Consider the following 72,089-nt stretch of genomic DNA (forward strand, 5'->3'; position numbering starts at 1 on the left):
ATTGCCTTAAGTTGTGTCAGGGGAATATTAAGAAAAATTTCTTCTCTTGGAAGAGTGGTGAGGTACTGGAACAGGCTGCCCAGGCAGGCAGTGCAGTCATCATCCCTGGAGGTGTTCAAGAAGAGCAAATGTTGCACTTGGGAACGTGGGTTAGTGGGTATGGCAGTGATGGTTGGACTAGATGATCTCAGTAGTATTTTCTAACTTTCTGGATTCTACGATTTCCTTTTAGCAAAGCAACTTGAAGACTTGATGTCTTAAATTTAGAGATAAGCCAGAGGGTTTCTTTTGAGATTTTCTTTTTTTCCTGTGTCGTTTTGTTTTTTGTCTTTTTTGAGTTGAAACTGGATCCTGTGGCCAAGTAGTTGTTGGTCAGTAGCATATTTCACTGCTAGGTACAGAGGTGGGTCAGACCCTTGACTGGTTTTTCTAAGCCTAGCAGTGCTGTGGCCCAGCTGTTGGAGTGCTAGGAACTGTGGCAGCTGGCCTGCAGGTGTGAGACTGAGTTATCTGCCCCCTGGCAATGAGCAGGTCTCTTAGGGGGAATGGCAATATTTACAGCGTGAATGTTGATGTTTGCATTTCTGAAGTACCAGTGAGCCTAGCTGTGACTATCTCATGTAATTATGATAAGAAACCACAATTATCAGAACAATGTTTAATTTTAAAAAATTTATTTCACACTTCTATACAAATATCCACAGGTAATTTCTAATAATGGAATGATGTAGCATTGTTAGCTGATATTTAAAAAAAAATAGTTTGAAATAAAGGTATACCAGTGATGTGACTTATTGAAAATAATTTTCAGTTTAGCACTGCAAAGACATTCATGGTCTTGACAGGGGAGGGCCACAATCTGCTTTGAAATCAGAGGCTGGGAGTAGTTGGTTGTCAAGCATCTTAGCACCTCGTTAGCCTGGCTTCTTATGCTGCTGAGCCTTTCAGTGAATAAGCTGTTTTTAAGAAAGCTCAAAAACTGAGCAGCTAAATGCGTTTGTCAGGGTCATGTACTGAGATTACTTAATGGGAGGAAGAAGAGTCTACTAAATTACTGCCCTTTCTATAAGGATAGTATTTTAGGTGAGCATAGCTTCTAAAAAGGTATCTTAATAGTTAGTAGCAGAAATCAGCCACCTGACAACTGCCCTCATTGCAGGTTTTCACCTCTGAGAGGAAAAAGTACCAAAAGGTTTTTGCATAGTTCAAACTGCTAACAACTAACACACGTGCTTCTTGAGCAGAACTTTGTTCTATATGGAATAAACAACTCCAAAATAATCTTCATTCTTAAGGAGTACCAGTGCTTTAGAAGGATAAAAGAAAAAGGGTAAACTCTTTATGTAGTTTTAATCAATGGTTAGATTGCTGATAAGCACAGCATTGTGGCTGTTGTCTTAAGAGCGCTCGGGTTTTCAAGAGGGTTCAGTAGTCTCAAAGTGGATCAGCTCAGATCCTCATAGTTAAGTTAGGCATATACAGCCTCGTCAAGTGCTTTGTAACAGTTGTAGTAGTCAACACCCTTTGCCAGACAGGAAGTCCTTATGAAGCTGGAAAGCTGTTTCCAGAGAACTTCTCACTTCTAGTAAAGTATAAAACTATCTTAAAAACCCTACCTATGCTTGGTGTCTGAACTGCTTAATAGTCTGAAGTAATGTACAAAGTCATATTACAAAACCTGGTAGTTCCTATTAGATCAAGTTACAAATATCATGAAAAAAAAAATCCCATGTACGTCACTGGAATAAATATTTACAGTTTTAGAAAGCATTGGCACCTTCAGTGATTTATTAAAATGCAACGAAAGCCTCAGGTCTCACCTTCTGAAGTTCATAAGCACAGTGGTTTCAAGATTCAGGTAAGTCTTTGGCCTAACAGTCAGTCAAAGACAACAACTGATAACAAAAATAAATACAAAAATGACTAAAATATATATATACAAAAAGTACATCTAATATTCAAGCCTCTTTTTAAAAAACTAACAAAAAAACAACCTGTGTATATTTGTTGTGGGCAAGATTTACATAATCTGATTTTATAAATTGAGCAACATGACCTATTGTGCATACAACTGAAGATGATGCTTTTTGTAAGCCCTAGCTATTGTGGCAGCAAAGCTTATGACTAAAATAGATTTGCAGGTCTTCAGACGATACTTGAGCTACGTATGTTAAGGCCAGTGTGTTTGTAAGGGACCACGCATCAAGGGAAGGCTGGAGAATTTATGCTGATCTCAATCATGCATTGCTAGCATTCCCAGGAACATGAGGAGCACAGGAAAAAGCCTGCCAGAGTGGGTTTGCATGTTCTGCAGAAGAGAGCCCAAATCAACACAGTGTCTTCTAAACCCTGAGTTAGATTTGAAGGGGGAAAAAAGAGGCGGAGTAGAAATTAAATAGTGCCAATAAGAACTGACAAAGCAATTTTAACTGTGCAAACAGAAGCTGCAGTATAAGTAGTAATATCTACATACAAACAGTGAAGATGTCCATAGTGTTCATAGGTCTAAGTCCATGAGTTTACCATTAACGAAAGCATTATCGTCTATCTGAACTTTGAGGAGGGAAACAGCTTTTTCCTAAGAATAACTTTCATTGTCATTCCATTTTGTGAACCACTGTTTTGTCTCAAGATCTTTGCATTTCCCGTCTTTGATCTCTCGTTCTTCTTTTCGAATTCTTACAGCATGATAGCGGGGGACACTGTCATCGTACCTGGAACGCTGGAAGAACCCACACTGGGGCGAGGAGAAAAAGAAGAGTTTAGACTGAAGTTGCTGTAGAAGTACTACAATTACAGAGGCAACGCATTCTTCATAAAGGTAAGAAAACTGAATACAAAAAGATATAGACTTAGAACGGACCATATGAGTCTTCCTCTAAAGTTGTTCTGTCATATAATCGAGAAAACGCCATGCTAAACAAAGGTGTACATGCAGTTCAGGAGCACTTACTTCTCCTGAATCAAAGGAAGGTATGTACTTCATTACCTTCCTGTACGTTGACGTAATTTACCATTAAACTTGTAGAAAGATTTCCAGGGCTTTCAAGGAAAGCTTACACTAGTGGTCGTCTTTTCAAAGCACCATCACTACTATACTACCTTAACTAACCATACATGTACAGTACTAGAGCACAAGTCTTGCTTAATTTGCCACAAAGTGAAAAATTACACTATTTAAATTTAAATTTTGTAAATTCTCTGCTGAACACCTCCCTCAATGAAATACAGTAAACCTTGTTTGTGCCCTGAAAGTTTTCTTGTTAATCAAAACAACTATAAAACCTGATTTTTTTTTTTTTTTTTTTAACTGCTTAAGATTGAAATGAAGATTCAAAATAAAATGAGCTTTGCCCACAACGGTACAGAGATGATGACTGGCAAACATTTGACATGTTGATAGGTTTCTGAAGTCAAGACCGAAAGTACAAGACATTGTGCCAAATTGTGATTACATACTACTAGCAAAAAAAACAAAAGAGGTAGGGTTTCATTTGTGACTTGTTTAAAAATAAATTTTCAATAGACCTGTCTTTTAAGAGGAAAAAAAAAACAACAAAGCATAGATAAAAATTTAGTCCATCTTGTAATGCAGATTTAATTACATGTAGTTTCAACAGATTTTAGATAAGAATTCCTTCCCAACCTCTCATCTCAAAGCATCTCTAATTAATATCCTGTACGGGCATGTATTATCTTGAGTAAAAGTTGAGTAAAGAAACATAAGTTGTCATGCATCCTTGTAGCTTCAGCAGAGAAGTTTCTTCTAGAAAAGTATTTTCCAAACTGAATGAAAATAGGTGTTTCCACAGCAACTACCTTTTATTTCAGAAAATTCCTTTCAGTATTAGCAACTTTATTTATAAGCATGCAGTAAAAGGTTAATAAAGCAAGTTTGTTTTCTAGGTAGTTTTAGCTGTAAATATTATCTCTGCATTGCTGATTACCATCTCTAAAACTTAAAAAAAAAAAAAAAAAAAAAACAAAACTTGTTAAAACATCAGTTAAAAAAGCTAAAAACCACTGCAACAGATCAATATGTTTTCTAGAGAACTAAAAGCTTCTTAGACCAGGGTAATGACCTGTGTTTATGTACACTAAAAGCTGAAAATAAGCAAGCAAGTACTAACAGTCTGAAATTCAAAAGTTAATAGAAAATATGCAGCAAAAGCTTCATCGTTAGCCACCACACCCACAGCATGTGCCACCACAGCTAAAATTAAAAAATATCATCAATTACCAATTACAGAAGTAGATCAATACTACGCATCAGAAGTAAGCCTCTCTTTATCAGATGGCTGAGCATGGATCTCAGCCTTGTGATATGTGGCATCGTAATGATCTTTCTTACTTCTTTTGAAGAAACCACACTACAAGGAAGCAAGGTATTTAGTCAATTTCAGTGGACCAGAAGAAGAGTTAAACCTATTAGAACTGACTAGAACAACCTTTCCATAATCCCTTCACAGGCTGGTTGCCTGACCTGTTTTAGGAAGTTTTCACAAGAAAAGTCAGCTGCTGTTTTGAGAACTTCTGGGACTAACTTACTCTATACAAAAGCAAAATAACCTGAGGTGTAAGGAATATTATTTTAGAGGCTTAATTTTAAACTTTTAATGCATTATTTTTTGAAGAAAAACTAATCATACAGCATGTCTGTAGCAACTAAAGCTGTGTGTAAAGACAGCAAGATCTCTATATAAAAACCAATTTATGCACAGGGTAAATGCTTTGACTTGTTCAACAGGAGCATGTGTCTCATCCCCAGCCACATAATTGCCTATGATGTACAGTGTTTGTTCTTCATAAGATGATTTTTTGTCATCAAGAGAAAGAGTTCACAGTGTGTATGAGAGCATTTTCATGTGCAGTAGAAAACTAGTAATTGTACCTAACAGCCCATCCAAAACATTAATGATTATTTATTAGATTTGCAACAGACTGTCCATTTCTTTGAGAAGGAAGAAATCAAAAGTACTCTGTGAGAAGTCATCTTTAGCAAGCAGTAAGTCCAACAATGCCACCTGCTCCAGTTTCTCCAAAGGAAAGTGACAAGATATTCCTCTTCACCCACTCTTTCTAAATGAGTGTCTTCTTTCCCATCAACTTATATTAACTGCCGAAGCCAGTAAGTAATAAGAATAAAGTAATTACCCCATTTTACTTGGAGACACAGTTAGTTGTAAAAATGCCAAAGGGGGTTTAAAAAGTACTTGTATTTTTTCCTTTGCAAATTCTTAATTTTTCCTTTTAAATACAAATTTACTCCTTCTGGGTTTCTAAGATAAGGAGTCCATACAAAAGAAATTGAACACACAGGTAATGTGCTATTTTTGTATCTTTTGTTGTTGTATTTTTTTTCCCCTGTCTACTCTTGAGTTGAATAGCATTAGAAATACCATGAGAAAAAAGCCCTCCTAAAACATCTGTGGAAAGTTCACAAAGTTTTACACCTAACCCAGCAGCCCCAGTTATTATCCATCTGTATTGAAGTACCTACAGTCTCTCTGGCCAGGTGTTTTGAAGTCTGGCCAAAGTTTTAGACATTTCCTTTTGAGGATCTAGAAACAGAATTATTTCCTACCAAGGATAGAAATGAATTTTCTTATATGACCATTCTCATGCCAAATGTTCAAAAATTGAGAAACTGATACAGGTTATGTACATTTTGGGCTGTTTTGCTGTGTTTTGAGTCCCAAATGCAAACAAAAAATAATTAACTGTTTGCTTAATTTTTTTCTTGTCACCTGTATGCCAGGAAACATGAAATAATCAAATAAGTAAAAACTTACTTTCCATAACAAGAACACTAGGAGCGCAAGCATCAGTACTCCCGCAAAAATAGCCACTGCGATGATCCACCAAGGCACTCCTGTATAAAGGGCTACTGGCTTTGCAGGAAAGACTGTAACACGCACCTAGGGGAAAAGAAAACATGAACAGATTGAAAAAGCATTTCAAAAGCATTCATGTTTAATATAAAACTGTAATTTATAGGTTTTTTTTTTTTCCCTACTTCTCTCATTACCAAATGTCTTTGAAGAAAAAGTTCCTATGGGTATCATTTCAATACAGCAGCAAGTTTTTCAACCAAATAGAATGTGTAAAAGATCACAAATTCAAAATTTGATTTTAAAAATCCAATATATTAGCTCCTTTTGCTTAGAACAGTTTATCTTTTCCAGTCTTTGAGATAAGTTGGAAACATAACATGATCTGTGGCTAGCATTAAGTGCTGAACCTACCTGAGCAGCTTCATTTGTGAGTTTGACGTTCTTAGCTGCAGCAGGAACACTGATTGAGGCTCTAACAAGAATGTCCAGGTAGTTCATTTTGGAGTATTCCTGTTCCAAAATAAAATCAGTTACTAGACATATGACAGGAGAGAACTCTAAACTTTCAGAAATGGCAAGAGGACTTACTTCCAAGAAAGTACTGTTCCACAGTCTGGAACGCAGCAAAATCGATGCCTTGCTGTCAAAACCTTTCAGAGGACATTTTATGTCCACACACCGTGCATTCACCTTGCAGTCCTGCAGTTACAAATTTTACACGTAAAAGCATCTTCACAATTCTGCATCAGGATTTAAAATTGGACTCTAAACATGGTATTTAGGCACAAGAACCAAAATCTGTACCAACAGCAATGGGAAAATATGATGAAGGTGCAATTAGTGTTTATTTTAGCATAGATAACTATGGAGAAATTCTTTCCTAGTTTTCTCACCTCAGCAGGTAAATAAGAATTAACAAATTCTAAAAGCATCAATGCTTGGATTTAAGATAGAAACAAATCAAAGCCCTATCATTTTTCACACTGCCAAACTCCAAAAAGCCCTGTTAAGAGTGGAAAGGGAAATGTCCAACAAGACTAGTTGATGCATTATGCTTACCAAGGTCTTATATTTTCTTTCTGAAAACAAAGAAAATGTCTTGCTGTCTGTAATCTGCTTCTCTGCAATCTCACGCTTTCTTCTTGAGTTATGGGATTCCTTTAAAATAAAGTGTTTTTGTCACAATTCTGTCTTAATTCTGTCTCTTCGTATAGGACAAAAACAATTCTTGTTCCTAGATCAGTATGATTATTGTTATACATCCCCCTTTTTCTACATTCATTGCTAATAACAGAATCATGAAAATTTGAGATTAACCACTAAAAAGCAACTGCTTACTTTCTTTTGACACGTCAATGAGTTTTTAGAAAAGGCTTTTCATGCTGTTTCTGTTTTTGTTCTGTGTATATGGCATTAATGTTACTGTGTTAATAGATTTACAGATGATATGGTCAGTACACACTGGCTTGGTTTTTTTTTGAAATATATAATCACAGAAAGTTTAGTAACGGTCAACGGATGAGAACAGGTTTAAGTGCGTGCAGTTTTAGTAGCTACAATTACAAGTTCTTTCAGATGACCTTGAGATTATATGAAAAACAATGAAAATGAGGGCTCATGGGGCTTAGAAAAGCTTGCTAGATTGGCATAATGAAACTCCTGTTTGATAAATGTGTTTATTTGCAAGAAATACACTACAAGTAAGCGCAAGCTTTTTCTCCTTCAAAAAAGTACAGGGAATTCCCCCTCATGCTGGGCCAGTGGTTACTTTTTATTTTTTCCATGTAGGAAAATAAACAGATTTCAGTAATGTTGATGAAATGCATTAAAGCTAAGAACAGTTTCATCCTTTGAGAGCCAAAGGTACCAGTGCAGATATAATCACCGAGACATAGCATCTGTCCTTCAGTTTACTTCATTATCTATTTTACCAATTCTCTTAACAATCTTAGCCCCTAACATATTGTTTATCTATCATGCTTACAACTTTCCTAAGACAAAAAAATTCCTTCTGGAGGTAAGCTCTTACACTCTGTTATCACATGCTGTGGTGTTTTAATGGTGAAGCCATTAGTGAATACAGGAAGATAGGATAACGTACCGCAACATGCAAAAAATTGATTTCATTCTGTGGTTGACAGGAAATCTTTTCCAAGCCCTTGGAGTCTATTTTCATCAAATACAGCAGCCATTTACCATTGCTAACTTCTTTTGGCCACTGGATGTCCAGGGAAGCTGTACCAAATGTTTTCAGTGGCCTGCCCAAGTTGGTTACCTGTGAAAATAAACTTTCTTTACGTTGTGCAATCTGTTCCAAAGAGATTTATCACCATTACTGACTTGGAGTCATGCAGATAACAGGAAATTAGAAAGCCACTAAAAGACAATGAAAGCACCTTAAAGACAAAATGTATATGAAAACTAGCACAGCTGGAAGGCAACTAAATGTCAAGCTTATAAGATCAAAAATTCATAACATTAAGCTGCTGATGTTTAGAAGTCTGTCTTCATATGAAACACCCACTGTTTAGACTTAACAAATCATTTGTCTACACAACTGTAGCAAAATCCAAGTTTACGACAAACTTTTGACACAGAAAGAAACAGATCCTGCTCCCGCAGTTTGGAAAAATCTATTTTTAAATCCAGCAACGTTTTTGAGAATTAACACACACAAAAGGAGAAACTGTTCTAAATTACTCACTCTGAATTCATACTCTATGAGGTTTCCAATATTATCTTCAGATTTCATAGCACTCTCACCAACGATGTTACCTCCAAAATATACCTGAGAAGGCTTAGCCACTCTGTTCAGGTACAAGGAAACAAATCAGGTTGTAATGAAGTCTGCGGCAGAGGTGCTCCCCCCCAGCCTGCAACCCTATTTGTTCTGCTATCAAACTTACCCAGTGAGCGACAAAAGCAATTCAAGAACCACTTTAGCACTGGCTGTAATTGCAGTTGAATTTACTTGAGTACTTGTTCTACAACGGAAAGGAAACAGCGCTGCTGATTTTACAAGTTTAGAAGTTTTTCATTTTACATTTCATAATTGCATTTATGAATCAAACCACTAATTCAAAATGTTTACGGCCATATGTCAAAATATAATGCGCACAAACACACACACACAAAGAAAGCTTACGTCTCCAGCTTTAGGTTAATGTCCAAGTCTGTTGTATCAACATTCACTTTAGTGGTACTTAAGATCAGATAAAAGGTTACCTAGGTGAGAAAGAACATCGAGGAAACGTGAATGTTTTCAAAAAGATATTAATATGTGCAATATTATAGTAACACACCATCAAATTCTAAAGTTAAAAGACAGATCTAGGCCAAATTTCCAGTTATGACATAGAAACTTTGAAAGACTGCAGTCAGGAATCAAATTGTATAGCTTGAATAAAGTAAGTACAACTCACATTGGAATTTCTCTTGAACGGATTTCCAAGTTCACACTCTGCTTGAGAGCCATTTTGGTTAGCACCACACGTGAGCTGTTTTTCCTGAATAAATAGAACACATTTGTAATTCAATTTACGCTTAAAACATTTTAAAATTTGAATACCCTTTCTCTTAAAAACACTTACAGGATATCCTCTCATCTCCCTGAATGCAGAATAAGTCAGACTATCTGGAAAAGTTGCAATTAGTTTAGCTTCGTATGCATCTTCTCCATCTTTCTGTGGATTTCTTGCATCAGATGGATTATTTGTCACTGTTATTTCCAGGGCAATATCTTTCTGATCTTTTAAAAGGAGCACTGGAATGCCATTTTCACTGCAGAAACAGAATACACAGAGCTGTGCATAAAGGAAACAAATGTGTTTCAAAGTTTGTTTCTTACTATGGTTTACCCAAACATAATTCTCTCTCTTAGTGAAGAATTACTGTAAAGAACATAAACATAGGAATGGTCATAGTATTTCTGTGGCACCCTCTGCTAAAGGCTGACTGTTCACAGTAAGTAAACATACTTCCTTCTGTGTTTTCTTTTTTACATCTCCTTTCTAGTACCACTGGCCCTCCAAGGAGGAGGGGTGCAATGGGATGCTGGCTTTCTGTTACAGTGTAACAATTTTGCCATTAACTTCTCTTAACTGCTCCTTAGGCTAGTGGACAAGAGCATACTGTAACTATACATTTAATAGTACCACACAGATCTACTGCAAAGCTGGTCATCATTTCTCCAGCAGCTAGAAACCTTCTAAATTTCAGACCAAATCTCCATGGTTGCAGCCGCTTTACATCCACCGTTTGACTCTGTACCATCACTCTTCTTCTAAAGCTCAGCCCCACTCCCCCATGATTGTCACCCTGACACCTACAACTACACAGGACTCTATTTGCCAGGCCAACACAACAAAGCTGTTCCATCTCCCAGAATAGTCTAAAAAGTTGTTTTATTTTCAGCACTTGTCAATAATTTGAATTTTAGTAGTCACTGCTAAATCAAGTCTTACATTGGTAAATAGGTAAATCTGTCTTCATTTCCTTCTCTAGTGCAAAACCGGTACTGAAGTTTCAGATTGCTGTGACATTCATTGTCTTCGCCACATCCTTCTTTCAAGAACTCCACCTAAATAAAACCAAAGCATTTTTATTGCATGCCACGTGGTATTAGCTTAAAATCTGATTTCTGATGTTCAGCGCATAAAGCAGCTACAGGGAGCTCAGTAACTTTCCCAGATATGTCACTGATGCAGAGCTCTAATGCTGTTACAGCATCCTATCCACGAAGGAATTAGGCTGCACGGTTTTTTTCTTGTTGTTATGTGGGATAAGTCTGCACTGCAGAAGATGAAAGATTCCCATTCTTATCTAAAAGCATACTTCCTCCTAGACATGCTGGGAAGGAGAGGGGAATAGTAAAAGCCTAACAGCCATATTATTTTCTCTTATATCACAAAAGAAATGCAGGACTAAATTCAGAACATTTTGACACATTCATAACAAAGCACAGAACATAAGCCAGTCCAGAGCCACACCACTTATTTCCTTTGGTCACAATTTAGTTTTCTACAGACTTTAGCATTCGGTGACTTTCATGGTACAGATTTCTAGGAAAATATGATATTAAAGGCTTACTTTTGTGATCTTTGTTTGAGATTCATTTGAATTTAGTATTGGTATAAGGTCCGGAAGTGCTCTCTCTTTTCTGGTGGATGATGAGCCAGACTCCAGGCCAGCAATATTAACACTGACTGCTATAGGAATTGGGCGCAGCTTATCTTTAATTTTTTCCTGATAAAAATTTCAAATGGCACAGTTAGCACACAGTGTAGAGAAGAAAAACAACCTCAAAACTACCTTTTGATACACATTTTAGAACAAGTAGTAAAGCTTTGCTACATTTCGCAGTATTACAACTATTCACTATTTAGAAACACGTAATTTTCTAAAAATATGCATGAACACAACAAATCCCAGCCTTACTGTATCTTTTTTTCTGGCTTCCTGATCTGATTACTTCTCTTAGAGTTAGGAATTACTAGGAATAATGGTAGCTCAGGCAAATGAAACATGCTATAACAATAAAATAACACACTAGAACAGTGTTGCCTTTAGGGGTCAACATAGTAGCAAAGTGAGAAGAGAGTGCAGACCAAGTTTTCCTGTTGTGCCCATTCAAACCATCTAAAACCCATGGCTTGAAATCCTTTTCCTAGTCAGTCACACCATTAAATTCTACCACTAATTCTGTGTTTTCCAATAGCTCTCAATTTTTGGCATTTTTTGACTGTCTATTGTTCTAAATTGGTTCGGCTCTCTTAACTTCCACAGCACACTGCACTGGCTGCAACTTTTATTCACTCTTTGAAAGAAAGGCAGGAGGAGGAAGCACCATGTTTGCAAGGAATAGTAAAGTACTACTGTTTTTCTCATTTCTAAGCCTTACATTGCACGTGATTTTTAAGTTGCATACAAAGATACCAGGAGGCTGAAAGAGCATGTTTTGTTATAAATGAAATAAAAATTAAATACTCTGCCTTACCTGCAGAACAAGTTTGGCTGTCACGCACTGTTTGGAGTTCTGCCCCATGAGGGTGGTACTTGCAGTGAACTGATCAGATAGATAGTCCTTAAACCGTACCCTAGATGGCAGGCCTAATTGTCTCCTCTCATTTTCCGCTTCAAATGTATAGTTGATCTCTATATGAAGAAATAAAGTAGTTTGCTACAAGGAAGAAACCTTGCCATGGTTACAAAGAAAAACTATTTAAGTATGATTTAACAGCAACATTCTAGAATAGTTTCACTCAGTGCTAACTTTCACAAATTCTCAGTATTTACAAAACATTCTCCATCTGTTGTTTACCCCTCTCTATCTGAGGGGACATGTATCCAATGGAAACTTCTAAACAAAATCCTCCTTTACTTAACTATTATTTAGAGCTGGCTGGAGCAGTTGTAATTGATTCTGTAGAGCCAGTAGAGGGCTAAGATAAGAAACCATAAATGCTCTGACATGATTCCTTGCTTTCTGTCTTGTACCAGGTAGCACCTAAGCTAAGTAGTCAGCAGGATTTTGAGGTCAATATTTGAATACCGAAAGCGGTATTCTCAAGCTTTCTAGCTATGTCTGTTGAGGCAGGGAATACCATGTTTGACATGTCAATTTTTTAACCATCTCTGTGCTCAGCAAGCTGATTTGCCAGTCTTTAGGAGCATGCATGTGAGTGGCTTCCGAATGCTGAAAGCACTTGAGCTGCTCAAGGGACCAACACCCTATTCAAGTACCTCTATGGATTTTACACGTAACTCAAAAACCCAAACACCACAAGAAGAAGAGGAGGTTAGGACTTAAAATTCTTCTTATTTCCTCTCAAAATACTACAGAGTTTTCAGAAGTGTAATAACAGCAGCATTGTAACAACTTAAGAGGAAAAAAAAAAAACAGGATATATAAGAAACTGATGCTTTACATTTTTAACTACATTTATGATACAGACCCCCAGCCTCCTATTAATACGGAGATTTATTACTGTCATAGTTTGAGATGAGTCATTATGTTTTAAGTACAATTCTTCCATGATACCACCTTAAGTTTTATATATATACATACATATATATATATATGCACATGCACACACACACACAACAAAGATTAAAATTATTTCTCTTTAAAACTTACTTATTCTTGGATTTAAATTACGAGGGTTTGCAGTATACTGAAAACATGCTTTCACATCCATCCTGTAAAAAGTGCAGAGAAATTAAAATTAATAAGACATGGTCCAATGGACTGGAAAGTTTTAATAGTCCACTGAATTATGTTATGAGTCTTATGACTCTGCTTTTCATGCTAGAACAATCATTTGCTGCTTACTAAACTGAATTAACAAAGCTAGTAAAAAATGTTTAATGAGCAATTAGAAAAAAAAACTTCTGGAATTTGCTTTCACATCTCTATTAATGAGAAAGCTGTTCAAGTTAAGATACCTTAATGTTAATATACCGAAATGTTAACAGTCCTAAGTTGCAAAGCGACACTGATTGGCCGTCATATTCCCCCCCACTCTAACAATAACTGACTGAACGAATCTAACAAATGTCAATACACCACAACTTCTGACAGAACAACTCAAACATTACCATATTTCACTGGGGTCTTCAGAGTTCTTTTTCTTTAGGTCAAGTTTGTCAGGCTGTACTGTAATGCTTTTTGTAATGCTTATGACAGGTCGAGATCTTTATTTGGGGGAAAAAAAAAAAAAACAAGGAATGAAAAGAAAGGGTAAAATAAGGAAGAGTTTCAGTTAGAATTAATGCAACAGTTCATATGAATCCAGATGTCTCTATGCCTGCACTGATTTACAGCAAAGACACCCCAAGAAACATGGGATTTGGCTTTCATAATAGTAAGAAACAAAACAATTTAAAGCTAAGCTAAGCAAGTCAGAATAAGTGACTACAACAGTGAGTAGGAAATGCCTAATGAGGGAGCAGGGTACATTAATGCAATGTTATGGTTGTTATTTTATACACACAGGAAATTCAAAGCGATGATTCCCATACCAGTGGTAATTCAGCCCTTGTGAGCAACTGTAGGTACTACAGTTCATTCAGATTAATGTCCAAAACAGCTTTAATGTGGAGCCTGGATGGCTACGGGAAACAATGCTTTTATATCCTGATTCCTCTGCATGCAGACTGCAATCATGATTCAGCCTTGCAACTTTTCCTTTCTTTCCCTTTTTGGATGGGGGATAAGAAAAGGCAGCTGTTTAAACCAGAGTCCAAACAAGCCACCTCACCCTTTTCATCACATTTAACTTTGCTGTTCATAAGCATAAAAGTTCAGTTCTCACTTCTACAAGTTGTTTTTTTTTTGTAATGCCCTTATAATTAATGCTTCTTTTGACTAAGTAGAGCATTTAATAATCTACTGAGCGTCTATTCCAGCTAGTTTATTCCCTTCCACAAGCAATGTGCTTTTGTTACACACTGTTTCAGTGTATTTAAAGGCATTCCAATTACACACACAGATTCCATACACGTTAGAGACAGAATCATCAAAAGATTGTAGGAAAGGCAATTCTCCCTGAAGGGCAGACTTCTTTTCACCACCAAAATTAGGATAACCAGTTTGGCAGTTCCATCCCTCCCTTTTGGAGACCTAATAATCACCACCAAAGCCTCAAACTTCATACAGGATTCACTGCTCTGAGGAAGAGAGTCCTCTTCCTGCTCATTACTAGTGAATTCAGCTTAACAGTAACATTAAAAGAAAAACTGGTCTGTAAAAGACCATAAGGTCATCCTAGTACATCCTTAATTAAGGCCTGTGCTAGAGAAATCAAACAGGATCCTGGCTGCAGTGCTTCTTCAGTGCTGTTTCGTAGACCCCATCACAGCCTCAGCACTTTTATGTCTCAGCTATGGAAGTGAGGTTTTCCTTTATTTTGTTCTATCTTAAATAAAGTAGGATTACTGTTATATAACAGCAGCAATGCACATCAGCATCCCACAGCAATTGCACACACTCACCCTCTTAGCCTGCACTAATCGGAAGGTAGCTTCTCAATAAGGAACAGGGAATAAAGTAACAAATCAATTCATGGATATTTTTTCTCAGAATTTCCAACTTCTAACAGCAAAAATACACTCCAGGCCAAACATCTATTTTGTTATTTCTAAGCAGTTTGTTTTTAGAAAACTGAAAATCTTGGTATAATTACAGTCCTGTAACGTAATACCTGAACACAGATACAGAATCTGAAAGGGAACCAACAGCAATATCAGGGTAGGAATTTTTATCCAGGTCCATGTTTCCAGCAATAGAGTAACCAAAGAAATTGGTGCCTGTTTTTTCACCATCAAGAATCTAAAGAGCAAACAGATTGAGGGAATTCAGACACTGAAAGCTATAAAAGTGAAATACTTAAGTGATAATTACCTTATGGAACAAAAAAGAAAACTTGTATCTTCAGATAAATAACACTGAATATGATGTCCTTTGTATAGAAATTTTGCCCATCCATTCTTCACTTGTAATATTTAGGCAGTTTAGGCACTTGAAACTTAAAAACATACTCTAGAAAATATTCTAACAGTATTCTAGAAAGTATAATTAAATTCCCTTCTCACCTTGCTAACTGAACATAATGGTCCTCAAGGAAAGAAAAAAAAAGGCACAAACAATTGTTTGTGAAAAAAGGAAAGAAGGAAGTCATGGAAGATAAAAATGAAGAAAACAATATCTCCAGAAGAAGAGAAAAAAAAATATATATATAGTTATTTCCAAAGCGAAAACTCTCCATTAATGCGAGCATTTTATCTGAATCAAGGGCAAGGAACAATTTCAGAAATCCCAGAATTTCTCAAAAAGAAAAACTTATGCATCTACTAATTCTTTCACTTCTCTTTGTATTATTGGTACCAATGGACTGTCCCTAGGGAGGAAAATGCACATTAAAAAATAAAGAACACCTAATTCCTTTGTCAGCATTACAATCTTTGAAGGTTCCTGTAAATAACTATGCATATCCACCGCCCAATTACAGTAACGGAAAGACAAAAGATAGAGAGCTCCATCATTCGCTTAATTTTGTGCAAGAGTAATTATATACAGTAGAAGTTAACATTACCTGTGCTGGTTTTGTATTTATTCCATTCTTGGATCCATGATAAATATATACTTTGCCAAAACCATCATATGGAGCCCCTACTGCAATATCTGTTGAAAATAAGTTGCAATATATAAATAATTCTTATTCTTTCTGCAGCTTTCAGTTGTGATAAAGACAACTGTTCAAAGTGTGGCATTAGCACAAAAATCATGCACGTTCCCCAGTTAGTCATTTTTCACTCACCTGGATATCCATCCTGATTAATGTCCCCAACATTTTCAACTGCAAGACCAAACATCGAGTCAGTGGTCCCATTTAAGCGAACAGGTTTTATTCCTTCCCATTTGCCTTGCTGGTTAATGTAGATGTACACAGCACCACCAATATCTCCACTTCTGTCAAAGTACTGTGGGGCTCCAACAACAATGTCTTGCCATCTTAAAGAAGGGGAAAAAAACCCCTTCAGTGCTTGTACTGAAGAACTCTAAAAAGAACTCATAGAGACTGCAGTCTCAAGGTCATCAATCAACCTGCTGCTGAACAGAGGTGATTAAAAAGTACTTTCAACTAGTCATGCAAAAACAGCTGGCAGAGGATCCACTAAGACTGCAAGCCAATTACATTCCCTACACCACATACAAGAAACTTCTTGGGTCTTCCTTTGGTATTATTTCTTCGTTTACACTAATCTCATGAATTTAAGTACAACTCATTTCTGTAGTTAAAAACATGGACTGTGTTCTGCGTGACTTTCTGACACACTCACCATTTCCTCCAGCAAAACATGTAAGATTGTTCTTTACACTTCAAATGTAAAAACCAAAGCAGAAATGAGTCAGTCTGCTATCCTATATAGGCAGCGTAAGTTAACCAAGGCCATACCCATCACTGTTGAGATCCACAACAGCCACATCATAACCAAAAGAAGAGGCCAGCCCTTCTCCTTCAAACATGTGCTCCAGCGTAAGTGCTCTCTGATTTTTCTCTTTTTTCAGTAAAACAACTGCTCCACTATGGTTGGCTCTTGGTGCACCAGACACAAAAGTCATCTCATCTTGGGAGACGATTCCTTTACCAGAGTCCAAAGAGAAACCTTTAACAGAGAAAGAAACAAACAACTTAGTGCTCATATTGTTAACAGGAAAACTAAATAACTCTACTATATTAAAGTGGCATATTGAATAGAAGTTTTCTAAAACACAGTATGATACACTGGCAATTCTATGTTTCTCTTTGAACTGGTGAATGCATGTTTATAAGTTTATACTCTTTCAATATATTCTGTTTAAGTTATCTCCCCCACAAAATGTACTATTTCATTGCTCACTCAGGTCTCCATTTTGCAGACAGTAAGTACAAGATAATTTTTTTTAAACATATTGGCTTAGAAAGGACTAAACATTACCACTTGAATATAGCTTGAGTATTTCACCTTCGACAAAATCATTATAAAACTTCTACATACAAGTCAATAAACTCTGTTACATGCAAGATGTACTGTCCATGCTTAATATTCTACATTAAATGATGTAATACAGTATTTGAGAATCACTTTATCCAGTAGTGGCAAAATTGGCAATTTTAATTTAATGCAGCTCTAAAGGACACGTCTGAATAAATTTAGTCTCAAGTATCTTTATAAAAGTTAATAAGATTTAAAAGTACATTTAAAATGGAACAAAAACAATATAATGCATATACTGACATAGCCAATAAAGCTCAAAATAAGATGATGCACACTGCAAGGAAGAAAATAGCAGCCAGCAGATAGTAATCTCCCTTTTCAAACACTTCACCACTACTATTGAAATTCTCAATTACAGCAATTCACAATGAGACAGTTTCAAAAAAATCAGGAAGAGGAGTCCACTTTGTGGGAGAAATGAGAGGGTTTGGAGAAATGCATCACAAATCAGTGCTTCTCTGAAGCCAGCTTATTTTACAAGTTACTCTTTGTCTGAATCCCTGCTGTCACATGCTTTTACTTGCAATGTATTTGTAATGAGAATGGAAAGGAGAATATCATGTTAAAGGTCTGAAGATTGTGTGACCAGATGCTGCCACCTCAGGTGGTCACAAACCTAAGTAGCTATTCATCATTACATCCACTGATTTGTCCACCTGTATGCTGGGAGGCAACGTTTTGTACACAAACTGATCTGGATGAGTATCAGATACTGCTGTCAAAAATAGAAGACCTGTAAACATATGAGTGAAAGATTGAAAAGACAAAATAGTTGAGCACAGCAGCTATAACGACATATATTTACTGTCTAAATATAGGGAACGGCTATGCTAGGGAATGCTGGCCTTGCCTTCAAGTAGTTTTGATTATGACAAATCAAAGCAGCATTTATAGTTAGATAAATGCAACATTGCATTTATTATGAAATTGCAAAAGTTCAGTTTAGTAAGACACACAGAGTAAACTGTTTACAGCAAAAGACACCACTAGTGCTACTCTTCCACATAAAAAGCCTATCAGCTTGCCTTCCTGAAATAAGCTCTTAGAATTTTTTACACCCAGTAACCACTACTCACATTTAGCTCAAGATTATTTCTTCTAATAGACATGCAGCTCTAAGTTGGCTCTTTACTCAGCTTGCTTTCATATTAACATCTTTCCTATTTGTTCAACTTCTCATTACTAACACAGAAATTCCAGCTATGAGTTACCAAAATTGTATCTGCTGTCAAAGCCAAAAGCACTAGATTAGTATAGCAGGCATTCTAAAAAATGGAGAGTAACCTACTCTCTTTACCAATTTATCTCACGAATGTACAGGAATATTCATTACCCTAAAGACATAGTTTTGCTTTTGTTTGCACAAAGCTCAAGACTCTCCTCTGCAACATGTACACACACACACACACACACACACACACACACACACTTAAAACATAAACATACTCACGTTACAGCCTGAAAAAGGCCACCATGGTTTTAAAGTCTTCAATTTGTTCGTTTGTTTGTTTTTTAAAAAAGCACTCAGGCCAGAAAATTACATTCAGGAACTCAAATGTTAGTGAACTTTTTGATACCACATAGCATTGACCTTGTGACTAAGGATTACAGATCTAAATACAGTACTTACCATTAGAAAGTGATTATAATCACTCCCTGACAATGTGTAGGTCTTCATTATCACTCTTAAATATCTTATTCCTTTAGCAGCACTTCCAGGTACCTCAGCAGGTACCAAATTACACATAAAAGTGGAGGAAGATGAGCATTATCCCAAACAATTCACATTTCACGGGGTCCTCACGTGAACAGCTTTCTCCTCCCATTCCTCCCATTATTGCATCAGACCAGATCACAAATGTTTAAGAAGCCTAAAGAGATTTACCATATATACTTTGTCCTACCTAAATAACTGTTAGCTGGAACAGGAACTAGATTCTTATCTTGGCGGCTCTCATCACCAACTTCGTAAGGCCCATCATCAAAGATACCCAGATCATAAAATGTTTGATTCTTTTGCTCTGCACGAACCACCCCTGAAGAAGTGAAATGATAAAATAAAAGCAAATGAATGATAAGGGAGAAAAATGATAAATGGTTCCCAGCTAGTACTAATTACCATGAATGAGACAGCGACTGCCATTTAAATGGGACAAACATAGACTAGCACATCGGCCTTTCAACAGGCCAAGAATTTCTAAGCTCAACCTGTGTGACAGAGCTTCTTGCTATTCCATGGAGATGTCATGCAGTGATCTGGAAAACATGAGATACTAAGAGAATTCTCAACAAAAATATGAGACTGACTTGGTCATGGACCACCCTCATCCCACTGTGCTTAATTTGACTAAGTCTCTCTTAAAAGGGAGGTAAGTACACATGAACACAACAAAATAAAACAAAAAATAGTGTTCAACTGTGGCAAACACTGGGAATATATTTAGAAAATATGTATTTATTGCTTATACTGATAATATTTATTGTTCAATAAAATATGTGCTTCCCTTTTATTGACAAGAACATTTACCATTTTGCCAAGTACATACATGTTTTTCCATGGCATAAAAGAGTACTTATGGCTGGTAGTGAAGAGCACTTCTCTGCAGTTAAGGTAAAGCTCTAAACTGAGTAGTTGGTCAGACTGTGTTGACAGGAACAGATATGTGGAAGATTAAACCTTCACACAAGTACTCCTTGTGTCAGAGCTTAACTCAAGGACTTGGCATGGTTCATGCAGCAGGCACAGGTGTACAAGGGGAGAAATTTTAATGACTTAAGGATCAGCGTTCTAAAGGAGGGAAGCACTTACAGCTGTTGGTGTAACTATGTGCAAGGGGAAAAGAGACTAAGAAAAAAGACAGGGCTAGCCTCTTAGATGTTTCTCAGTATAAATGTATGAAGAAAAATCTTAAGTACTAAGAAGGAAGAATACTGCTGTACATACATGAGAAGTTCAATTATCCATTCGTAAGTAATCCTTTATAAATATTTAAAGCACCTTCAGTGAATATTTTTTAGAGAGGAGTGAAAATCAGGTAAAATCATAAGAACCCTGTAAGGTTTATTGCCCCTTCCCACCCATCAAAAAGGCAAGTAAGAACCTCGGAATGCACATTTGCAAAAAATCTACGAGGAAATGGGAAGGGGGTCAGTCTAGATTTAGCAGGAAGGAAGCTAGGTCATACCTTTCCAATTGTAAGTGCCTGGAGCGCCAAACACAATGTAATGATAGTCTCTAGTAAAAGTAGCAGCAACACCTTGCTGACAGGAACCAAACTTCTCATGGCCTCTTAAGCGACCATCACAAAAACTCCATACTCCATTATCCATATCATCCTTAATAGTGAGATCCTGGCTCAGCACGTAGCACCTTCCAATGATATCCCGGGTTTCCTGCACTGTGTTTACATACTGCCTTTTCTCATAGCGATGTGCACATGTCTGCAAGATAGAAGACAGTAAGTAATTCTTTTTGTATGTTTGTATGCAAGTTATCAAAGAAGGCTGGTCTCAATAAGCCATACTTCATGCGAGCAAAGCTCTCCTTGTGGACACATTTGGGCGCTCTCTGCATTGCAGCATAGTTTCCTATGAGCATCTACAGGCCCAAGGCAGAGCAATTACCTTCCTGATCAGGGAAGGCAGCATAGTTAAATCCCTCTTCGCTTTGGGACTCAGGGGTTTTAGCCCTAAAGCTCTCACTGATACCTAATCCTTCTCTTTCAAAAACAGAGTAGACAATAACCCTATCTCTTGTTAAAAAAAAACAAACAAAAAAACAAAAACAAAAAAACCTAGCTGTTTCCCGCCCAGATGTAACAGTTAAATAATCAACATGCTTGTATAAGACACAAGGAGCTGGTTCAACTACCATCCCCCTTTTCCAAAGTCACCTCTTTCAGAAAAGTGCCACAGGCAGGAGGGTGAAAGCTTTTCCAGTGAGAGCAAGGGAAGAAAGATTGTTGTTCCTACTTCTTATGGTGGGTGTTTCATTTATGGGATAACCATCACTGGGATGGAGAAAAGCAGCATAAGCTACTACAAGTACAAGCTGTTCTTTAACCTAACTGTTAGACTTTTCACCTAGGAAGAGAATTCAAATACAAACGATGATGAGCCACCAGGATAAGTAGTAACCACCAAACCACTGTAAAAAGAGGTGGACCAATCAGTCCCCCTTGACAGCAGTGTTTTTTGCAGATTCAGAGGGAGGAAGTGCAAGACAAGCACAAGCAAGACAAGCTTCTCATCTGACAGAAAAATTCCCTCCTTGTGGCTCCTACTAAGGCTGAAACATTAAGCAGATACATAGCCAATACTCATTTAGGGCACTGCCCTACTCCAAGCCGTGCTAAGAAGTACTACGTGCTGCTCAACTGCGCTGTGATCTTCGGCCCATCTAAGAAGCACATAAGCTGCGTTACAGGCGAGATGATGCTAGCTGGGGAGGAATTAACTCTACAGGACTGGTTCCATCTACTTTTCCTCCCTTGGGTTCCGAGTCAGACTGGAGCAGCTAGTACTGTCCCTATAGCCATAAATAACCCAGAGTTGTACCCTGAAGTTGCTTTAGTCTTGTCTTTGAATAAGTGAGGTTAAGCTGCAAGAATATAATTTGATGGAGGAGCCTCACTGCACCCCCATTTTATGATATAGCTGGTGTCCTGCAGCACCGTGAGAGGTGAATTTGAGAAAGAGCTATGAAGCTACAAAAATAACATTATCTGCTGAATCTCAAAAGCTTTTTCTCTCAGTAGTGTATGAAAGAATACTTGCATCATCATTATTAGTACAAGCTCTCACTGCAGCACGCTCTCACTCCTAAGTCACAGCTGCAACATCCAGAGCTACACGAATACATAGGAGCAATTCAGCTGATGGCCCTCAGTAAAGTTAAGGTAAGGCCGATCATCCTAGGCAACAGGCTGATGAAAGAGGTCCTTTTTTAAACTTTATCAAACCATTTTTCCTTGTTTCTGTAGTAAGAGGTTTTTTTTAAAAAACAATGTATCATGAAAGAAGGAGTACACAACCTGAAAATAAATTGCCTGCTCCATATCCAAGATCCATCCTGTTGCCAAGATTACAAATAAGGGCTAACTCAGAGTTAGAAAAATAATTTAAAACATCTACAATCTCAAGAATTTTAGTATGCTAAGCAGACGTTTAAGTCCTTAATCCTAAGAAATTACAATAACACAGCAATGGAAATTACCTTTCAGGAAGCTGCACAGAAACACAGATCATTCAGAACATTTACAAAGAAGTTTTGGGTCTACAGCAAGCTAGACCTGTAGACTTACCACCACGTTTCCTCCTGGCCCCTGACTTTGGACAGTTACACCCATCCATTGGTCTTCTTTGCTCTCCATCTTTGGGTCAGCTGTAAAGCATCACAATGGAGATTCAAATAAAGCAGTTAACTTTTTTTTGTCTCTGTAAGAACTTTACAGTACATGAGATAGTCTACAGATGGCAGTGTCTGCACATTCTATCACATTCCAATGCAAGTAAGGTACGTACAAACCTAGAGAAGCAACTGTGTACAGTCAATGGAAGGGACTGCATCAGATCAGAAAAAATCAGACAACTGCATAATCTTAAACAAAAGCACTGAGGAACTTACTGTCTTCATCAAACACAACACGTGTGCAGCGTGTGTCTGAAGATGTGATGTCACAGCTGTACAGCCCTCCTGTTCTGTTGGCTTGTTGGGATGGAAAGGCCTTTTCCCGAGGAGCTCCAACCAGCAATCTATAGGGAAACAGAAATAACTTCAAGGGATCTGCAGAGGCAGTATTAGAAAAGAGGAAGGCAGCAGAGTCAGGAAATGCTTTCACCATGTTGTTAGAGGTTTGATGTGCAAACATTTGGGGGGGGATTTTCATCAGTCAATACAACTGCTTTCAGACTCTCTCTGCACTTGCACCACTCCTGTGCCATCACCCCCCATGAGTATTACCACAAAATAACCACAGACATATTTATTTGCTAAATGAGAGTTCTCAGTCAAAACAGTTTTTTCTTCAGGTATTTTTGAGTCGCACATATGCAAAGCACAGCCACCTCAACTTCCTAACTGAAACCAGCGTACAGTAACAGCACCACGGTTTGCAGAAGAAATAAGAAACAACAAATTCCGCTGAAGAAAACCAAGATTGAGAAAACTGTGTGTAGATGGGTACAATACAGTGGGTGCAACCTTCCTGTGCTTCCAGACACCAATCAGATAAATAAATAAATAAATCTGAAAGATCTGCTATTACATTATCGAAGAGAATAGAGTTTAAGGCTTCAGTTAGAGTTTTTCTGTTGAGACAAATTTTTCCACATGTTTTATAATGGCTGTGGAGCAAAGCAAGCCACTGTACCTCAGAAATGGGTTTTTTTGGTGTTTTTGTTTGTTTGTTTTTTCATTAAAAACATGACGTTTATTTCTATCTAACATACACCAGTCTGATCATTTAAGATCATACACATTTTTGTTATTAAGGAAACATTCACTCAATGTCAGTAAAGTAGTAAGACAAAATTGACGTCTCATAAGAAAACATATATTCAGAACAGAAAGTTACATGTGTATTGTGAAACAGTCATCTCTTCATCACTTCTACACACAAGAATTTTCAATAATTTGTGCTCCCAAAGGTAACCCCCTGAATGGTCAAACTTCAGGTAAAATATTTGCTTTTGACTGATACACATAAAAACAGGGCAGGCAGCTTGGGTGGGTTTTAGTTTACAGAACTTTTCATTTCCCTCTACATACGTCTGGCATCTTTTTCAAAGACTTTTTTTCCAGAAACACAGCTGTTGTCACAAGAGTCTTTAATCCAAACAACCATGCTTTTAGAAAGGCCACTAAGAGCGTCTTTCTCTAATTGTGGCAATAGTACTTAACTCTCATCTCTAACTCTTTTACAAAGCAGTGGCTTCTGAGCTGCTCCTAATGTAGGAATAGCTGCATTTTCCCCTCAGTTCTGTTATCCCCCTTGGAAAGAGACAACATAAAGTTTATTGTTGTTAACACTGGCAACCAGAAATTATAGAAAGTGTAGGCTCCAATTTCCTAACTCTCAGAAATTTTTGTTTCTACTTCTTCAAAACTTGGTCCAATTATACCCCATTATTGAAACACACTCCTACCAATTTTAAGCTAAAATTCTAGTCTCGGAGCAAATACATGAGTCTTGATGCTCTATTGGTTAGAATTAAATTATTGCTTTATATTAATTACCTCTTGGAGAGGGTCCCAGCAGCCACTGCACCTCGCTGCCATGCCCCTGGGAGAACAGCCCAGCCAACAAAAACTTCATCTCTTCAGTTGTGCTAAGTGCCACTTCAGCCTCAGAAAAGGCATCAAAGCATCTTACTGACTTCCCCAATGACAGATCAGACCTTCGGGTAACCATATGTGTAAAGTGTGCTTCACACAGCCACAGAACTCCAACCAGGGAGAAGGCAGTGGCAACTCTCTCTCTGGGGCCTCAGTGCTCAGCAAGCATTCCACAAGTCAGATAACAGCAAGAAGAAGGGCTGTTTCCTAACTCAATTTAGTCCAACAGACTTGTTGAATCCAAAGCAAAACACACCAGAATTAGCTTTTCATTTCAGCAAGCACCAGAGAATATTAAGCAGCAGGGTTCAGTTCTGAGGTCCTCTCTGCTCTCATCGGTGATTTGTGAGAAGTGCAGCAGTGGCTGTAACATCCCTCTTGGGGAATGAAAATGGCAGCGGGAACTAGGAGAAGTTCTGCTCACAGCCACCTGAACCCCCTTCAGTACTGTCCACAGAAGAACTCCCTGGCTGCTTCCAACAAGACAGCTGCAGTTCAGATGAGACAAGAGCATCAGAAACAGAAAATTTCCAAGCTCCTGCAAGTATTCCTCTCACTCTGTGGTAAATTCCTTTCCTCACTCACAGCCTGAAATTTTCTGAGGACAACATACAGTTTTCACAACATACTTCAAAGAAGAACAGTTGTCAGCAATTCATTGCAGTATCTCAGGAACAGACACTAACTTGAAAGATAAGTCTAAAGGAGGGAGAACACCTTTAACATTTTTGGCAGGAAACTCTTGTTCATTGTAGGAAGAAGCTTCCATTGTGTAAGCTACATTGTGATTTAAACAACTACAAAAATACTGTGGTCTGCACTGAGCTCAGACACTATGTCTTCATTCCTTGAATTCCTGTCTTTCCCACACTATCTTCTACCCCAAACAAGGCACCAGCCTTTGCCATCTTTTGCTTAAAAGTAACAGCAATACATTACTAGTGCCAGCACTGTGCTTTAACAGACTTGAGTAGAAATCACTGGAAGCGTTTCCTGGGTAACCAACCATTAGCCATTTCCACAAATAGGCAGAATAAAATAGTCAGTGGTGTACGTAATTTCCAATTTTGCAACCTTCATTGAGCACAAATGTCCACTTTAATGTTGCCTTTCTCAGTAACAATGGTGTCACTGCACACTTTGCACTTCACTGTGTTTTCAGAAGGACTCCATCAGCACGAGAGGAGCAAAGCTGGGAAGCGATGAAGCTAAATACTGTACAACTTCTCCCACTCCTGGCTAGACAGAGAGATTTCCCAAATCCTTTCCTCCTGCACTCTGCCTCAAAGCATTCCATTCCACTGATGAAGAAATGAAACTAACAACCGCCGACTGATTAAACTTTTACTCCCAAGTCCCCAGTCACAGTACCCATACGCACACCATGTGTCCAGCAGCTCCCAGTAGGGACAGCTGATCTCCATGCGGACATCTGCCCAGAGCATTCCACAACAATGGACCCTCAGCCACCTGTGCAGCTTTGTCTGCCTGCACTACCTGGTTCAGAGACCCCATACCACCTCTTCAGCTTTGCTCTACTCTCAAGGTAGAAACAGCAGGCGTGAAGCCACTCTAGGAGAGCATGGCATCACCAGGGGCACTGCTTCTACCCTCCCTCAACAAACTGTGGTCATGGAGAACTTCCTCATTAGGGGACAAGTGTGTCAAGTATCCAAACTTTAGGATAGGAACATCAAACAATAAGGCATCTCAACATAAGTGATGTTGGTTAATGGGATAGACGGTATTTAATCCTAAGCAGTACCACCTCTGCTGTGCAAGGATCTGGCTTCTAGCAAAGGCCATATGGAAGCAAAAAGAGAAAACAATTATTCTTTAGATCCCATCATCATGTAATGTTCAGCCATACCTCAGGAAGCAAAGCCTCAATAAGCTTGGCAGTTGTTTGGGAGAATGGACGTGTTCTCAATAGGAACTTCTCCTTCACTTTTCTCAGCTTGTATTGCTGTGACATATAAAGTCCCTTTGGTCACCTTAGAACAGCTGCTCTGGTCATGTCCCTTCCTCTCTCCTACCCACTCCCAGCATGCTGGGCTTGGGGTTTGGAAAGTCTTCATGCTGTGCCAGCACTGCTTATCCATGGACAAACACTGGGGAGGTACCAAGGCTGTTCCAGCTACAAGTGCAGAGCACAGCACAGTATAGGCTGCTGTGGGTGAACTCCATCCCAGCCAGAGCCAGCACAAGGACAGCAACGCCACAGACATCCAAGCACAGAGTCCTTCCTACTCAGGCAGTAATGGGAATTGGAGCTCAACCAAGGGAATGGGCTTCTGAAAAAGCAGCCGCTCCCAGAAAAACGCAGCCAGAAACGATGTCAGTGGGGAAATTGTTCACAGTGCTTTTTGGAGATACCCACTGTTTCCAGGCTGTTATGAACAGCTATTTTAAGTGACAGATGATTCTCCTAATCTGCTACTGCACTGCTACATTTTCCTACTACCATCGCAGAGCCATGGCCAAGTACACCATTAATCTCTGTTGCCTGGAGGCCTGGCATTTAGAGGAGTGTGATTTTCATTTTATTAGCTCAGCCTTTTTCAGGAAGCAGATTACGATAGGGGCTGGGAAAAGAAGCCAAAAGCAGCAAAAGGGCCAGAGCAAGCTACAAAGCAAAATGAACTACAAAGCTACCTGTTGTTCTGCAAAGGCCACTAATTATTGACTTTCTGAAAGTCGCGTGGAAAAGCAAACACTTTCCAATGTTTTCCCCTCACAGCCAAGAGCTCAGTCTGTATGGATTTAAAACAGGTTTTACAGACCTCATTTTCACTGGCAGAAAGCATTTTTCCAAAGTCCTATTTCAAAACACAGCTTTCCATTTTGCCCAGCATTCTCTTGCTGTAACTAGGAGTTGCACTGCTTGGTGGTTGTTTTTTTGTTGTTGTTGTTTTTTGTTTTTTTTAACAGTCAAACAGCACATGAAAACTGTGTATTCAGTAGTTTTAATTTCTTACAAACTGTACATCTCCCCCAGATTTAAAAGAAAGAGCACTGGCTCAGGAATAGACCTGAGAATGAAGTGATACCATAAAACATTTACTAGACTGTGTTATAATTAAACTGTGATAAAATTATTAAAGACACAGCGTTAAAGGGATTTTCAATCAGATTTTCTCTCACAGTGGCAGTCTTTGTTACTGCATAAAATCCTCTTACAGTAACAAGAGGTTTAACTCAAAAAGTGACAAATAACGTGTGCTCAAAGAAACAAGCTCAGGAGCCGAGGCCATGGCACCCTGCTCTCAGCCACCCTGTTGGACTTCACTGGAAATCCATGCCAACCCTGCTGCCATCAGCCACTTCATCTGTGGGCAGCTGTGAGGCGCTGAGCTGTGGCACCAGCAGGACCAGCTGGGGATGTGGCTGCAAGCAGTCCCAGCCAAATGCAAGCACAAAAAGAGTTAATTTCCCATCCCAGCTGGCTGCTGCTGTTCCAAACACTTTTGCCTTCCCCACACTGGACATGCTCGCTCTACAGGCTCCAGTGACCGACAGGTAAGTAATTGCTGTCTTCTGTAACAAACAATTTCAGAATACAGATTTAAATGTCATCTATCTTACTTGCAGAGCAATGCATGCCAGCTCCATTTGGACTCATAAAAAATGAAGGGAATCTAGCTCCATGTTTTAGACAACAAACACTGAATTAATCAAAGTACAGAAGCAGCTGCTCAGAGTTCTTTTTCCAAGGAGCACCTTGGCAGAGCAGCACTGCAGCCTTTGCGTGAAGGACTAACAACCAGAACAGGCACACACTGTTCATGAGCATGCCAAAGCCATTATAAAAAAACCCGCAGGAGTTTTAATAAGGTTGAGATGTCATTCTTCTATTTCTTTCACTGGGTGAAGTAAATCATTTTCATATGAGACTAAGAAAGAAGCTCAGCACAAAGGATAGACACCTTGTCACCCCTACAGGAGCAGCCACCCCTGTACTAACCAGAGCCATCTCCTGCAGCAGATGCCCAACTGCTCTGAGACACTCGCTGCTCCCCCTCCTCCTGAGCCACCACCTTCTCCTATTCCCTCTTAACTACAGGGAGAAACAAGGCAGGACAAGACCCTCACATGGGACACACAGCACAAGCTCCCCCCATTCTGATGACACACAGCAGCTCATTCACATGAGCCCAGGACAGGAGGCTGCATGGAGCCATCCCTGTGGCCAGAGCATGGTCAGTCACTAGCACACTAACACACAGCTTTGAAATCACTCCTTCAGTCTCAGAACCATCATAGCCCTGTGTTAAACAAGTGCAACAGCGTCAATGGTTTTGCAGGGCTTTTCTTCAAGCCAAGAACTTGATCACAAAAGCAGATGCAGCCTTAGGTACATGTACTGACACATCCTTCCAACATTAACCAGAAGCACAGACTTTCGCAGCACTTTGAAGAATGTCACTCCAACAAGGTCATGTGTAGAACCAAGGAAATGCCCTAACAGTCAGAGGGGCTCTTACAGAGCCTTTTCTAATGGTACTCACAGTTATTGAAACAATGATCAAATACACAACAAACTTCTCCCTATACAGATCTGCAGAAGACATTACATTTTAATATAAGTAGGAACATACAAACTCTGAGAATTCCAACAAGCTTTCAAAAGCTGAGAACAAGATTTTCTGTTTGCAGTGTAGCTCACACCTGAGCCATGCCAAGAAACCCCCCTGCATTCTCTGCAGCTTGGCACACATCCCAGCAGGCACACGCCCCATTTTACAGCCTCCTCTCATACTTTTTTTTTTTCATCTCCCATCACTCCCTATATTCTCACCAGTGCAAAATCTGGAATTATTTCTATCAGGAACCTTTAGCACTCTGTTTTCCTGCAGGCAGCAAGTAGTGCAACAAGTACTTCAGCTGGGACTCGGACTGGATCTGACTTGGCATCAAAAACACATTCTTACGGGATGTGGGGCTAACTAAAAAACCAACTCTTTAGCTACGTTCAGGAGATATCCCATATAGTTCCTAAACATTTCTCTAGCAGAAAAAACAAGCTGAATGAAACATTTACAGGTCTTACACACATTGTCAGTATCTGCTACAGCAGTAGGCTGTGTATGAAATAAGGAAAACATAGTATTGTAGCATCTCAGCCAAGAAAACAATGTGTTTCTCACTTAAGACTCGCTTCACACTAAGCAATCATGTCTGAGCCGTGTTCTGTTCTCAGACACACTGCTGGATACAGCCAAGAGCAGCATATCGAACCGCCATGCGGTTTCAGCAGCACCAGTGGCAGGCTGACCAGTCTTCGTGATTCCCTTACACACACCATATGAAAAGAGCTACGAGAACAGAGGGACCCAGATAAATCAATCACACATAGGAGGCACATGCTTGCTATCAGCAACAGCTGGCTGCCACCTCCAAGCACTTCCAGGACAAATATTCCTTTCCCTCAGACCTTTGACCCATGCATGTACTGCTGACCAAACAACCTCTGGTGTTACAGGCATGAGTTGTTGCCAGAACATTTTCAATCTTGTTCTACTTTATATGTTAGAGATGTATTTTATAGGGCTACTTATAAGGAGGGTATCAATGCCAGCCAAATTAGGCAGAAGTTAAATGCATTTACCTCCATCTGAAAAATCTCCTTGGCCATCTTCACTAAAAAGGAACTGCTGTCAGAAATTCTGCCATTCCTATGGACACCATCAGCGTAAGTTGCTCGTTTCACTCAACAAAATGCTGATGGTTCCTATTTGCTGTTCCTTGCATCTCCAGGATCCCCAAAGATCTCTGAAAGGGAAAAACAAACGTGAAGAACACAGCTGAACAGCAACCTATGAACTCAACAGCTGACAGCGAAATCCATACATGTGACCCTGGAGAGGCCTTAGCCTGTTTTGATGCTGCAGAGCACGTTCAGACAGGGAGCATCCCGTGAGTGCCTCACTGCTATCCATAACCCTGGGCAACTTCTCCCTTCCCAATGCAGACATAACATCCGCACACACACTATTACTGCTGCTTAAAGGAAATCAGTATTAGGAAATGACATATTTTTAGATGCAGTTCTGAATCAGGAAACGAGAAAAACAGCCAATGCTCCAGCAAAGCCAAAGCTGGCCAGTCCATACAAGCAAACATTCTTCCCACCCTCAAAAAAAAAAAATCACAAAAAATTCTAAATGAACCAGTACTTCATACTTTCTACTGTCATTTCAAAGCCATAAAAATTTCATCTCACTTCACAGAGGAATATACCTGGACTGCTCTTTAAACTAAAACAAGGTAGCTACAGTTCTCTTTTTTCCAAGCAGTAGTTCCTGAATTCACAAAATAGTCTAAAACACATCATGCTCTCTACCTCAGAACCAAGGGAAGTCCATCTCAGTAAGGATAAGTTTGATGCTAATATCAAAAAGGGAGCTTTATTAGCTGTGGCTCTGTCCACTTCTTTTTAAAATACTGAATGATTCACTCAAAAATGAATGAGAAATTTTCTTCCCTACATTCAAGTTTGCTTCTCTAGGTTATACTCTCCTGATATTACTTTCAAAGCAGCATCTTGCTTTTACATATCTCAATCAACAATATTAATAAATGAATTATTCAGTGCTTCCAGACCATTCTGTATATCAGTTCCTTCAGACATTCCTTTTACTGTAACCTACCCTGTTTTATACCAGGATGAGATGCTGATTTTCTAGGGAACATTTCCTAGTACAAATCACTTATTCAATAACATGGATTTTTGCTTGTTTTAAATAGCTGTTTGCCTGACAGCCTCATCTCAATTGCGTCCTTTCTGCAGAGCATGTCCCCAAGACATGTCATTCTTACAGTTATGGCTGGACTGAGCCAACCATCCTGGGCAAACTCTGAAGAGTCAAACACTGATTATGAACAGAAACTCTTCAAAACAAATAAGGTATCTTCTATGAAAATGTAGGAGCTTACATTCCTCACAAAACTGACAGCTGCTCTGGTACGTAGGGAGAAGGTTTGGGGTAGAGTTTCACACAACAGAATGGCCATTCTGACTGCTGACAATTTGCTGCTGCAATATGTCAGGCAACCCAATAAACCAATATGGGAAATGTTCTCTTTTATTGTGTAGATAATCCAGACAGCAACAAACTAGACTGGTGAAACCACTCTTTTCTGCTTGTTATCCTTCAAGAAAAAAACATTTATGAGAAGCCAAGTTAACTGTCTCACTTCTGCACAAGTTTATCTTTGTTATTTGTAAATTAACATCAGCAGCATTAGTAACCTGTACCACACAGAAAACAGCTTATTTCAGCTAGCACCATAACAGAGATTTTCTCCTCCTATTTTTAAAGTTATAGAGGAAGAAACAATAAATAACACTTTAATTAAATCTATATTTTTTATGAAAGAGCCAATATAACTGCAGCATATTTAGTGAAGGGTAAACTCAACCGTAAAGAGTCTCCCAGGAAGCTTACATATTAAAAACTGTTACATTTAAATGCTTTATTTGATAGTTCCATTACAAAGACCTACATAAGCCTTGTACTGTTACAGACCAGCTCCATCAAATAGCCCAGGTACAGACTGACATGGTTGGCCAATACTTCCAAAGAGGTGACAAGCACAGAGTATTCATTACCTCCTGCCAAGATGCAAGATGTGTGTCTGGTGGACCACAACAAAAAAGGCATGAATTAGGACTACGGATGTGAATTAGTTCTAACAGCAGACAATGCAGTTACAATGCACTCACACCTGGGTGAAGATAGCCCTGATCTGATGGAAGGGCTGCCCTATGGCTCATCCTTAAAGCATATGCCAGCGTAAGGAGTCCTCCTCACCATCAAGGTAGGCAGTACAAGAGTGAAACTGCTGCAGAGCCTGTCGCACAGCTCCTGACAGTGACTCTGGTGGGGCTATCTCTCTGCCTGGCACTACTGGTACACACACATCTGCACTGCTCTCCAGGTTGGGAAATTTGGAAAATGAAAGCAGAAACCAAAGGAAACCACGCTCCCAAATAAAAATGCTAAATTGTAAGATTCCAGTTAACAGATAGTTTAACTATACAGGGCTCCTCTCCCTGTTGAGAAAAGACCTGGGAAGCCTGTCCCAACCCTGGTGCTTGGAAACACAGCAGCACACAAATGCAAGCCTTGTGTCATGCACGTTGCATTCTTCAAGCTTGAATGGCACGTTCTCCCTGCATCTTGGCCATAACAGTCTCCTTTGTCTTCCATCCTTCTGTGGCAGGTGGGGTTACATTTTAGGTCTGAAGAACACCCTGAACCTTCCAGTGCTGCTCAGCCAGTAGGAGCAGGCCAGCCGCTGGCCCCAAGCAGCTGTCTGCCAGCTGAAGATCTCAGGGTGCCCGCAGTAGGAGGCAGGCGTGCACCAGGCAGGCAGTATGGCCAGACAGCCCACCCCTGGCTGCAGCCTTGGTCACGAGGAGGGGCTGCAGAAAAATGCTGCCCAGCTCCCTCCTGCCTCAGGCTACTGGCACAAGTACTCACTGCTGCCCATCTGACACTATTTCCAAATGGGAGCGAATGTCAAAAAGGGGTACAAAAATGACTTCTCATCCTAAACATCTCCCAGTATTTTTAACAATATGACATAGTTCCATTCGTGACAGAATATTTCATGGATGGTTTCACTGAAGACTGTCAGTCAGACATGCACACACAGGTATGTCTACTTTGCCCATCTCTGTGCTTCTATCAGCTGGCTTGAGAAGCACAGCCGGCACAGCAGTGGGGTCTCCCAGCTGGGAGCCACCCAGCACTCCCCTGCCCAGCTCCAGGACTAACTTCAGCAGCACTCCCTCAGCCTCTCTGCCCAAGAACAAAACAACTTGTCAAGGGCAATGCTATTCCTTTGCCCCTAGCTCCCATGTTGTGCAGCTCATTAGCTTCCACTCTGTTTAGCGAAGTGAAAAACCCTCTCCTCCTTCCTGAGACCAAGGCCTGCCCTCGTCCTGTGCTGCTTTGTTCCCATTTCACCAGCCTGACCCTGTTGGTTTCAGAGGATGCAAGTTTAGCTTTCTGATCCTGTTCTTCTTGTTCCTGAGATGTGTCAGATACTTCGGCAGACTACAGCAGCAACAGAGCCCTCTGGGCCAGCATATATTGTGTCTGTCAGGGTTGATTCATAACATGGTATTATTTAATAAGAACTACCTGGTATATATTCAATCCTTTGAGAAAGAATAAATACAACAGACTTGGACGAGAAGAACTTAAAGCAATTTCGGGTAACTTAGCCATTACTTCTATTTTAATATCCTTCCAAGGGCTTGACAGGGCTGCATTTGACACAAAACACTCTTCTCTTTCCAAATCCACAGTCTAAGGAGAGAGAGATTTGTGCCTCCTCAAATACCATTCACATTTATGGAGACATGCAAAAACAAGAAAGCATAAGCCAAACCACTTCTAAGCCTGCATAACCTATATCCCACGCATTTTAATGCCCAAGCCAAAGAGATGATACCTCTTATGTTACAAACTGATAAACTGATCAGGCTCAGCACAGGCATAAACCTCAAGCTAGGAGCTGCATCAGATATGTTCACCTAGCAGTAAGAGCATAACAACATAAGGGCCTTTCATTGAAGCTGACAAGGTAGGTGGTTCCTCAAAGCTGCAGTCTGAACTGAACCACCTATCATCAGTACAGATCAAAGCTCTGTGATACAGTCCTCACTCATGGAAGGCTTCTGCTAGTGCAGCAACGAATTACCATTTTACTAATGCTTAATAACATCGTAAGTGTAAGATTCTTGAGCACTTCCAGGTGATCATAAAAAAAAAAAAAAAAAAAAAAAAAAAAAAAAAAAAAGGTTACTCTTCCCCAAGAGGTATGTGACCTCTTGACAAACAACTTCCAGGGGTGGGAGGACTGAGGATGAGGACTGCCATCCCCACGCAGGAGGCTCAGCTCTGTGCTATCAGCGCCTGGAACGCCCAGCACCCGCCGTGGTGAGGCTGAGCCTGCAGTGCACACAGCCAATAGAAAAGGACTGTGCTGCGGTGTGTCCTCCTGGCACAGCCTTTGTAGAACTGCCCAAAGCTGTCCTCCCAGAAGCTCGCCGTTACTGCGTGGCCCACGCCTGGGAGCAGACACACCAGTGCAGCTACCTGAACGCATGTCCCTCACACACCCTGTGCTGGCACAGCTCCACCTCCACCTGCAGCACACCCTGGTGACAACAGGAAGCCAGCAAACAAACACAAACATGCTATGACCAGAAACCAGGTGCTGCAGACACAACTCGCAACAAGCTCATTTTTGCTGCTCAGGAAACGTGTTTTGCCACTGCAGCAAAGAACTCCTCCTGTTCTGGGGACTGTGCTGGGCAGGCAGGGCTTGGCTGGGAGCTCCTGAGCTGAAAAGACTGTTAGAAGTCTTATTTCTGTTATTTATAAAACCAAGCTTATAGCAAATTTAAACCAAACTAAAATACATCTGGCTTAAGGCAAAAAAAAAAAAAAAAAAAAAAAAAGCGCAAATCTATGCACCTAAAGCATTGCTGTTTCTCTACACTGACACAGTGGTTAAACCAGCGCAGCTTTCTGGTGTGCAGAAAAGGTCAATGCTAACTTCATTCTCCTTTCCTCAGCAGCATTTGGCAGAACTGAGCGCATAGTTCCTCTCTGGTCCTGTGTGGAATACAAAAAATGAATTAAAGATAATGACCTCTTCTTTTTTGCCTGCAGGAACGGGAGTCAGATAGTGACAACTATGCAACAGAGTCTCCAATATTTGTAAACCTGACCACAAAACCTATCAGCTGTATTTCTGCCAGAGGCAACGCAGACTAACTCAAACTTAGCACAGGAGAAGGACAAACTTTCTGCACTTTTATTCCACCTACAGCAGCCTGCTCTAGCGGGGGCAACCCACAGCAAGGGCTTGGAGAGCTGGATAGCCTTTACGGTCTCTTCCAACCCAGACCATTCTGTAATTCTATGACTCAATTCCACTTTCTTCCCCCTTATGTAACGTAAGCAGCAAAATTATCTCCTTGTTTCTTTTACTCATTGTATAAGTACAATATATCTCTTTTAAAATCTTGCCCTTACTACTACATGGGAACTTTAAGAGTTCTCCTTCTTCCTTCCCAAATTTACTTGATCCTGACTTTTCCCATAAAACATCCATCTTGAACATGACATGAAACTTTTACTATCACAAATAAAGTAATCAAGCTTGCTAAGTAGGTTATCCAAGAACAGCTTTCATAGACAAAAACAGGAACACATTAAAAAAAATCCTCAGGGCAACAAGACATCAAGGACATGGTAAGAAAACAAGGACACTTAATAGCAAGCAATTTCTTTTGCATTGATGGAAGCTCTAAAAGATGAGCATTGTTAAGGTCTTTAAATCCTGAAAATGCAAACACACACTACTATGAATTCAGCCCACCTGAACTCTGAATTACTTGGTAACAGCTCTGCAAGCAGAAATTTGTACTTTCCAATGCAGATGATCACAATCCAGCCCTCTTCTGTTGCTAGAGCAGTGAGCACAGGCGCCCCGACAACACAGAAATACTGGCAAAATGCCACTGAGGATGCACTACAGCAGCAGTACAGCAATGTCAGCAGCCTGCTGATCAAAGGCAACTCTGTTTTATATTGATAGAATGGCTCACAGCAGAGATATGCAGCATCAGCAGAAACTGCCACAAGTAAAAATTCCAGTAAGCAATCTTTTAGGCTGTACAGTTCCAAACGGGCAGCGCAGACTTGGCACAAAATGCTTACCCGCTGCTTTTCTTCTGAAGAGGAGATCCTGAATGTTGCCATAGCCTCATCCTTTTTTTTTTTTTTTTTTTTTTTTGCCTTAAGCAATAAGAAGCCTACATAAATTCAGCTTCATTTCTGTATTAAAAAAAAATAATAATCAGAACTGATTGCAAGTTATACGCAAATGTAGATATTCTTAGGACCTGTGTTCTAATTCAAGAGATCAGCTTAAACCATTCTGAAAAGGACCATCTCACATGCTGTATACATATATCTCATTATATAAAATATCAGTGTGTATACATACGTTATATATAAGACTATGAGCAAATTAGTACTAAGTAGCTAATAATCTTTATAATAACAACATATAGCGTTAAGTAGCTAATATATCCCCTACATACAGCTACAGACCCCCGCATTCTCCATCACAAACTAAAGAAACTTTAACTCCAATAGCTACACTGCCCCCAAGTCACAGATCGTAGGGCACAGCTGTTGTACCTTCACCACCTCTCAGAAGTACAGCTCCCATACCTTTGTCACACTGACAGATTAAGAACAGACCAATCTCACACAGGGCAAGAAGCCCAGCTCCCTGAGAACTCCATTAACGTTTTCTGCTCCTGACTCATTGTGCTTGACAACGGACCAGAACTGCACACAGAAATTCAGGCAGGCTGCCCTCACTCCATCTAACAGTAACAGTAATGCTTCCCTAATTCATATTAAGACTGCATTCAGCTCTCTTTCACACCCACATGCCATTAGCAGTCCACTTTCAGTTATTGTGAATAGTTTTTCTACTCTTCATCTGATGAACTCTCAAACTTTTCTCACTTGAAAATACTCACATAGAATAACAAAAAGCTGTTTCCAGTCCCCAGTCTTCTATAAAGTACCCTTTACAAATAAATTTGATGCATTTCTTGAACAGTCACCTACCTGTGCCATTAGAAGTTAAGTAATTACCAATTAGCAAACACAGCATTAGTATCTAACATTGACAAACACAGTAATTGCCATTCAAAGGTAATATGTAAGCCACGATCTTCTGTAACTAGGAAAAAAGTGACCAAAGGCAAACACTATGTTTAAAAGCAGATTATTTCAGCTGTACCTTCACGTATCACACTTAAAGACATTTCCCACTCCCCTTTTTACCAAGGCATTTCATAATGCTTAATGAGGAATCATCTAGCCAAGGCAGAAGAGAAAGCAAATCACTTAAAGTGAGCTGAGAGGAAAAACTAAAGATCTGTAGCTTGTTTTACAGACTAAAACACTCCTTCAACAGAGCTCACATATTTCACCATTTCTCATTTGTTTTCTCAAGGACTTAAAGCCTACAACAGTTGTAACTGTGTTATAACATCATAAAGCTGTTTGGAGTGGAGGGGATTGGTGGGGGATTTTGGGATAAGGGTTCCCTTCGAGATAAGAATCCAAGCAAGTTCCACTGATGACATAGGGTTTGTGTATTTTGGTAACAACTAACTATAACTGAATTTTAAAGGTAGCACCTGATGGAGAAGATAGGATGAAACAATTACTTCTATCTGTCACAAGAGAGAACTCCACATAAAAGCGCTTCTGCAGCAGAGCTAGGACAGACCAAGACGCAGCTGGGAATGGAGGCACTGCACCCTGCAGACCAACACAAAGCTCCTGCTGCTGTGAGCAATGGGCAGCATGCAGGGACCAGACATGTCTCCCAGTACCAGGCCTCAATGCAATCTCCATTCCTTCACCTCTCACCTTCACCAGTTACCTGGACACCAGACAGTCTGCTCCACCTACAAAAAGCCAAACTATTACAAACTGGCATCCACAAAACATGCCAAAATGAGTTGCTCAATATCGATGTTACTCATTTTTATCTGAGCATTTACAAAGATACAGCCTAACGTTGTAGCCTTTGCTCCACTGCAATTCCTAGCGTTCCACAAGGCATAACAAAGTGAGCTTAGCATACCTCAGCCTCTGTGAAAGACAGTTACATTTCAGCACACCAACAGACAAAAACATTGCTCAAAGCAACCATTATACGCCCATCCTGCATAAAAGAACCAAACGTGGGTTTTCCAAGCAGCTTCCTTGGGGAGCAATCCAGTTTTTTATGCTAAAACTCGTGCAAAGATTTTAAAAACCAACCAAAACATCACATGCTCAGAACCGTGCCTCACCACAAAACAGGTTCTCCACTGAGGTTTTGTCTCTACCAAGACCTCTGCTATCCATGAAGGCCAGGATTCAGCATGCCGTGCCAACACCAGCAGCATCTGGCTCTGCCCATCCCAGGCTGCCTGCACACAAAGCACAACTTTCATGCTCATCATCTCTGAGGCATTCCAGTCAAACACTGCAGACTAGCTCCAACACTATGACTTCTGCTAACTAGCCTTCTGTCTCCATATGTTCTGACACACTCATTCTATCAGTATTTGATAACACAATGGCAAACTAACAAGCTTCAGACACCACATTCATAGCAGAATGAAATGAGACCAGCACACGCGTAATTCTAGCAAGAATTAAGATAAGTCTCAGGGAAATAACTTACAGAACTGTATTTCAGTCCTGATTTACATTTGGGTCCCTGAGTACCAGGCAGAAGGTGGAAACCGTCATTCATGCTCCTTTATATGCTGTAATTCCTATTAAATCACACAGAACACAAGTCTGAACGATGCCAGTCCAAATAGTTTTTAACTAAGTTTACCAGCTAACTTTATTGTGGATATGATTGCTGCCCAGCGTCATTCTCCTGCACTCTCTATCCAGACCGCAGACTCACCTTCCCTGAGATTAAAGCTAAATGTTCAGAGACATTTGTTTCATAACAATGCCTTACAGGAGACGCACTCTGCGCAGCAAGCACTGGCGGGGCAACTGGCTGCTCAGGTGTAGCCATTAAGAAATGCTGGGGCACGGAACCCCAGCCAGCCCTCCTCAGGACGTACAGAGGACTTTCCTTCTTTCCTTCGCACTCAAGACGTAGGGAAGGCACCTCTTCGCCCTCTCCCACGTCCCGCCAACTGTCCCAGTACTCCCCGTGCCACCCCGCGCAAGACCGCCTAGCGGCACGGGCGGGACGAGACCGCTCGAGCGCCCGGACGCGCCCGCGGCGCCCAGGAGCGCCGGCTCGGCGAGCACGGCCGCGGGCCCCCACCGCTCGGCGGCGCCGCCCGCCGCGGAAGCCTCCCGCCCGGGGTCGCCGCTCGTTCACCCCCGTTCCGCCCCGGGCTCCCGCGAGTACCGGCGGCCGGAACCTCGCCGCCTCCGAGCGCCCCGCGGCAGGTGCCGCCCTCCCCCGCCGCCAGGTGATAGCCCCGACGCGCCGCGCCGCGAGGGGCGGCCCCGGCGGCGGAAGGAGGGCCCGGGACGGGGCGCGGCGGCACTTACAGTCGTTTCTCCTGCGGCTGCAGCTGCCGATGCATGGCCAGAGAGAAGCCGAAGAGGCTGCCCGGCTCCCCGCGCCGGCCGATCACGTTCTCCGCGTCCAGGTTGAAGGCGCCGGCCAGCGCCGGCAGCAGGGGCAGGTAGAGGAGGAGCGCGGCCGCCATCTGCTCCGGCCGGCACGAGAACCTGCCGCCCAGCGCCGCCGCTCCCTCCGCGCGCCCGTCGCGCCGCGCCGGATCCCGCCCCGCCCCGCCCTCCTCCCCGCGGGAGGCCCGGCCCCCCGAGCCGCGCTCGCGGCGAGCGCCCCGCGCCGCCGCAGCGGGGGCGGCGCAAAATGTCGGTCGGGTGCGGAGCGCCGGCCTGCGGGAAGCACGGCCCGCCACGCCCCAGACCCGCGCTTTGAGCTCTGCAGAAAAACCTGCGGGCGGGCGGGGCGGCCGCGGAACCCGAGCACGGGGGTGCGGGAGCGGTGGCAGCCGGCGGCGGTCCGCGGGGAGGCTCGGCGCCGTGTTCCGGCGAAGGCCACGTGCGTCGCACCTTGCCGGAACGCGCTGCGCTCTTGCGCTCCCCCATCACGTACGGAAGGGAGATCTGTGCTCAATGGAGGTGCTTCAGACAGCGCACTCATTCCTTCACAGGAATGAGTTAAACAGATTTCTTATCCCTACACCTCGTTTGAAAACAATATTTTCCCTCCTGCTCTCACCCCTAACTGGAAAGCGGAGCTGCGAGCGTACCTTAGCACAGCCCCGCACGCAGGAGTCAGTCTGTAACCCAGGTGCGGCACAGCGCCCTGCCTTGGGAAGCGATCACAGGGCTGTAACACCTGACAAGTGCCAACAGCAGAACAATGCTCGTTTTCCAGTGGTATCTGAGACAGGAACAGAAGAGCTTCTCTTCACACAAAAGGTTCCAGAAAAGAGGGATAAAGAAAAAAGAGTAAAAGAGCAATTATGCTCTCACATGCTGGTATTCCAAATAATTTCTGCTGGAAAAGTACTGCACTCCTAGGAGTTAATCCATCTACTTTCTCCAGAGCAATTACTGTAGGGTAACTCCGTGTATAGACAAGTCTTTGGCTCAGGACCAAAACACGCTTGATCAAAAGAGCAGCACACCAGAAACGTGCATCTAACGTGCAAACAAAACATGCTGTTCAGTCAGACTCCCCGATAGTTACTGCTAACAGGAACCGTCCCTGCAGACTCCTGGTGCCTCACTCACAGCCTTAATCCCATGTCCCATTGCTGTGCAGACAGCTGTGGCAGAAGCACTGCTCCAGGTTTAGCTGCAGGCACACAGAAGGAAGATCTCAGACTAATTACAACAAAGCAGGCTTACTGCAATCCGTGCATTTCACAGACATTAGCAAAGATCTGAAAACATGTCTTTTAAAATGCTGTTGATGTCTGTACTGAGATCTGAGCAGCGTGCCCTTCAGGACCACTTAAGCGTGCATGCTCTTGACACTTGTGCAGTAGCTATAGTTACTTGTTCAGTAATACTTGTGCTCAGAAACCTGTGCTGTTAGGAGTCACAAAGTGCTGCCATCCCGTGCACCACCACACACCATGTGAACAATTCTGGCAGGAGCTGCTGACTGCTCCCTCTCCCCACCAGCACTGCCCGGGCACGTTTCTCTGCTTCGTTACCCACAGACCTTGCTGAGGGAAAACAGTTCTCCTCTCCAGAGGCATCACATGGTTACACTAAAGACTGTCTCAAACAACCACGGCAGGAACAAGAATGGACTGCACACAAACAGCTTGGATGGTCTCTTGTCATTTTGTACTATTATAACATGTTCTATGTGAGGAAAGGGTAAAAAAAAAAAAAAAAGTCTGAAACAGAAAAGTCCATTTCCTTCTTTCACTCTTCCTCCAAAAACCCCACACACTGTGTGTTATCAGTAACTCTCACATACCCCAGCAATTCCTCTTCCGCACCACCTACAGGTAAGGGGGCACCAAGGCTAGGCACAGCAGCCAGTTAAGCAGCCCCTCTGCTATGCATAACTTGGCTGCTCTAAGAAAGGCAGTGGCCAGATCAAAGCAGAGTTTCTTTTTAATCACAAATACTTTGCCGTAGCCTAGTTCAAGCTGGCTGCCTATTACTGGCATGCTGGTACTCAGCCAGAAGTGTTCACCTGCTGCATCCATGCATTGAGCAAGCCTTCGTGCCAGCAATACTTTTCTCCTGCATACAATTGCACAGTTAATTACAAAAGATTAAAAAGAAATAAATAAAAACCTGGAAAACAGAAGAGGTGGAAAAGCTACAGCTTGGCAAGATGTTTTAGGCTTTCCCTAGGAAGAGGGCAAGGAACAATGCTTTGCATTTCTGAACTTTTTTATCATTTATATTAGCAAACACACCACACACAGCAGAACATAGAACTTGTGGTGCTCAGCTGTGCAGTCTTAATGCAGCTTATCAGATTGTCCTGAAAAGCCAAAATAGGCAAACAACTCCATCATTAAAAAACACTTGGTTTTATCATTATGTCATTCCAGATGAAGATTGGCACAGGCCAAAAAGGTCGGTTTACTGTGCATGCTCTCACACTACAAACTTGTTCCAGTCCCAAAACTGAAGCTAGCTGTAAAGGTTATTAGCCTGCACCAACCTTCTGGATGGTTCCTGCTGAACGCAGTGCACACAGCACAGAACCACTCCATCCTCCACACTGTTACTGAAAGAACGCGTCCCAACATCTACAGCAAGCAGTTGAATGTTTTTGCAGCCAAGCTGCTGGGTTATTCACACCAGTATATCCTCACAGCCACTACAGGTCTGTGTCAACGAGGAGGTTATAGAATGAGCAAACAGAGGTGCAGGAGATAAACTGCTCAGTGTAGTAGAAACAAAAAGTTACAGCAGTCAAGAAACCAGAGAGTTTGAGTAGTTACATTGACACACTCCTTGTTCTGAATTATAAGAATCAGTCTTGAGTATCATTTGTAACTAAATGAAGATTGCTCAATCTCTTTTACCACCTTTTCAGAAAGATTCTTAAAAAGCTCTTTATAAATAAATAAATAAAATCAGATGGACTTCAGTTCCTGATTAAGATGTTAGTTTTTACAACTTATTTTATTCTGTTCAGAGCCTGAAACTGACAGTTCCGCCATTGCATACGTTTGCAAAAGTAAGAACTTTGCCTCTGCAGATAAATTGTTTAGAATTAGATATATTTCACACTTAGAGTCATTAAGCTGGACTTCCAGCATTTAGTGTCATGCTTTTAACATTATACTTATAGGTAATATAGCAATACATTTTAGCTGAAAGAAAAAATTTCTGTCCAGATTCAGAAGTTTGGCTGACACCGCAACCCACTTTACACAGCAGGTCTTTAAGCTTTTTACCAGAAGAGAGTATTTTTCCCACCCACCCCACCTGTCAGGTGCATTCCTTCAGCAGTTTCAGAATGACCAGCCCAGGCTGTTTGGAGTGTAAACATCTCTGTAAGCATTCCAGGAGGAACCTTCAGCACGTAACTAGGAAGAGATCAGAGAATGCTGGTGACAGGTGTGACCTAGACACCATAGTTTGGATTGCTAGGGAAGGAATTAAAGATGTTTCTTCAAAATTACTGGTAACTGAGGTATAAAACCACAGTCATTGTGAACATATTCCTGTATTCTAATTTGCTGGTCACATACTGGGGGTAACTTACCTAGCACCGTAAGAGTAGCCTAAGCTCAGACCTTTTTATACAGAGAGTAGGTCCTTTTGAGGAGGAAAGGGGAAGCTTTAGAAACAAGGTATTCATAGGACCTTCCTGGAAATTCTCCCCAGGAACTTGGGAAGAAGACTAAGTCTTCATGGGACGTGTTTCAACTCCATCAAGAAACAACCAAAAAGAAAAAAAAAAGTCCACTACATAGGACAAAACATGTGTTCTTCTAGCTTACACAGACTGACTAAAGAGCCCACAGCCAGCCCCCATAGCACAGCTCCCCGCAGCCTTGGCAGCACTTACCTCCAAGAGCTGCAATATGCTGCATGCATAGGGCCCAGTGTCTGCAAAACAAAAGACCAGAAATTGCCACTGGAGGAATCTGTTCCAGATCTCTACCTCGCCTGCTGCACTAACACAGTGGTGCTGGGACCCCCAGCCACAAACAAGTGGAAGCAGCTCCTCGCTACTGACCACACTTATTACACCTGCTGCCATCGATGGTTCTGGATTAGACCCAGCTGAGAAGGCAACCACCTGGGGGGCCAGGCAAGGGCAGTTTGCACACAGGTTTCCATGATTGATAAGAACCATGGAAAATAATAAATTTTTAAAATGCTGAATCGCATCAGTTAGGGATAATAAGAAATCTTTGCTTCCTAACAAAAAGTGAATTTTTGGATATCCACAGGCTCTAACAGTTCTGAGTTGTGGTTATACAGCCACCTCACTCCCATGCCAAGCGAACTGCCCAGCACTGATTCAGCAGGAGCTGTTCGGGACACATCCCAACACAGCTTTCAGACCCCTGGAGGCAAAGCCAGCAAAGGTTGCTTCTCTGGTCAAGGCAGGAGCTAGCAGCCTCTACTTTCCTTACTAAAAGTATTTTTATTTCATTTTAAATAAAATCTAACAAATGTATTCACTTTCCTCTTGAGATTAACATCCTGAAGAACAAACTGGACAAGCTAGAGCTAAGTACCATCATCTTGTAATACTTCCTTCTGTGGCTTTTTTTTTTTTTTGTATGTGTGTGGTTTTTTGTTTTTTTTTTTGTTTTTTTACTTCCTTTGGATCACCATTGTAAAATATTTCTCTGAACAGTTTCTAGATTGTATTAATCTTAGTCTTCTAAATCAATACATAACAAATTCCATCTTTAATTGCCTTAAGTCTCGCTTGGTAACAAGCTCGCTAATACGAATTTAAATCACGCGCAAAGGCTGACAAGAAAGCCCAAAAATAAAGTCTGTAAATCCTGTTAGGATTTGGGCTACTGACTGAATGACAATCTCCCTGCTGTCTCCTTGCTTTACTTGGGTGTGAGAAGCACTTGTGAGAGCCCAGAACACGCTGTAGTTCTCCTGAGCTTCCTGCTGAGCAAAGCACCCTTCTGCTTCCAGAGCTTCACGTTATTAAACAGAAACAAAGGATTCTTTAACCTAAGTGCCAGTCTACCTGTACTGTATTTTTTTACATTCTTTCTCATTTAGTTCAACAAATTAAGAAATTAGGAAAAAAAAAATTCAAGGAAATCTGTTATCAAAGAAGAGTTTTTTTTAAATGCCAGTTCTTTATCCAGTTACTAAATGTGTACATCCATAGAAAGAACTGAGTTGTCAACGTATGCAGTAACATCCAATTAACATCACTGTTTAGTAACTAAACAGAAGCTGTTAAGCTTAAGAAAAAAAATAGCTTTATTCCAAAATAAGACTGCTCACATGGAGTTAATCAGGACCAACTTCATGTTTGAATAAGCACTACAGATGTACTCATCCAAATAAAGTTCCTCAATAATTCTCATCTTTTTCAGTGAAAAAACTGATTGCATGACACAGCCATGACCAGGCAGGCTGAGCAAGCAAATTGCAAGTCTAATCAGTTTTGTGAAGGATCTGATGGAAGCTGCTGTGTTGGTTTCACTAGTGTCGAGTGAATTCGAGTTCGTTTGCTGCAAACAACTAAAATCGGGGCCAAGGAGGAAGGGAAGGTCATTAAGTATGGCAGTGCAAAAGTTTGTTGTATTGAAAAGATTTCAAATGCATGGTGTTCAGTAAACCTTTACATACTTCATTTTCTCACTTTTTTTTCTCCCTATTCTTCTAAATTATGGCACAAACATAATTCCAAATTCCTATACAGAAACTCCTGTGATGCTCATTTTCAGACCATCATTTTCTTGGTCAATATCTCCAGACTAATTTTTCCACATGAAATTTCGAGTTCTAAAAATTAGTTTTTGAACTTTCCAATGGCAATCTCATTTAAACAAACCCAGATTTATGGTAAGAGGAACCATTCTAAGATGCACACTGTAGTAACTACACATTTTCTTACCCTGCAATTAACTGTCCCTGTGCAGGGCAGTGGGAGTTCTCCGTCTGTTTGTTTACACGCTTCTAATAGCAGCAGTCTCAAAGAGAACACCAGAAATGTAGAATTGCTCATTCCACGCATGAGTGCTCATAAACAGCTGAGGAAGGGAAGATGCTACAGTCAGAGGGAGGTTCTCTTCATTTTCACTAGGGCTGTTCCTGGGATTTCTCACATAACACACGTAGATAGTTTTATTTGTGGGCGTGAGATTTTGGTACATACCACACAAAACGTACGTTTTCCAGCATAAAATCATATTGATTTCTTTGAATTTCTGGCCACATTCAGTTAAATACATGCATCATTGCTATTGCCCAACTCTTTCTGAAATCTAACAGCATCTCCAAGATCAAGGTCCATTTTTAGGTAATTCTGCAACCTAACTGGCAGTTAGATCAAGGCATGATTATTTGACACTTGACTGCAAATAGATATACACTGACCCATTTCACTGTGGATTTGTTCTTCACATTAACCAAGTAAAATACAGTTATTTAGCAGTAATGGTGTGCTTTTTGTGCAGAACAAAAGAGGACCATCTCAAAGCATTTTCATTCCTCTGTCACGAGGTATAGCAGTATTTTAATCTCCATTTCACAGTCTACTTAATGACAAGAGAGTGACGCAGTATCACAGAGGAAGGCTGCAGCAGAACCCCCCACCCAGACCCCATTTCTGGATTCTCCTTCCCCTGCCCTCATGTAAGAATAAATCTGAAAATCAACAAGCTCTATTTTGTACAGCTATCTGGTACCTGAGCTGAGGTACCAGAACATATGCACATTTGACTGGCATTACCCAACATTACATTGTAAGCAACCCTCAAGATATTCCATCTCCTCATCTTCAGGAAGTCTTGCAGTGCCTTATGGGTTACTGCCGTACTTATCAATGAGTAAGAGTTTGGAACAGAAGGATTTTTCTTGACACCACTTTGTTTTCACATTATATTTGAAGAGCCCAGCAGTTTGCTCTGTTCCACTGCAAACTGCCGATTTCAGGCCCTTCACTGTCAGCCCTGCAGCTGACTGACCATTGTTGGAAGTAGAAACTGATCTGTCTGTATTTGGGTAACTACAACCACCAGATCGATCCATCAGGTGTGCAGCTGCTAGAAAAAAAAAAGTGCAGATGCGTGTCTTGCATACAATAAATAGCAATCAGCATATGCTGCAAGTACTTGCTGACCAGCTGCACACGGCAGGGCAATCACCATGCAGTGGGATCACGATGTGGTACAAGCAAGCCTATGCCTGTCAGCACTGGCTGCATGCCCTCGGATCCCAAGGCTGTGCACCAAGTCTACTTCAGCCTCAGGATGCCAACATGACAGCTGCTCTGGGAGGAAAGAATCGGGGTACCAAACTTAGGTGGAAAAGTTTGTATCATTCAACAATCTGTTTGCTATCAGAAAAGAAGCTATTATTGGAGATAGTCAGTTCACAGGCATTTATAACCACTCACCTGCATGCAGAACCAGGGATGGATAAGCACAGAAATCAATATTTAAGTCAGTTAAGAAATGTAGATGTATAGGTTACGTATTGGCCCTACATAGAAGCCAAAACATTGTGAAATATGAAGATAAAATAACCTACTGTAGATATGAAAAGCTGACATACATTTGAGATTAGTCCCACCACATTATGTGGTCTTCCCTCCTTATGAGGTCACCTCATTGCTTAGCAGCAGTTCTGCAACTTCTCCACGACTAGTAGGTGCATTTCATTTCCTACTTCATTTCCATTGTAAGAGAAGACATTCGTGCTTTACTTCAATTTCAATAGTATCTTTTTACTTATGATATGGAATGCTGTGTATTCATGTTTCAACACATGCATTCCATTTTGTAATTATTGCTGAATGCACATGATCTTCAAGTCATCTGCTACCTTTAACTTCCAGGTCCTGTTCCCTTTCTCCATGTAACCTGTTGCTATTTGAAGTACAAAGGAGAAAAAGTGGCGTGCCACAGTCCACTGGGAGAGCTATTTTAACATACACTTGATTTATAAAGTATTTGAGCTCTTTCATCTTTTGTGGATAACATCACACAAAGCACCGAAATAACTATTCCACTGGCCAAAGGTGCTTTTGCACAAGGAGCACAGGAACATACAGGCAACTGCAGGTTGCTGGTGTGCCCCAGACAGCACAAGACCGAGACAGCTACCACAGCCTTTGCCCCATTTCCTGACCTATTACTATATCCAAAGCTTCCTCTTCCTTTCTGGAACATCTGAATTCCTGCAGACTGTGTACACCTGAGCATCCCATAGACTCACACTGAAGTGCTTGCAGCAGGGCACTTGCAAGAGACATATTTTCAAACACTGCAAAAGCCAGAAGTCTAAACATTGAGACTCATAGCTCCTGAGCTCCAAAATGCAGCCAGATTGGGCTATGCCAGTGGGATTGCTGCTGGAGAGCTGTTTGCAATAATATTATAATGCTGTAACGACACTGAGGTAATGGAGCAGAAACTCTTGAAGACTGAAAACATTATTCTGTCAGACCAACATAAGCTAAGAGGTATATCAGCAGGACACAAATAGAGGGAATATATTCAACAGGAATAAACATCTCTAGTAAGACTCCATTGTAGAACAGTCATAAGACTCTTTCAAAAGGCATTTCAGTTCTTCCTAATAATTTTTAATAGAAATAGCAAAATAAATGTTTTCAATGACATTTTGCTATCAAGCCTCTGTTATTCTGGCATCATAATACATCAGACTTTCCATTCTCAGCACTAAGGGTTTTTGCCCTGCTTAGCTTGAGGTTAATAACTAGCCAAATCTTCTGCTTTTGTTCTTCTCATTATTATTAGTTAGTCAACAGCAGCTTTTAGTATCTTGTGAGACAAGTTTCAACAAAGGTGCAGTGTGATTTTCCCTGTGATTAGTAGATCAAGACTGGGATACATGCCCACACACATCTTCCACAATCAATTTGAGAGAGAGGGAGAAGCGGAGAGAGGAGAAAGAGGGAACAGTGAGGAGAGGAGGAGAAAGAAAGAGACAAAGAGATTTTTACAACCTTTGTTGCACCATCCTCTCATTATCTCTCATTCTCTCTTATAATATACTGCCCAGTATATTATAAGATCATAAGTGAATGAATATTCCTCAGTCATCTTATTCATGATTTTAAAAGTTTTGTCACATGCCATCTCAATCATGTTTTCACACAGAGCAATTCTTGTCAAATCAGTTTCTCAAACAGAAATCACTGTATGTTCCCAAACACTTGTGGCATTTTCTGTGCTTCAATTATTTCACTCTACTCCTTTCTGAGACAGAACCATCAGAACACCGCACACTTTTCAAGATGCAGCATAGACAGATTTATAGCAGTAGTGAAATTATGAGCTCTGTTTAATATGGTATTCCATTCACAATTCCTCATTTTCTAATTCCCTTTGTGACTGCTGCTGAATACGGAGATGACAACAAGCTCACCATAGCAAGGCTAAGATCTTGACTCATCTTTGAGTCTACAGGCTTACTGTCTGCTTGAAAGAATTCCAAGAAGTACGATGGCCCTTAGCAAGCACCATTATTTTTCATGTATTCACCAACACTGATCTTATTGCTAATCCTATCCTGTTGTGACCGTGACACCAGCTTAATTTCTGTAATTCACCTGATCAACCTATTTCAAACCATTCTCAGACTTGAGCACTTTTATACCTCCGGTACCATGATAACAAAACTGGCAGATAAAACTCCATATCAGGGAGCTCAGCAATTTCATACACACACTCCTTCCATTCTCTCAAGAATAGTAAATCCAGCTAATATTGTAGAAACTGACAATGTTCCGGGCAAACAGGATGAACGCAGCACAAAAATCCACACTTTCATGCTCATAATGCATCATGCTGGAACAGGCTGCCCAGGGAGGTTGTGGAATCTCCTTCTCTGGAGATATTCAAGTCTCGCCTGGATGCCCACCTGTGCGACCTGATGTAGGGAACCTGCTTTGGCAAGAGGGTTGGTCTCAATGATCTCTAGAGGTCCCTTCCAACCCCTACAATTCTGTGATTCTGTAATTATGCACTTATGCACTGTTGGAACACAAACAATTGCCAAACCAGAGCCTAAGAGCTGCAAGTTGCTATCCCTTCCTGATCCTCAGTCTGATCAAGTTATGACCTCAGGAAGAGAGGCATCATGAACCCAGAAGTCACGTCTGTCCTTCAGAAGGTTGCTAATATCTTCTCCCCAGCAACATCACGCCCCAAATTACCAGCCAGGCTGTATGCCTCCTTAGTATAAATAATGCCAAACGCACCTTCTCTTTTGAAGCAGGGTGCTGATGGCAACTGCCTTGCCCTTACAATTCGACTGACACCATCAAAATTCTTTGAAAGCAGGAACCTTTATCCCATTAATTTCCTTGGGCCCCTGTTCATTTTCCAGCAATGACATCACCGTGAAGCAACACCACTTTCTGAATTCTCAATGTTATTTTATTGTTCAGTGTTACCAACTTCTTGTCTGGATTTCGTGAGCATTTGGACTATTGCTGTGCACTTGTTTCCTCCTTATTCATAAAGCACCTCAAGAAAAGCAGCTGTAAGATATTTTATGAAAAGATATATGAATCTTATATGTTTAGAAAGCTGCACAACTACAGTAAGCCAACGCCTAAGTGCTGCCCTTGTCTCTACATGCCTTCATTAGAGACACATAACCTCAGGTGTTATTTATATGAATGCACATTCACAGCTGTAAAATTCTCTGCAGTTCCACATTATCATGCTTAGGAACTACATAGATGGCTACAGATGCTCCTGGTTAAGCAATAACCTTCCAATAGATCAACCACTGTCATCACAAAAGAGGGTTCTCATACAGGTTTGTTAACCTCTATATGAACAAGTGTAGCTCTACACCTGCGCTGTGTTTAAGACTAGACAAATATTTCATTGCACAAAAAGGCATTTAGCCATTAGCATTTCAGTCCATTGTTATCTAGACAACACTGTTCTACTAACCACTGATCTACTAATCGTAGGATAAGCTAGGACAGAATATAAAGGTACTTTGTATTTATCAGAAGGAGGTTAATTTGGAAAGAATTAAACCGACAGTGACAGCACTGTTTTTGAACCAGCAGATAGATTTCTCTCCCCCTTCTTTCCCTCCCCTTCCTCTTCCTCCTGTACAAAGCAGGAACTTACATGACTCTTGTTATACAACTTTATTCCTTGATTATTGTTTTCTACTCATCCGTGTTATTTAGCTATAATAATGAGAAAATAGTTGGGAAGAGAAGCACACACTTTATCAAAATCTAAGCCCTATTCCTGAAGATGCACATATGCTAACTTTGTTAACGTGAGTGCTTCCAATAATGTTAAAGGAAGTAATCATTGGAATATAATTAGGCACATGAATGAATATGTGGAAAACAGAGGGCCTATTCAGCTGCTAAATATAGGAATTTACTCACTTTGTAATTTAAAACATGATCAGGATGAGATCTGCAGAACCCTCAACAGGGCCCATGGATGTCTGACAACCGACTTTAGACAACACGTTCCAAAATGTTCTTTGCAGAGAAATAATTAGACGTTGAATAACATGGATGAAATCTCAACTCATGCTCGGTGTCCATTGCATCTTCTTAGCAGAATATGTAACAATGCAGAAAACATACAGTTGTGCCTCGCCTCCAGAGACAAACATCAAGTTAGATTAAGGTTTCCCTCACAGAATTGGGAGTCAAAAACTGACCCTTTGACCAAAGCTTTCTAGTCCCTTCCCAAAGGCATATTTTCTCTCTGGGAACCATCATGAAGTGTTAATCTTACACCATTGCTTGCTCCTGACAACTTCTTAAAAACACAAACATACTGATTTTTACATAGTAAAAATGTGAATTCAAACTGATTTTAGCTTGTAGAAATCAAGTGTGACCCCCTCAATTTAGGAATAACAATAATAAAAATTAAGCTAGTGCTAAGAGATGACAGTATTTTAGTCATACTAGAACAACTCCTCTCTGACACTTGTATATTTCTGTGACAAAAAGTGGCAGACATTTACCTGCTCAAGTCTTTCAGGCCACTGCAGGATTGCACTGGGAAGCCAGACCTTAGATGAAAGACAAGAGCAGTGAACCAGAATCCCAGATACTATGTAATAGGCTCCCTCAGCATGGTGATGACCTGGACGCCAGAAAGGAAATTGTAGCCAATCTCCTAACCTAATTGTAGCCTAACTCCTGCGGTGCAAATTCACGTTCTCTACAGCATCGCACCATAACATTAAACCAAGTCCACTTCAACTAAGATCTGCAGCAGGTAGAAGCTCCTGGTTTGCATGCCTGGTGATGCTGGCAGCACCATAGGAGCTACCCACCTCTGCAGAGGAGACTACAATACACTGAAAAGGACTTTTCTTCCCCCCAGATAACATGCCCCATCATGAACTACAGAAAGAATTTACTCAAAAGAACAAGCTTCAAGACAAGCAGCAATAGCTTTTTTTTTTTTCCTGATGTATTTGACATACTAGAGCTTTGCTTATGGGCATGTTAAAATGCATAGACAGTTTTGTATCTACAGTTTTACTCTTTATGGGGGGACAAGTTTTCTTCTGCATATTGCCCTGATTTACTTCTCACTGTTTTGGTAACTTAGCTTTTGAGGTGGTAGTTGCAGATACTTAGTAAGTTTTACCACCTTTATTTACTGCCTAATATTGCTTTCATTTTCTACTTAACCTTAGACAATTTTATATAAAGGAATGAAACTGAAACCATAGTTTCAGAATGATACATGTGGCTTTAGTTCTACAGTATTTCTATTCTACTACGTTAGCTATTAGGCACTTTTATAAGCTTTGAATTTCACATGCAGTGCAGAAATAACCTCATGATTTGTCTGATTTCTGAGCCCCATCATGTGATCCATTAAAAGAATTAACAGAAAGAAAGATTTGTTTCATCATGCCCACCCCCATCTGACTTAGAGAACATTGGCAAGTTTTGAATGAAAATATGTGGAGAATGTGCAGTACTCTTATGAAGGATATGGCATTTCAGTGATCTAATTTAAAAGCCTCACTAAGTGAAACCAAGAGAACAGCACCCCTGAAGATTTAACTGAAGCGCGATGTGAAAAGGAGAGCTCTACAGTTTACCAAGAAAAGAAACTCATTATGGTACAGTTTTCAACCCGCTTTCCCTGTAATTCTCAGTTTGAATGAGAAGTTGCTATGCTACAGTATCATTTGAGAACATATCTATTCTGTGCTAGAAAAGAAAAGAAAAGTAAACTGAAATTATTCAGTAGAATTTGTCACAGCTTTCAGACCTCAATAACATGCAAGGAGATACTCATGATCACAAACCCATTGAAACTGACAAAAAAATTTGGCTAGAAGCATCCAAAGATCATCTTCCGCAAAGTGGGACTGTGCCATTCTTAAGGCAGCATACAGGGACTTTGTTTCTAGCTATCTCAAACAGCAGCATGAAAAGGCTTTTAAAAACTGTCCTTGCATGTATTGCAAAAGCTTGGAATGCTTGCTTCTATTTCATTCTGCATTTTAGTCCTAAAAGTATTAGAGTAGCAATCCTAGATTCCTTGGTCACCACCTAAGGGTTTCTCAGAAATCCTTAGATATTTGCTGGGTCAACAAATTGTTTAAGTTACACATCTTTTTTCACCCTCCAGAAAGTAATTTTAATGCACCGGAGTTGATCTCAGTCCTGTTTATTCTTAGACTTACTTAAGACTCTGAAAATTGAAGAGAAGGTAAACAAAATACACCGACCCCCACCAGCCCATGAAAAACACACAGCCAGCCTCAGGTCTGTGCATAAATATGCTTGAAAAAGGAACACTCCCCAGGTGTGGCTAAGAAAACCCATGAAATAAATTAAAGTGAGATAGATGAAAAACAACATTGTGGCACTCTGGAGAAGGCAGAAGATGACATGCAGCCACTCCTTTCTCATGCTCTTCCAGTCAGAGCAGGCTTACAGCCATCACCCCTACTCTCAGTCAGTAGGAGGTTCCCACACTGCTCTTTTTCACAGCAAATTGAGAAAACAGCAGGGCTGCCAGGTGTTTTCACCTCACTTATACCAAGCCATGCCCTGTCTCTCATGAGAAGCCTCCTTCACATCCTGCACACAAACACTCCATACAAAAGGGGACCCTCCAGCTCTTGTTTTTCCTTCTTTCACTCTGGCAATTGCGTTTTTTTCTCCTCACCTGTGCCTCTGGGGGTGACGGAGTCAGGACAGGGACCCTCCTTCAGCCACTCAAGAACAGGCTAGACCTAGGGGCTGAGTAGGGACTGCTCTGCGTGGCTACAGGTACAGAAGCCCCCAAGTAGCAACCACATTTTCCTCTCAGCCCCCATCTTGGCACTATTAGCACATACCAACAGCATGTTGCTGGCCTCACCCAGCCTGTGCCTTTGGGTCAGGCACCCAGTACATGCCTCTTCCTGCAAAGAGAGCATCACACAGGAAAACCAAAATACCAATATTCTGCTCCTGCCCCCGCATGAGATGTGAGGGGGGCACCTCCAGGGCTGTCAGCACTGCAGCTGTTCACCGCAAACCTTGCAAGGTACAGAGGACAGGATAGGAGCAGGAGGACAGGAACCAGTCCAAAGGGCAACTTCACAGTCAAAGTCATCATGGGAGTGGGGGCTATAGGAAAGGAGAGCAATTCAGACCAGACCAGACCCGACCCAGCAGCCTGGATGCCTAAGAAATCAAGGACAATTAAGACAGACTGTTTCTCAGTTCCCACCTTCCCACTGCTGGGGGCCCTGCCTGTGGGTAAGGGGCAAGGGCAGTCTTAACACAGAAACAGCTGTTCCTGACCCCCCAGCTACAGCAGCCGGGCAGCGGGAAGGAACCCGCTGCTCTGGTCGAGATCCCACAGCTGCTGCATTGACAGGTGGGAAAGGCACGCAGGGCTGCGCAGCGCCAGCTGGCCATTAATTAATGCATACAGGAGTGAAACCCAATGCCCCTGCTTGGGCTTCTCTCAAAGCCCAAACAGCCTTCGAAGGGAGGCTGTCTCCGGCTGTCCACCCAGCCCCCAGTGGCAGCACAGGAGCTCTCAAATCTAGGCATACAGTTCTTATCGGTTTAGCAACTAGGTCATACAGGCACAGCAAGGTGCAAAGTTAGGCAGCCTGAGGATTTAATGGGGTGAATTTGGTTGCTGCTCAAGCATTCACGTAACACAAAAAGGGAGTTATCGAGAAGTACCATAAACACTGAAACACTTCTCTTTTTTTGCACCTATCTGTCTGCCAAACCAACTGAACAAATATGGCCTTATAGTCGTTATCAGCTGACCACTTTCTGCTTCAGGAAGAGTACCTGACCTGCTGACTTACAAAGCACAGGACAGCAGACTTTCTCTCTGAGTTTACCCAGACCACCTCTAAGGTCAGCAAGGGTTTGCATAGACACAGCAGTTCAGCTGCAAGGACCTGCATATCAGAGATGCACTAAACATGCAGCTAATGCATGGGACCTTGTAAACCAAAGGACTGTATCTTTTGGTACAAGAGAAACTCTTTAAAACTATTAGAAAGAAAACACTGACCCTTCATAATTGTTTCACTGTTTAGAGAGTTTGGAGTTGCCTTGTTTCCTTTCAAGTGCCCAAAAACTGTCGATGGGAAGCAGTTGTTTCCTGCATACCAAAATAATTCGTCATTCACTCAAGATAACTGCCTGAAACAGTTGTCAGTATTTGTTTTCCCCTCCTCCCCAAAGAAAGATGCAAAAAAGTCAGCCTTCTCCATCCATTCATCCACCTTTGATGCTGATGAATTCATTTTTGGCAGCCAGCACTCCCCTCCTCTGGGGAAAGGGACATGTCTTGAATCTAAAGTCACGGTCTAGCCATAAAGTCACTCCCTCCTGCATTAGCAGAATATTTATGGGCCCTTCCACAAGCTGAATAGCCTCTGAGGAGTGGCTTAGGCTACAAGGACAAAAATACCACTGGCAGGAAACTTACATTACAGGAATGGTGTGGTGGGATGTCCAACATGACATTCAGAGGCAGTGAGCCAGAAGCATTTGAAAGAAGCTGAGCCGCTTCTCTGGTCTCTCTTCTCAGAGACCACTGATCTCCAAGAGCGGTGCCTTAGCAGACACACCTGCTTTTTGCAGAAATCAAGAATATGAGTGAAATGTCTGCCGAAGTTTTCCTGAACTCCCAAGGCTATCTCACACACAACCTATCCCCACAGCAACCTTACCTTACCACATCTTTACTTTGTCCTCACTACTAGATTTAACAGCTAATTCCAGGCCTGTTTGTCCATCTACACAACTCTGCACCATGAGCAAAGCAGATACAGCCCTTGGAGCAGCAGAGAAAACCCTGAGGAAAATGTAGCAGGAATTGAGCCAAAGCAGAAAAACCAAAGCAGCTACAGCACCTACTGTTATCACAATACACCACAAAGCCCCTAGTCATTACTTTTCCACAGGCCTAAGACCTCATTTCAAGTAGTCTGCTTTTTATTCCTCTGTTCTCTCTACAGCCTCATATATGCAACACTCACTGAGTTGCACCCATCTCTCATGCTAAGAATTTACTTATTTATTTTAAAATAAGACTTTAAAATACTGGAGCTGCAGCATCTGAAATCACACAGCCACTTGGCCATGCAAGCATAGAGAAAAACCTTGGCAGAATTTGGATTCTAGTATAAAGTGACATTTTCCAACAGCTATTGGGAAACACTGGCAGGCATTCTGGGACAAGGATGAAGACAGTCACATTTCTTGTGTGGCTGCAGGCAGCACCATGATGGGTGCTCGGGCGACTTCAGCACACTGATAGTGACCCTGCAGCAGCATGGATGCTCACACATGAATGAACGTTCAATTACTCATCCTGTGGCAAGCAGCAGTAAAAGCAAAGACCATAGCCATGCAGGCCTACACAACTTCCATTTCATAATGCGCCATTAAACCCCCATCAAATAATGACAGCCTTGTCCCAGAGGCTGGGGCTGAGCTTTGTCTCATTTCAGAGTCCATGGGGACCCAACTCAGGGCCCTTACCTGCTGGCCTGGGGGCATCAGTGACTGCCCCACATGCAAGAGCCGAAGCAGTGACATTGTGACAAAGCATTCTTGCCCCACTCCCTGTACATAGATCCTGCCGAGCTGGTGGACCAGACACAGGGATTGTAGCTCTGCAACCTCAGAATTAAATAAATCCTCTTTAAGATCTGAAATGTTTTATGATTATTTAAAAGCTAGGCCCTAGGTTGTGTTATTGAGTCACAGACGTGACAAGTGTAGCTGTGTAATAGAACAAAACTATTCCCAGTACTCCTTCCACAGCCAGTGAAGTTATATTTGAAAAATCACTTCTAGGAGACTCATGGTTAAAGATACTATCAGCAACAGCTCCATTTCCTTTTACAGATAGGTTCTTAGGACAAAAGGTATTTTCAAGGATCCTTAAGTGTCTAAATAGGCAGATAAACTCTTTCTTCCGCAGGGGAACAGGGAAAGCACTCAATTATTCTCTAGCAAGCTGAGCTTAAAATCAAAGCTAGAGGCTCAAACACACAGGCACTTCGTGAAACCTATTATGTACCTGTTCGCATCTTTAAAATCTGTGAATACTGACGATACATTATCTCTACAGCATTACTATGTACACGTGGCCTAGATTTTTAAAAGCAAGAACAACAAAAAAGGCGTTTTCCCCCTTCCTCCCCTCCCCCCCCCCCCAGCTTGAAGCAAGATCTGTTTTCTTAGAGATAAGACAGTACTTTGGCAACTATCATTACTAAAGGAAAACAAACAAACAACAACAACAAAAACCTTTAGCCATGAAGTTAAATCTGAGCTTCTCAAGTTTTGCTGGGCTTCTGACTGGAACTATCTCCACATAAGCAATGTCACATGGAAAAAGAAACAAGTATAAAAGGAACACAGGAGTCATACATATGACAACTGAAAATAGAATCAGCAGGTTTTGTTTGGTTGTTTTTTTTTCCACAGTTTCATCATTAAAAAAAAAAAAAACACGAAGTAGGCAACTTCATCAATACATTGTGTATTCGGTGATGCATCTCACGGCTTTGCAAATACTCTTACTAATAATACTGTCACAGTGGTTGTAGAACAAATTTGCGACTAAACAGATAAAAAACTGTACATTCCTGCAAAGGACCCAGCAGCAAGCATTTAGGGAATGGATTCCTTGGAACTGAGCATTCATAATCCAGTCCCTACTGTGCATTCATTCCTTTCAATGGCTATGGTAATTAGGCTGCCTCACGTTATTGTGACCCACAATCTATCTATGGGGACACTCCAGGGGAGCTTTGGGTCCTAAATCTACTAATTTCACATTTAGAAAGACCCAGGCATTACAACAATGCCGAATTGATATGCAGAACATTCAGATAATTTTAAACACTTGAATCATTGTCCCCAGATGTAAAAAGATCAGGGCTTCCTTCAAACGCACATTGTGCAAATTCACTGGGTGTGTCACATTACGCTGAAGGGATGTTTGCTGAAATGCAACTGGGCCATGGAAGTAGTAGCTGATTAAGTGGAAAATAAGAGCCTTGGGCACAATGACCTTTATAAATCATGCACAAAATTTAAGCTGAGATTTACAGAATGCTTTTCCACACTGATAGAAAATAGTGTAATATAAGAGATAAGTTAGTTTCCTGGATAAATCATCTTGCTACACAATTTTAGTCAGTTACCTAGCAATAGCACCCTTTGATCCAATCCTAATAAACACTTCAAACAGCTACAGTGCAGTGATACAGTCATGTGAAATAGTTCCTTGTTGCATTCATAGTTGCAGTTCTGGACGATAGTCTCACTCCGTCCAATATGTTACAGCCAAATGGTAATCTTACGGAAATTCTGTAAACAAGGTTCGTTTCGGGAGAGCACCAGCCCAGCTCAAACAAGTAACCCACAGTCTAATTCCACGTGATAAATGTTTTAGGAGCTTCTGACCATCTCCTTTACTGAAGTGCCATTTCTTAGAGACAGCACAATTCAGGCTGTGTTCCTGAAGAGTTCGAGGACACTGACAGACAAGCTCAGGAGAAGCCTGCAGCAGCTGCACTTGAAGTCATTGGCCACCCCGCCTTCACAGGCCTCCACTGACAGCTCAGGATAGCACAGCCTGAGGACTGGAGGAGCAAGGCAGGAAGGAGTACATGCTCCCCTTCTGCCCTGCCAGAGAATGGAAAGAAAGAGGAGGGCAGGCACCCACAGAGAGATGTCAAACTGCCATAGCAAGACTTACCAGATCTTCCAGAACCCTTATTAATGCAATAATTTCATTTTGGGGGAGGGTTAAAAAAAAAAGAAATCTAAATCACTGCCACAGTGAATGCTTAAATTGCATCCTATGGGTTAGATTAAATATAAACTATGTACAGGTTCTCCACTGAGAATTCTGAATGTATTTATCTTTTTAATTGAATCTATCCATATAAAATGATCCTCTTAAGTAGATTAGAAATCTGATGTACTGGGCCCCCATGTGGTTTACCTTTAATATTTGTGCACTCAATTACTGTTTTTGAAAAGCAGGAATTACTTGCTGAAACACTAATGCTATATTTATTCAGGATTTAGGCCTATTTTAAGATTAAGTCTGACTTAATTGTACCAAACTATCAACTAGCAATGTTGGAATCAGCCCACTGAAACTCATTACCATACATCTGCCTGAAATTTGCACTCACCAATCTGTGAAGAAAAGTTTCCATTAGAGGATGCGTGAGGAACCTCAGAAGCCTTTTTATCCAGATGGTCCAGTAAAGTCTTTTTTTTTTTTTTTTTAAATAGAAAAAGTTAAAACATGAAAGCTGCTCTAATAAAAGAGAGGTATGACAGAGGTAAGTCTTTCTTACATCTCACTACATGGTAAGAATGGCAAGGAGCTACTGCACACTGCATGGATCTGCGAGGTCACAGGAGGTGAGCAGTCCATCATTCCTAATCCTTTCCCTGCAAGACACTCACAGACATCTTGACTAGGCCCACAGAATGAAGAGCTGCACTGCTCTTGATCAAGGCAGAGCTGCGGAGATCAGAAACTGCCTGTCCCCAAGGCAGAGAACAGTCCTCTCCGTACCATGCAGTGCCAGTCCTCAGCTTCTTGTCATTCCTTCCCAACTTCACTGCTCTGTTCAGCTTAAGAGAGACAGAAAGAAACTTAAGAAGACTAATGAAAATATGGTTAGATATTCTATTACTACCATCATTTCTGCATTAATGTCTTAAACGTCAACAGCAAGTTACATGTACATACTTGACTTCCAAAAACTTTTTATCAGTGTTTTTTATCTGACCATCAGCTAAGTAAGCAGACATACGGACATGCACACTTACAGTATTTCCAGACTATCTGTTCCCCACTCACATTGTAAGTTTTAGATTCTTAACATGGTTTCTGAAAAAGCCTTCCTAAGCATCATGTTGCAGCTCCTGCAGAAATCCCAACCTTGACCTTGCTCAAACTGAAAGGTACTGCAGAAGTTCAGCAGTTTCATGTGGTTCTAACTCTGGAGGTTTGTAGATTAAATTACTTGTCTAATGAAGCCCAAGCGTTACCTTCATTTGTCAAAAGAGATTAAAGAAGAGAGGCAGCAGCTACAAGGACAGGAAAAGATAATTCCTGAGAAAGCATTTGCCTGTCAGTAAAATACTACTGGTAGATCCGTACTATATTTGTTCTTGAAAAGAAAACCATACCTCATAATATTTACTAAAAGTCTGGTTGCACTTCCTATACATAATAGCCCTTAATAGTGAAATCAGTATAACACTAATTAGAGCAGCGAATTAATGACAATCACAATTGTTAGTGCAAGACAAGACATGCTTCCATAAAACAGATGAAGGCCTTAGACCCTAGTAGAAATGCATATAGCTATTCAGACTTTAGACTTCTCTATTGAGCAGATACACACCAAACTTCTAATTTAGAATGACTTCAATGTGTATTTTTCTGAGGAATTATGTTCTACACTTGCAGTTCAGTTCTGTAAAAGGGACTAGCAGGCAAACTTCCCTTTATGACACACAGACAACACTAACAGACAGAGTACCTTGAAGTAATGAGAGAGGTTCCATAATAAACAATGCCAAGGAACTCCTCAGTTTCATTACATAAAATGACAGTTTTTCACAAAATGTTTATAATGTAGTTCAAAAAATGCAAACGTTTCATCTGTTATTTGGATTTAAAAAAATAAGTAAATGTATTTTGAGTTGTTCATTTCTACCTTACACAAAACAGATCTGGACAGAGAGTCCAGGTGCTTAGTTGTAAGGTTGTTGTTATCAGGAAAGAAACATTCTAAAAATGTAGAGGCCTCAAAAGGTTTTGTTTTGATTTTGAAATAGACAATGTATCTGAAATTGTAGCCAGACACTGAAGTACAGCTGAAAAACCTTGCCTTTGGGATTTATCTTATACATAAAATAAATGTTTATTGTGGAATAGTTCTGTAAGGTATACATGAGTCAATTTTAACCAGTGTTTCTCAGATAAACACAACTGTTATGTTTATAGTGAAAATTAATTTAGTTACATAGATAGCTCACTCAGCTCATGAAACATCTGACAGAATGGAAGAGGTATTTGACAAGCCCTAACTGGTAGTCACTAACTTTTCAGTTACTTTCTCCCTGCGAAAAAAAAAAAAGAAGAGTATATTCAGAAAGAAGCCTACTTGGAAACAAAATCCCCCTGCATTTGGAGGGCCTATGGAGGTAAGCAGGTTGAAGAAAAAAAAAAAACAACACAACTGTTTGGTCCATCGATCAAATCAGCACATAGCCAAGCCTCAGCCACAGTCGTGCTTGTTTTCATGTAAAGCACAAATTCTGTCTGACAAAACAGACGGTGAAATCACATAGGTGTTCACTTCCAGGTGTTTCTCATATTGCCATTACCTAATTACTCATTCACCTCATTAAATGACACTGTCAGAGTTGGAGCCAAGCACCCTTATTTCTCTGACCTCTTCAAAAGCCTACCCCATCTCTGAGTGCAAGGGCAGTACCACGGCTCTGTTAAAGACAGCTCCTTGCACAGAAGCAGTTGCTGCCTAAGCAAAAAAACAGGAAGAGAAACAAATCTGAATGTGTTCCTACAGTTGCTAAGCTTTAAGTATTTGGATTTCTAAGGAGAACTTTGAAGCAAAAGTAGGCAGGTAACATGTCAAGACAAAGAATGGCATTGCTGCTAATGACCTTGACTGTCTTTCACTGCTTAGTAAGCTAATTATATTAAAAAAAAACAGCAGAGGAAATTAGAAAGCATGTTGATGTTTGTATTCCTCCCAAATAGAGACAGCAGACAGCATGAAGCAGGAAAGTCCCTTCAGGCTACAAGCACCAAAAATGCTATTGTATATAATAACTAAAGCCAAGCAAAAGTTCTAAGTCTATTTTGTGTTTTCGTTGGGGTTGTGTTCGGGGTGGTTTTTTTTTTGTTGTTGTTGTTTGTTTGTTTTTGGTTTTATTTTTTAATAGCCAAGGGCTATCCACACTGGGCTATGCCATAATGCATTATATGTACGCTTTGTAAAACAGAAACCTATCCTCCAGGCACCAAAAGAACATTATACCTAAATACACAATCACAGAATGGCCCGGGTTGAAAGGGACCTCAAGGATCATGAATCTCCAACCCCCCTGCCACAGGCAGGACTACCAACATCCCCATTTAATACTAGACCAGGGTGCCCGGGGCCCCATCCAATCCAGCCTTGAACACCTGCAGGGACGGGGCATTCACAATCTCTCTGGGCAGCCTGTTCCAGCACTGGGGAAATGGAAGTGAAAGAACAGAAACCATCACCCGGATCCCAAGTTTCATAGCTTTGGCATGGGTAATAACATTTCTAGAATACACAGTCTTTTGGATGTGTGTTCAAGAAGCCCTCTGGAAATAGTCTGCTGAATTTGTGTCACCAAGCTGACATGCAGCAGTCACAGCTCCAACAATTCCTACGTGCTGATGACACATGCTGCTAGAATAGCCGCATCCTGCTACATGCAGTGATCTGATCAGAGATCCTTGTGCATTCCAGGCTCTGCCTGCCTGCTACAGTTAATGCAATATCAGGGCCAATAATTTAATTACACGAAGACTGGGAGATTAAGAGGGCAGCAGCCCCACGCTCATGTTTATCGCTTACCTCACAGGCATAAAGTCAGCATCAAGGAGTATATGCGCACAAGGAGATTTACTGCTGCAAACCCAAGTAATGTGTCTGAGCAGAACAACAATGCAGCAGCATCCTGTGCTGAACACTAACTACTATGTACGTAAAACGCAATAGAAGCATCTCAGTTTCTTGACACAAGTGTAAAAGCACATATCAGTGCTCCATCTGCCATGGGCTGGTTCCAGCTGCAGTGTCTCGCAGGACCACCACCCAATGACCTGCACTTCCCTCATGTTTTGCTGCCCATGCCCACATCTGCAGGGCTGCATCATACCCTCTAGTGAACTTGCTGCAGCCTGCCTGGGTAGCAAGCTGGGTACACTTTTTGTACTACAAAAACTCATCCAAGTGTGCCAGAACTGGTGATCTATATTGAAGAATAGAAAGTGACCTTTACTGTTGGAAGGCATGTTATTCTAATAAATATAACCCTGCATAGTGCCACATACAAAGCAGCTGACATGTCATAAAGACAATGGTGACCAGCAAAGGGAGCAGGGATGATACAGACAGAAATACCTTGGTTTTACACTTATGGTGCTAGTGAAAGAATGCTTTATCAAGCAGTTCCCCACCCCCAAGAATCTTTCTCTGCAGAAACACTACTGCACAGCTGCTTTGTGAAATGCTGCTTTCCTGCCAGCCCCCACCCCCAGTCCTTTTCCACTTCACCAGGGCTTTTATGTAGCGCTGCAAATCAAGGATTAGTAGTTCCAACTTTTCACTATATCCAAACAGCTTAAGTCTCTTCTCACTGACCTCAATAACGCTCAACTCCTCCTTCTCCATCCCTCCCCCCTCCAGCCCCGCAGAAGTAATCAAGTAGTTTGGCTTGATACCAGAACAGTGAAAATGAACATTAGTTTGAAATTCTGCTCATGTAGTCCTGCGTCTCTGAACTGAACGACCATTTTCTACACTTTAACCTCTAGGCACAGCAACACAGGAGAATGTGCATTAAACACTAGGAAACAAAGCTGCGAAGCAGTTGCTTTTCTCTTAAATTTACCAGAGACATATTCTGTGATCTTAAATCATTCTGTTTATATCTCAGCTTTTGTCTCTTTAAAACAGGAATAATGAATGCTAAAGTATCTGAGAATACTTAAAAATTTTAAAAACTTGAAAGACAGTTTGAGAATATTGCGTCTACATAGCAACCATCATTTTTTTTTTTTTTTTTTACAGAACGCAGACTGGACATCTTGGGATAAAATCACATTTAAAACAATTTAAAGTCACATTTAAGACAATGGCTTATGTATGTGCATTAGAGTATTTTCAAAGAAAGTGTCACGTTTCTAAACTACATGTGCCACAACCATATTTAATAGAAAGCCTTCACAAGTCTTTCAGTGCCATGAGCCTTTGTAATCAAAGCATTTGGTTTTGTATTAGACTATAATGCCTCTACAAGAGCTGTCAGGATATATCACATCAAAAAAAATCCATGCACTAAGAGAGGAGTGGCTGTCCAAAGGGGGTTTACTACTTTACAGGCATTAAAATCTATTTCTTTAAAGATAGCACACATTTGTGCACTTGAGTTCTGGGGCTTATCTTGATCATACTGCATCATCGCCTTTCCAAGAGGCTTTTGTTGTGACATTTCAGCAGTTCCATAAACAACACAGGTAAGCATTTAGGAACAGCCAGATGAGAGGTTCGGGTACCAGGAGCCCTGCCAAGCCCCAAAGTTTCTGCAACATGCAGCTCTGCAGGTCATTACTCGCAGCACATCCATGTCTAGCTGAGTGCTTTGTGTACAGCCCAATTGAGCAGCACATTGATAGCAAAGTCATGCACTGTCCTGGGTTCAGAAGAACTGTTAACTGACAACCATCCTTGAGGTTGCCTGAGATACCAGCAAGTGACATTTCTCAAGTGTTTACTGACCCATGCAGTTCCTGGAGATGAAGACACATGAAAAGTTCCTTGTGTCCCAGGAACCAGCATAGCTTTGTAAGTGTTCTTTGTGAACATTTATCAGGGCAAGAACTATATTTCTCCACCGTTTTCCAATACCTCATTCATTTCTGCACAGCTCTGGTTGAATTAAAAATAAAGACATACATCCCTTATCATGCTTTATGCTTTCTCCTATTCACCACGAAACAGAATCTTGAGTTCAACAAACGGCTGTTTTGATGAATAATTAAACCACCTTTTACTTACAGCAACTGAAAAAAACCTATATTACTGTTTCTCTAAAGAGCAATTCAACTTCTGTTTGATTTTTTTCTAAATGGGCTCAACAGTCTTCTGGTGGGTGAATACATTACAGGTAGAAGAAAAAAAGCTCAAAAGAAAACAGTCCACTCCACAGTTAGAGAAGGATCCTTATTCTGCCCTCTGAAACTAGATGAGAATTATTAGATAATAACATGCTGTGTGTGGAACTGTGATCCCTTTAATTGCATCAAAAGGGAAGACAGTCAACACAGACTTTTTCAAAGCAAATTACCCTATCAGTAAATCACAACTATTTGCCTTTGCCATGTATACATGCAGCTTGAAGTTAGAAACCTGAAAGTAGTTAGCTCCAAAAAAATGTTAAGAGACAATTAAGTGAGGATCTCTTTAATAAAGAGCAGCAACCTGAATTAGCTGAAGTACAAATAGCAAGAGATGTGACTAGTTTTACATGCAGTACAAAACCACTGAAGTCTTCCTTAACCAGTAAAAGATGGGTAGATTTCTGGGGAAGAAGTGGAAAGGAGGAAATCTTCTATTGATTTGAAATTAAAAAAATAAAAATCCATCCTGTTAAGATACTGATTTTCTGTTGTTCTATGTTAGCACTCAGTGTTAGCAAGAATTCCCAGCTACACATGCCATTTTTTACTCTGACATTAAACCAAGACCAAGGCTATCTTGCAAGAAAGATACACTGCTGTAAGAAACAAAAAGAGTTGAAGTTCAATCTGTGACAGGCACACCAGTCTGTAATAACAGAAAATGGGAAGAGACAAGAGACATTCTCAAACAAGGGGCAACAACTTAATCCCTTTGAAAGTCAAGCAAGACTTTAAAGAACCATGACCTTCGTTTCTTGTACCTACTAGCAGCTTGTATTTAGTTAAAAAAAAAATCTCCTGATTATTTTTATATAAAAGTCTGTGTTACAGCACTCTAACAGTGTACCCTGTGTACACTCCATGTGCATTTACAATGTCACACTCTTGAAACAGTGCCCAACCAGAAGAGTCAAGATCAAAAGTATGTTTTGTTGTTGTTTTAACACCAGAGGAATACATTTTGATGAAATAAAATCTATTACTCTCCTCAATTAGATTCCAGCTACACCACTTCTGGAGTCAACTGTCATTTCTTCATGTGTTAACAATCTCTTCCTTTTCAGCTAGATATGGTTTCCCTTTCTCAGTTACCAGCCTGTCCAACCTGAGTGTACTATGTACATCAACACTTTGGCAGCACTGCTGCATTTTTGTTTTCTTTCACAACATTCTCACTGTGTTTGTTTTAAAGCTACCAGGCTTTTTTTTGTATAACATCTACTTCTCTGATGCACTGAAGTGACAGTTTCAAAAGAACTTGAGTTCAAATTCCAGTTCAAAGATATACATAATTGCTGATCACTTTATCAAGTGCTTTTAGGTTTTAAAAAATTAGGCATTTTATACAAGGCCACTTGCCACTCACCTTTACTGAGAATAGAAGTAACTTTTATACCCTGCTATTTATCTCAAGGCTGTACTGAATTTCAGCAAGCAAAGCTGTCTGGTCCATGTTTAGTTGGCTGTTCTTTCCCATTGTGGTACTGAAAACTTATAACAGCATTAGCAGATCAGGACAAGGAGGACAGACATAGCAGAAATATTCTATTGTCACAGTCCATTAACTGATCAAATCTAGAAAATTATTTGCCCCTCTTCACTCATGCCCTATTTCTGCAATTGAAGGGTAGAATAGGTAGGGGAAGGGTAAGAAAAATGTTACTACCTTTCCCCCTAGCTTGGTTTTCAGCTTCAGCTACAAAAAAATGTGTGCTCTTTGAATGAGATTTCAAACGACAAGACATAGGCAAAATACAGTTCAAGAGAAAAACTCGAAGTTTATTTGGCCTGCCAAGACAAGTGGCTGGTAAAGTAATTCAAGGGTACAGTCCTATGGGAGATGAAAGCTGATGAGCAGCAGAGTTGAAAGATGACTCAGCTGAGCAATGAGTCATCTAACAAAGAAAGAAGAATGTCAAAGCACGGATAAAGTTCTTTATCATAAATGTTCATCACTGAGTTTCTTCCTTGTTTGAAAACTACCATTTTGCTGAACGTAAATTTGCAGCTTCGCTGCTAGGCAGTTCAGCCCTCTGACCCCAATTGACGTACCTGTTAACACACCAAGTTACACACACGGTGTGTATGTGACCCCAGCCTCCCCGCTCTGCACTGGCAGCCCACCAGCACTACTCCATCACTCCTCCTACTAGTTCACTTCTGTTCACTTCCTGGGAGAAGTCAGAAAGATGAGCTCAGATGACACTACCTTTACCAGCTGTTTAAAAACACTTATTTCCTTACCTGTACTTGACATCTAACACACAGCATGCAGGAGCAGTGGGTGAGCATAGGTGCATGACACACAGAGATTCTACTACAGGCTTGAGCCTACCTGAAGTTGTTTATTCAGGTGTACTGCAAAAATCATCTGTCACTTGATATAAATCACCCATTAGTAAATCTACTGACACCCAGGGCCAGTGAAGTTGTCTGGCACGAATTCCAGGTGAGAGATAGCCAAGCAGTGTCCCAAAGTAGTACCTCAGCCATTTAACAAGCATGCTAGGCACTTAGCTCTCACACTAAAGTGTTTCATACGCTAATTTAGAGGAAGCCTAATCAAGAAAGTAAGCTTAATGGATTTGTGTCATGACTCATACACCCATAAGAGAAAAAGAGAAAGAATCCAAGTCATAGGAGCAAACTGATCTTAGCACTAAGAAAGCTCAAGAGTGCTGAAGAAAGGAATACAGAACTGCATGAGTGATTTTGTCTAGCACAGTTTCTTGTTGTAACTGTAGAGAACAGATTTTGCAAGTGTCTCAGGCTGCACGCTAAGCACTTCAGCTAACACAGTCCCCAGAGGGCGTACAGTAAAGCAGAACTTCTGTGAGAGGAAGAGCTCAAGGTTCCATGGAACACAGAGGGCAGAGCTGAAGGGGAAGGCATTGGATGATATTGTAACCTGCAGCTGGACCATCACTCCTGTAAGCGGTGATATAGCGGAGCGGGATTCAGAAAGCTCCCTTGAAAGGCTGTTCCTTAAGCACAGGAAATGGAACAGCAGCCCCGGAAAGCCTAGCAGCCTAAGACAGACCCAGCAATGCACTGATCTGGTATAGGTCTCTCAAGAAGTACTTTGAGGGCTGTGACCAAGAAATGCCTCTATAAAACACAGGTTTTGGGGTTTTTTTTGGCTTTTTTTTTTTTTTTTTTTTTTGTTAGTTTGTTTTTTAAAGCTGACCTTGTGATTTGAAAGCCTGACTCATATACTTGCCAGGAATTGGCAGCGTTTCATGTGTAGGCAACTGAACAAACACAAGTTTTGAAGACTTCCATGCTTTCTTAATACAAATGATTTTAAGTATCTAGAATAATTAATGCAGACTTGAGCTAATTTTCACAAGCATGTAGAAAAAGTAGACGTTGAAATACTATGAGTTTTGTGTTATTTACTATCACATGATTTCCTGTATACAACACCAATTCATCGTCGCAATTTTAATTAAAAAAAAAAGTCAAAGGAAAAAAAATTAGTCTTATTCTCAAAAGAAATATGCTTATGCTTGCAAAGATCACTAACCAATGACCTACACAATAAGTTATTTTAATCTTATTTTGTATTGCTGCTCCCATGCAAAGAGAAGAGATTGCTCATTTATAACAAGCTAATGTGGAGCATACAACATATTTCAAAACTTGAAGATTGTTTGCCTTCCTTGGAGAAAGCCATGTATCCTATTATTACCTACAGAGAGAACTGCAAAAAATGATTAATAGTTAACAAGGATAAAAATTGAAAAAGCAACATCTGCTCAAAAAAAAAGAAAGATTTACTCTTTCAAAAATAAATGGTGAGAAAAAGTTAAAACAGACAACAGCTAGACTCAGGATGTGCAAAAAATATGATCCATTACCTTGTTCCAAAGCACTGGTTTTCATGACTGACAGAAATCAAGGCAAGAAGGTAGCTTAGCAAGTCTAGAAAGACAATAAAAACACCATTGAAAGAAACTGGCAGATAGAGTTAGCAGGGAACGTTGCATCCAGAAATACCAGGTGCCTTTATGAAAATAAGGTACGTTTTGCTAAGCAATGTCTGAAAAGTATTTTGCAGCCAAATAAAGCCTGAGTAACTGAAGTTCTTATTATTTAATTAAGCACTCATTCCAATCCACGTTTATGTGAAGCCTGAAACTAAGTGATTTTGCTGCAAGGCAAGAAGGTGAAATGGAAAGGATCTATTCATATAAGGCTAGGAGCCATGTACGAGGCAACAATTTCACCATTAAGAACATTTGCTGCTAAACAAGGAGTTACTGTGGAACACAAAATGCAGACTAGCTAATTTAACAAAATGCCTTTTGATTGGAAAACCATCCTTCCCCACTTACAGAGGGGCATTTCCCTCTTGTTTTGATCTGCGGTCACAAGTCCTCATTTCTATGGAGTATGACATCCCTCTGTCAAACATACATAACACACCAACAGCTCTTAAGCAACAGCTGTAAAGTCTGACTTGATTTGCCAGAGAAGCCTTGTACTACTCAATTATTCCTTTCATTTATTTGACAGCTCCCTCTTCATTAAAAATATCCCAACTTGCTCCTTTTTCAAGCAATCATGTGCCCTCCATTCACACACAGAAAACATTTTGCAGATAATGTGACTAAACAGCTGCCTTTGAAGCCAGCTAGTGCATTTCCTCAAGTATGTACACTGTTGTTTTTAGTGTCCAAGCCAAGCCTCTGAATTAGTGCCTAGTCTTCCTGAAATCTCTCCCACTGCAGCTGTGCCCTGTTGTGTACATTGCTGTACTGGAGGGGACCTACCCACATTTAGGGTGCTCGCATCCTGCAGAGTCCCACGCAACTGGACACATGCAGGAACCAGCACAACTCTGCTTTGGTACAGACTACAAAGAAACTCCATGGATTGTACAAAAAAATGCCAGAAAGAGACATGATGTGCATACTAGAGCCTTTAATGAACACAATTTTATTAAGCACGCAAGACCTAATAAGCACAAAAAGGAAATAACCAGGCACTGCTACAGCCGGAAACACACCGAAATCCTGCCTGAACTGGAGTTGGCTGGGAAATAAGCTATTGTCAGGAGCTCAGAGCTGAAATGCTCTGATATTCCTAGCTAACTTCAGCAAGCTGGTGTATTAACAAAAATAATTTAAGAAAAAATAAAATAAAAAAAGGAGACAGGGTGCTTACTTCAAGGCAAGCAGCTCAGAAAGAGTCAAAATCCTAAATGTGCAAATCCTGCAATGCACTGTTGTTCCACTGAAGCGGATAAAAACAGTAACAGGATAGATTCATTTACAAATACATATAAATACATAATCTCTAGATGCACCTGTTTTAAATCTCACAGAGGGGTTTGTATACTTTGATGAAGGTGTTGTAATTTAATTCACACAGAATGACACTTCAGCTTAATATTTACATCTTTTGTGGCCCTCTGTCAAACTACTACATTGTAAAATGACCAAAGACTTGCTTTCATGCTTATGAGGAATTTTTGAGACTGCAGAATGGAGCTAGGAATCATTTCACTGACAGTACTCCCTGCTCAGCTGCAGTTTAGGAGCTGCAGCTGTACTGATTTGAACTGGTCTCATTAACAAATCAACTTAAACTGACCAGTTGTTCATAATTTTCCAAGTGTCACTGGCATTCATCTGGCCTGGACGTGCTCTGTACTAAGAAAGCCTTTACAAAAGTGTTTCCTCTCCTACTAACGTGGTATTGGTTCCCTGATCCCAGCTATCTTGTAAATCCACATGTTGTGGCACACAGCTCCATCCGGGTTTGAGCTGTAGGCACTCTGTCCTCAACCAGTTTCTCTTCCCTCCAGCTCCACAGGAACTGACCCACCTCTCTTCAGTATGGCATGGCAGAGCTTGGAAGGCTGCACAACTCCAAGTGCAACAAATCTGAGACCTCCCCTAAGAAGCAGTAGCCAAATATTTTTCTAAGAGAAAACATAGGTAGCATAACACTGAAAGGATGATGCTTAACTTCCCCTACCATTTACCATGTTATACTCTGCCTCACAGCCTAGTGTTCCTATTCCACCCGTACATCTTTATATTAGATGTCCTGTTTTATATTGTGTGCCATAACATTAAAAAGTTAAACACATACGCATATCTACATCTGATCAAATAAGAAGAAAATAAAGGTTCCTCAGTATAGATCTGTAGTAAAAAGCAGCTAAACTAAAACCATGTCTGCTGAGAACTGGTGCTGCTCGCTGGTAGCCAGCAGAAGGGATGTCGTTACTGTTTAAAGATAATGCCGGTTTCAGCAGTTGGGCCTGAAAACTTACTGTGCAGACTATTGGACATGCAGAGAAATCCAGATGTAGATACTTATTTCCTTCATCTTCCCAGTGTGAAATAGCAAGGCTCAGTGTATCAGAGCTGCATACAGAAAGCTCATTAAGTAAGTGACAGCTATAATATTAAACTGAATGGAATGATAATATAATTCAAGAAATCTAATTGCTGCTATGCAGGAAATTCATTTTCTAACAATACATAGAGAAAGCTGTCTTAATCACTAAACAAAAATTCACTCCCTTATAATTTTCTTTCATTTTCAATTTCAAAAAAGCAGCCCCAACTCCTCCTATACACATCAGCCCTTAACTAGTCAGTCAATCATCAGAATCAATCACCACACCTGCTGT

The 72,089-nt window shown here is 40.8% G+C and overlaps 1 protein-coding gene and 1 long non-coding RNA gene across 6 annotated transcripts; one reads left to right on the forward strand and one right to left on the reverse strand.

The window, feature by feature from the left end:
* Positions 1 to 657: 657 nt before the first annotated feature.
* ITGA6 (integrin subunit alpha 6) lies at positions 658 to 40,095 on the reverse strand. Of its 5 annotated transcripts, none has more exons than XM_085227601.1 (26): positions 39,840 to 40,094; positions 22,999 to 23,126; positions 22,676 to 22,755; positions 20,558 to 20,813; positions 19,277 to 19,408; positions 16,790 to 17,000; positions 16,151 to 16,344; positions 15,926 to 16,014; positions 15,035 to 15,162; positions 13,431 to 13,526; positions 12,970 to 13,031; positions 11,830 to 11,987; positions 10,923 to 11,078; positions 10,298 to 10,413; positions 9,425 to 9,614; positions 9,257 to 9,340; positions 8,980 to 9,059; positions 8,741 to 8,818; positions 8,539 to 8,641; positions 7,936 to 8,109; positions 6,894 to 6,992; positions 6,423 to 6,533; positions 6,246 to 6,344; positions 5,793 to 5,918; positions 4,241 to 4,370; positions 2,592 to 2,737 (listed from the first exon to the last, which is right to left on the reverse strand). In XM_085227601.1, the coding sequence occupies exons 1-25, from the start codon at positions 39,998 to 40,000 to the stop codon at positions 4,263 to 4,265; spliced, it is 3,219 nt and encodes a 1,072-aa protein (XP_085083727.1). In that variant the 5' UTR covers positions 40,001 to 40,094; the 3' UTR covers positions 2,592 to 2,737; positions 4,241 to 4,262. The 5 variants fall into 5 exon arrangements, with proteins under 5 accessions (XP_085083726.1, XP_085083724.1, XP_010712049.1 ...); XM_085227599.1 differs by lacking the exon at positions 39,840 to 40,094 and adding an exon at positions 36,112 to 36,509; XM_085227600.1 differs by lacking the exon at positions 4,241 to 4,370 and having other exon boundaries at positions 658 to 2,737; positions 39,840 to 40,095.
* Positions 2,684 to 17,002, forward strand: LOC109368578 (uncharacterized). The gene is made up of 2 exons (XR_002116751.3): positions 2,684 to 2,821; positions 4,930 to 17,002. It is a non-coding gene; the product is annotated as an uncharacterized LOC109368578 (long non-coding RNA).
* Positions 40,096 to 72,089: the final 31,994 nt, after the last annotated feature.

The sequence above is a fragment of the Meleagris gallopavo genome, chromosome 7, assembly GCF_905368555.1.
Source record: "Meleagris gallopavo chromosome 7, MGAL_WU_HG_1.1, whole genome shotgun sequence".
NCBI lineage: Eukaryota > Metazoa > Chordata > Aves > Galliformes > Phasianidae > Meleagris > Meleagris gallopavo.

What these genes read in the sequence shown, in the direction of transcription:
- ITGA6 (XM_085227598.1), bottom strand. Translation starts at nt 36,494, where the DNA reads ATGGCAACATTCAGGATCTCCTCTTCAGAAGAAAAGCAGCGGGTAAGC. An exon ending in CTCAAACAAAGATCACAAAA is followed by an intron (nt 10,414 to 10,922) that starts GTAAGCCTTTAA and finishes GGTTTTATTTAG; the next exon opens with GTGGAGTTCTTGAAAGAAGG. An exon ending in TCATAGAGTATGAATTCAGA is followed by an intron (nt 8,110 to 8,538) that starts GTGAGTAATTTA and finishes TTATTTTCACAG; the next exon opens with GTAACCAACTTGGGCAGGCC.